Source organism: Salvelinus fontinalis, unplaced genomic scaffold (genome assembly GCF_029448725.1).
Source record: "Salvelinus fontinalis isolate EN_2023a unplaced genomic scaffold, ASM2944872v1 scaffold_0009, whole genome shotgun sequence".
NCBI lineage: Eukaryota > Metazoa > Chordata > Actinopteri > Salmoniformes > Salmonidae > Salvelinus > Salvelinus fontinalis.
The window spans coordinates 797,747-869,835 of NW_026600218.1; positions in this window are offsets into that span (position 1 = coordinate 797,747).

Genomic DNA, 72,089 nt, shown 5'->3' on the forward strand with positions numbered 1-72,089 from the left:
TTTAGGTGCAATCTTACTGGCAGCAATATCCTTGCCTGTGAAGCCCTTTTTGTACAAAGCAATGATGACGGCACGTGTTTCCTTGCAGGTAACCATGTTTGACAGAGGAAGAACAATGATTCCAAGCACCACCCTCCTTTTGAAGCTTCCAGTCTGTTATTCAAACTCAATCAGCATGACAGATGATCTCCAGCCTTGTCCTCGTCAACACTCACATCAGCTGGTCCATTTGTGGCAGGGCTGAAATGCAGCAGAAATAATTATTTGGGATTCAGTTCATTTACATGGCAAAGAGGGGCTTTGCAATTAATTGCAATTCATCTGATCACACTTCATAACATTCTGAAGTATATGCAAATTGCCATCATACAAAATGAATGCAGCAGACTTTGTGAACATTAATATTTGTGTCATTCTCAAAACTTTTGGCCACGACTGTACACCAGAGCTGTTGCCAGATAATTTAATGTTAATTTCTCTACCATAAACCGCCTCCAACGTCGTTTTAGAGAAATTGCCTGTACGTCCAACCGGCCTTACAACCACAGACCACGTGTAACCACACCAGCCCTTGGCCACTATATCCAGCTTCTTCAACTGCGGGATCGTCTGAGACCAGCCACCCGGACAGCTGATGAAGCTGTGTGTTTGCACAACCGAGGAATTTCTACAGAAACTGACCGAAACCTTTTGAAATGTACAGCAACAGAATTCAGAACATGGACCATTCTTACAGTGTTCTCCCTGTACACAAAGTCAGAACCGTAGGATAAATGAAGGGGGCACATAAGCAAACAATGAAAGTTCTTACAATATTCAATGATTACATTTCTCTACAGGTTATAGGCTACATGTGCACCACCAAGTCAGAACAGTAGGCTAAGATGTGAGGGGGAAAGCGACTAAATTATTAGGGTGAGGGACATGGGCTACTAACAGCTTATTAAACAACATACAGTTAGTATTACTTTCTTAGCTACAGTATACATATCTCCCTAGAATATTACATCATTTATGCAGCAGCATACAATACATTTTTGGGCTCACCTTGTTGTGCTGTGCTCATTTGAACTGGAAGGTGGTGCAGCGATCATTGTGGGCAAATTTTGTCATCAAACTTTGTCATTCAATTCTGTCATTCTCTGGGATTATGGTGCTTTCAAGACAACTGGGAACGTGGGAAAAAAACAAGGTTGAATCATGCCATCGGTGACCTTTAGGTCGGAGCTCTAGAATGAGGCCAGAGTTACCAACTTGGAATTCAGAGTTAAATGACCGTTCAAAACTTATTTTCCCAGTCGGAGTTCCCAGTTGTCTTGAACTCATGGAAGTCTGAGATTTCCCAATTACGAGTTCCCAGTTCTTTTGAATGCGCCAGAAGTCCTGCTGGATTTACAGCATGGCCAATGTATTCAACCTTTTCTGGCTGATGGTGTTGAATGTTTATCCTTTTAAGATTGGAAAATAGACCCTTAAACTCAGACTTGGACCACACACCCACTCCACTGAATTGCAGGCTAGTGGATGCTTTGTTAGCCACTGATTCCTTCCAAACCACTCATTGTTGAATTTACGATTCCCATCTTGTTGTGTAATGTTTATGTCCAATGGCCGATGAGCACCAATACGTTTTATCTATAATTTCATTTCATTACTTCTCTTCATATGCCAAGGATTAAAAAGGATTTGCCAGTAGATTTTCGACTTGATTCATGATGATGACTGCTAGCTAAGATTTTGAAAGTATGATGTTGACATGATCAGTCCAATCACAGCTACGGTAGATATAACGTGATTTGACGTCATTTTATCTGTGGCCAATAACCTAAAGCCTTCTTGGATGGGCACTTCTAATGTAACTCTATGGCAGCACCTAAAGGGGCTTGAATTATTGAGCTCTCCCTGTAGATTTTGCAGTGATGTAGTGTCCCCATGAATGACAGAACACTGAGCCAATGACAGCAGAACTAGAGAACTAGAGAACTAGAGACCAACCCTTATGCTCTGTATTTTCTGCTGGCTGCCCCACCACCACAAAGCACTGAACTGGCTGAAACACCTGCATTTTGGAGCTGCCTCACTCATAAAAGCACAGAACTGGCTGAAACACCTGCATGTTGGAGCTGCCTCACTCATAAAAGCCAAAAAGAAACCATGTTTGTATGCGGCTTAATTAACTCAATTACTATTATTTGTTTTACAATGTTTTCAAACTGATATGTGACACGTATTTAATGCCAAAATAACATGAAAAACAGGCAACAAAAAAATATCATTATTATAATTATTTTAGCGAAACAGGTGGGGCTCAATGACGCGTCACCCTGAATGACGGGTCACGCTGAATGACGGGTCACCCTGAATGACGGGTCGCCACTGCAGCTAGCTGTTTTAACTTTGCTTCAGCCAGCAACAAGCCATCTGTAAACTATGGCTCGTGGTGGGACGAAGCAAGCTATAACGGTACCTGTGTGCAACTGTGTAGCTAGCTAGCTAATATAGCGAACAATAGCTAGCAATGAAAACAACTTTTTGCTACCGTTGAGAAAATAACGCATGTACATGGTAGCTATCTTAAATGTAGTGTATCACGGCAGACTGAAACACTTTCAAAATAATCCTTCCCAGTGGGCTTCAAGCAGCCCAGACTGCTTTATCCACAGAAGACAGAGCTGTGTCTATACCAGTAGCTGTATTCAGGATAACACTGGTATTTGAAAGCTGTAGCTAACTTTGCATGTAGTCCATGATGAAAATATTAGTAAATCCTATGTATATTTCAAATATCCGCGGTAATAGAGAAGGATGTGCTATTTGACAGAGAAGCCTTGAGTGACAGAATGGTGTCGTGCACATTCTTGTGAATGACCCAACCCCCTCATTATCTCAACTAATCATGGCTAGGCAACATTCAGTATTTTCTCCATGTCTAAATATCTTCATGATTTCAAATTGTATTTATATTTCCAGATTACGTTCGAGTTTGTTATTAAGACATGCATGAGAACACCAGCTGTTCCGGACGACTGTGTGGTCACGCTCTCCTTAGCCGATGTCAGCAACACCTTTAAACAGGTCAACATTTCACAAGGCCGCAGGGCCAGACGGATTACCAGGACATGTACTCTGAACATGCACAAACTAACAGGCAAGTGTCTTCACTGACATTTTCAACCTCTCCCTGACCCAGTCTGTAATACACCTACAGTTCTTGAATGAGACAAGGGAAATTCAATTCAATCTCTGTAGTACAAAGTCTATTCATTTACCCCTCAAATAGGACTCCAGACTATTTTTGAACACAGTGGGCACAAAGGTAGTTAGTTAGAGCCTGTTTTGTAATAGCTGTGAGTCATTTGACTAAAGCCTGTCTAAATCCATTAAATCCTTTGCTGCTTGACAATTATAGATGACGAACGCCGGGGATATTTTCGTCATATTTGGCCATGTCTGAGTCTTACAACCTCAATGTAAATAGTATTTTTAGCCAGGGCCAAAGAGCACCCTGCTCCCTACATTATGCACTACTTTTAGTAGTAGTAGAGGGATAGAGGAGGTTAGAAGTTGTGGAGGGATGGAGGGGGTTAGAAGTAATGGAGGGAAGGAGGGATAGAGTCTCCTTACAGTCTCCGTACAGAAAATAGGAGGTTAACACCGTGTACAGTCTCCGTACAGAAAATAGGAGGTTAACACCGTGTACAGTCTCCGTACAGAATATAGGAGGTTAACACCGTATACAGTCTCCGTACAGAATATAGGAGGTTAACACCGTATACAGTCTCCGTACAGAATATAGGAGGTTAACACCGTGTACAGTCTCCGTACAGAATATAGGAGGTTAACACCGTATACAGTCTCCGTACAGAATATAGGAGGTTAACACCGTATACAGTCTCCGTACAGAATATAGGAGGTTAACACCGTATACAGTCTCCGTACAGATTATAGGAGGTTAACACCGTATACAGTCTCCGTACAGATTATAGGAGGTTAACACCGTATACAGTCTCCGTACAGAATATAGGAGGTTAACACCGTATACAGTCTCCGTACAGAATATAGGAGGTTAACACCGTGTACAGTCTCCGTACAGAATATAGGAGGTTAACACCGTGTACAGTCTCCGTACAGAATATAGGAGGTTAACACCGTGTACAGTCTCCGTACAGAATATAGGAGGTTAACACCGTATACAGTCTAAATACAGATTATAGGAGGTTAACACCGTATACAGTCTCCGTACAGATTATAGGAGGTTAACACCGTATACAGTCTCCGTACAGATTATAGGAGGTTAACACCGTGTACAGTCTCCGTACAGAATATAGGAGGTTAACACCGTATACAGTCTCCGTACAGAATATAGGAGGTTAACACCGTGTACAGTCTCCGTACAGAATATAGGAGGTTAACACCGTATACAGTCTCCGTACAGAATATAGGAGGTTAACACCGTATACAGTCTCCGTACAGAATATAGGAGGTTAACACCGTGTACAGTCTAAGTACAGAATATAGGAGGTTAACACCGTGTACAGTCTCCGTACAGATTATAGAAGGTTAACACCGTATACAGTCTCCGTACAGAATATAGGAGGTTAACACCGTGTACAGTCTCCGTACAGAATATAGGAGGTTAACACCGTGTACAGTCTCCGTACAGATTATAGGAGGTTAACACCGTGTACAGTCTCCGTACAGATTATAGGAGGTTATGACAACAGAAGGCCCAATGTTATGTATGAATAGCAGAAAGGAGATTTGGAGATTTGTGCCTGTCTTCACGATTATCAGTAGATGTGTCTCAGTGGTTTCAGATGTGCTTTTAGTCATGAAGCTATTTGTTAAATGTAGTAATTTAGAAAGGCTTATTCTTTCCTGAATACGTTGTTGCAGGCAGCGTTCTTAGCTTGACTGACCGAGTGAGCCTCAGCCCGCCAACGACTACCGTATTTACAGATTAAAGGGAGTGAGGCCATCTCGTTTTCATTGGAAAAAAAAAACAATCTGTCTTTTGTATTGTGGACCAGGCCAGTCATGCTTGTGGCCTTCTGGTTTTTGTGACCATGTGACGCAGCATGAATGTGTTCATTGGTTGAGGCCCAAATGGCACCCTACTGCCTAAATAGTTCACTACTAGGGGCCTGGTTAGGAACGATGCACTATTTTGGGACGTAGACTAATGCTTGTGCTGGTCTCTGACTGACTGGCTACAGGGGAACATTTCCTAATGACAAAAGACTACTGGCCCGTTCCAAAGGGTATAATCATAGGACGTTGGATAGATGCCCGGGGGTAATGATGCCAAGCCCTACCATAGGATAGATGCCCGGGGATAATGATGCCCGGGGATAATGATGCCAAACCCTACCATTGTATAGATGCCCGGGGATAATGATGCCAAGCCCTACGATAGGATAGATGCCCGGGGGTAATGATGCCAAGCCCTACCATAGGATAGATGCCCGGGGATAATGATGGCAAGCCCTACCATTGGATAGATGCCCGGGGGTAATGATGCCAAGCCCTACCATAGGATAGATGCCCGGGGGTAATGATGCCAAGCCCTACCATAGGATAGATGCCCGGGGGTAATGATGCCAAGCCGTACCATAGGATAGATGCCCGGGGGTAATGATGCCCGGGGGTAATGATGCCAAGCCCTACCATAGGATAGATGCCCGGGGGTAATGATGCCCGGGGATAATGATGCCAAGCCCTACCATAGGATAGATGCCCGGGGGTAATGATGCCAAACCCTACCATAGGATAGATGCCCGGGGGTAATGATGCCCGGGGATAATGATGCCAAGCCCTACCATAGGATAGATGCCCGGGGATAATGATGCCCGGGGGTAATGATGCCAAGCCCCATCAAAACAAGATGGTCAACTATCAACTACTGTAAAGGCTAAAATGTAAAACCAAACATTAAATAATGTCTGTCTCCTTCTCAAAAGTGAATAAATGACAGACAATATAAAACAAAACATTAGAGGTTGTATCTGCAATTTACAATTCGTCTTAGTATATTAGTGAGAGGTAAGTTAAAACCATTTAGTACAAGAAGATAGACTAACGCAAGTATTTCAGAAATCACCTCAGCTCATCTCTGTCACCTTACCCACTGGGCACACACTGGTTAAATCATCGTTGTTTCCACGTCATTTCAATGAAATGACACAGAACAAACCTAGAATAGAGGTTGAATTGACGTCTGTTGCCCAGTCGGTAGATAACACCTCAGCTCACCGTTCTCCTTTAAAATCCTCAGTGTAAAAGTCAAACCAGAGTTGGAGGTGGCATGTCATGGCATTAATTCATCCTTATATCAGCTTCTTGTCTATGGATCTGTCATTCGCTTCAAATCAAACTTGATTTATTATCCTCAATAGACAAATCCCAGCTACAGTGTTTACTGGTCACCCAGAGGTCTTGTTTTACAGAGTAATTCTCCTGTCTGGCTTTTACCGTGTCTTCTAGAACCGGATTAACACAGTCATTCTCCTGTCTGGCTTTCACCATGTCTTCTAGAACCTGATTTACACAGTCATTCTCCTGTCTGGCTGTCACCATGTCTTCTAGAACCTGATTTACAGTCATTCTCCTGTCTGGCTGTCACCATGTCTTCTAGAACCGGATTTACACAGTCATTCTCCTGTCTGGCTGTCACCATGTCTTCTAGAACCTGTTTTACAGAGTCATTCTCCTGTCTGGCTTCCACCATGTCTTCTAGAACCTGATTTACAAAGTCATTCTCCTGTCTGGCTTTTACCGTGTCTTCTAGAACCGGATTAACACAGTCATTCTCCTGTCTGGCTGTCACCATGTCTTCTAGAACCTGATTTACACAGTCATTCTCCTGTCTGGCTGTCACCATGTCTTCTAGAACCTGATTTACAGTCATTCTCCTGTCTGGCTGTCACCATGTCTTCTAGAACCTGATTTACACAGTCATTCTCCTGTCTGGCTGTCACCATGTCTTCTAGAACCTGATTTACAGTCATTCTCCTGTCTGGCTTTCACTATGTCTTCTAGAACCTGATTTACACAGTTATTCTCCTGTCTGGCTGTCACCATGTCTTCTAGAACCTGATTTACACAGTCATTCTCCTGTCTGGCTGTCACCATGTCTTCTAGAACCTGATTTACACAGTTATTCTCCTGCCTGGCTGTCACCATGTCTTCTAGAACCTGATTTACAGTCATTCTCCTGTCTGGCTGTCACCATGTCTTCTAGAACCTGATTTACAGTCATTCTCCTGTCTGGCTGTCACCATGTCTTCTAGAACCGGATTTACACAGTCATTCTCCTGTCTGGCTTTCACCATGTCTTCTAGAACCTAATTTACACAGTCATTCCCCTGGCTGGCTTTCACTATGTCTTCTAGAACCTGATTTACACAGTCATTCTCCTGTCTGGCTTTCACCATGTCTTCTAGAACCTGATTTACACAGTCATTCTCCTGTCTGGCTGTCACCATGTCTTCCAGAACCTGATTTACACAGTCATTCTCCTGTCTGGCTGTCACCATGTCTTCTAGAACCTGATTTACACAGTCATTCTCCTGTCTGGCTGTCACCATGTCTTCTAGAACCTGATTTACAGTCATTCTCCTGTCTGGCTGTCACCATGTCTTCTAGAACCGGATTTACACAGTCATTCCCCTGTCTGGCTTCCACCATGTCTTCTAGAACCTGATTTACAGTCATTCTCCTGTCTGGCTTTCACCATGTCTTCTAGAACCTGATTTACAGTCATTCTCTTGTCTGGCTTTCACCATGTCTTCTAGAATCTGTCTTCTAGAATCCCCTAGGATTCAGACCTGTCGTGAGTGAGTCCGTTTTGAATTAGTCAACAACACACATATTCATTCACCACATTACATTCTATACACTTTCATCCTGATACAGGTATGCAGATTATTTAAATCCAATGAGATTTCTGTAAGCATGAATGGCACAAAGACACATTTCAAAGAGGAGGAAACTCAGTATTAACAGAAATATTCCAAACAGATAGTGCTACTGTATACATTTAAATGAAGCCGTCAGAAAAGCCAGAATTTATGAAACACTTAGTCGACAGTTTTAGGCCACGACTACAACTTATTAACAGCAAATCACAATCACAAGGAGTAAAATACCTTGTTTTAAATTAATACAAATACTCATGAAGCGATACAAACCAACTCAATAAATATTTCAGTTTTGAAACCATTCCCACTTCTTTAGATCATGTTTAAAAAGCCGGATGGAGGAAAAGACATGGCAGATCGACACGTAAAATAAGAATGAGAATCTCCTGTTATTTACTGTGATTCCAGAGGGGCAGACAAACCAGATGCATGTAAAACACTTGTATTTGTTAAAGGTTGAAAACAAATATTTGTTGCAAAGTTGCCAACATCTATTACTATTAGATTACTAACATCTATTAGTTTCTGCTGGAAAAAAAGGATCTTTGTCTTTCAGATGGCAGACAGGAAACAAAGTGTAACGGCTGTCATAGTCGTTCTCCTCCTCAGACGAGGAGGAGAATGGATCGGACCAACACGCAGAGTGGTTAGTGTTCATTATTTAATGAAAGTAAAACAGAACACTTCAAGACACAAAACAACAAACGTAACCAAACCGAAAACAGTCCCGTGTGGCACGAACACTGACACGAGATACAATCACCCACAAACAAACAGTGGAACAGCCTACCTTAATATGGTTCTCAATCAGAGGAAACGTCAAACACCTGCCTCTAATTGAGAACCATATCAGGCAACACATTTAACCCAACATAGAAACACATAACATAGAATGCCCACCCCAACTCACGCCCTGACCAACAAAACAATGGAAAACAGGTCAGGAACGTGACACAAAGAGAGCTGCGCTATTTCCCATGCCCAGATTATTATTGTTATTGTTGGACATAGTCATTCACTTCAAGCCTCGTGTACCATTGTCCACGGAATTCAAAAGGTCTAGACTCTAGAGTGTCGAGTTCCTTCTCTAACTCATTCAGGTCCTTTCCTGTGAACAGGTTCTAGTCTACATGGACCTCTTTCTGTTTCCCTGTCCTCCTCCGTTCACTTCCTCCTCTCCCTCCTCCGTTCACTTCCGTTCTCCTCCACTCCTCCCGAAGCCTCACTTCTCAAGCTTATTGTCAGCAGGGAGAGGCAGAGTAGAGAAGGCCATGAGCCAACAATATCAGCGGATGAAGAGATCATTGAAACCAGCAGACACAGTACAAATGGTCTAATCTAATACATTTCCTGTTGTAATCATTTTATCTGACTAGGCGTAGTCATGTGGGGGGAAGGGCCCCCCCCTTCCCCCCACATGACTACGCCTAGTCAGATAAAATGACCATTTTCACTGTTCGTATATCATCTAGCTCCTCTAACATGCTCATCAGGAGACAGTAAGTGACATGATTGGAAGCCAACAGTTCCTCATTCAGTTCCTTATTTCAAAAGCAGTACAGTTTCTCTGAGAAAAAAACTTTCTTGAACTGATATCCTGTAGAAAAGGCAATCAAGACCATTTTGTGCTCACCATCAGTGTCCTTAGCTGACCGAGGTCTGGTCTGCTGACGCCACTGTGATCCCATCATTATCAAACCTCTTTTAGGAACAAACATGGCCACATCAATGTTCTGGAAGCCTCCAGCATCTACTAGCTAAGACCGGGAAGCACATACAGATATATCTTAATTGTAACAGACGTATTACATCCAACATATCATTCAACAGGCCTATAGTCAAAACACTACCATAATACTGTACCATTCAACAGGCCTATAGTCAAAAACACATCCAAAATATCAGTCAATAGGCCTATAGTCAAAACACTACCATAATACTGTACCATTCAACAGGCCTATAGTCAAAACACTACCTTAATACTGTACCATTCAACAGGCCTATAGTCAGTAACACTACCATAATACTGTACCATTCAAAAGGCCTATAGTCAAAACACTACCATAATACTGTACCATTCAACAGGCCTATAGTCAAAACACTACCATAATACTGTACCATTCAACAGGCCTATAGTCAGTAACACTACCATAATACTGTACCATTCAACAGACCTATAGTCAAAACACTACCTTAATACTGTACCATTCAACAGGCCTATAGTCAGTAACACTACCATAATACTGTACCATTCAACAGGCCTATAGTCAAAACACTACCATAATACTGTACCATTCAACAGGCCTATAGTCAAAACACTACCATAATACTGTACCATTCAACAGGCCTATAGTCAGTAACACTACCATAATACTGTACCATTCAACAGGCCTATAGTCAAAACACTACCTTAATACTGTACCATTCAACAGGCCTATAGTCAGTAACACTACCATAATACTGTACCATTCAACAGGCCTATAGTCAAAACACTACCATAATACTGTACCATTCAACAGGCCTATAGTCAAAACACTACCTTAATACTGTACCATTCAAAAGGCCTATAGTCAAAACACTACCATAATACTGTACCATTCAACAGGCCTATAGTCAAAAACACTACCATAATACTGTACCATTCAACAGGCCTATAGTCAAAACACTACCATAATACTGTACCATTCAACAGGCCTATAGTCAAAACACTACCATAATACTGTACCATTCAACAGGCCTATAGTCAAAACACTACCATAATACTGTACCATTCAACAGGCCTATAGTCAACACACTACCGTAATACTGTACCATTCAACAGGCCTATAGTCAACACTACCATAATACTGTACCATTCAACAGGCCTATAGTCAAAACACTACCATAATACTGTACCATTCAACAGGTCTATAGTCAAAACACTACCATAATACTGTACCATTCAACAGGCCTATAGTCAAAACACTACCATAATACTGTACCATTCAACAGGCCTATAGTCAAAACACTACCATAATACTGTACCATTCAACAGGCCTATAGTCAAAACACTACCATAATACTGTACCATTCAACAGGCCTATAGTCAAAACACTACCATAATACTGTACCATTCAACAGGCCTATAGTCAAGACAAAAAACAGTTGCCAAAACAGACATAACAACAAATAAGATACACTCTTCTTTACACTCATAACCTTGGTTTTCATTCCAAATGACATGACATTGATACATGACATTGATACATGACATTGATACATGACATTGATACATGGCATGACATTGATACTGTTATGCTGATGAAGGAGGACCCAAAAGCGACGTAATAGAAACAGAGTCTTTATTCCAGTTTTAAACAAACAATGATGTTCCTGGATATTATCAAAGGTAATCCAAAACAGGAAACTGAAAACCTCTTGTCAGTAGAGAGGAACGACTGGAGACGCGACCACAGACTGCAGGTCGCTTCAGGAAGGCACAGACCGTAGCTGACATAGACACCTGCTCACACGCAGCATCTGACAAATGCAAAAACACAACAGGGCGGAACAAGGACACAGAGCAGCTAACCTCAAACAAGAATCCGACAAAGACAGAAGCGGAAAACAGAGGGAGAAATAGGGACTCAAATCAGAGGGCAAAATAGGGGACAGGTGTGAAAGAGTAAATAAGGTCGTTAGGAGAATGAGAAACAGCTGGGAGCAAGAACGGAACGATAGAGAGAGAGAGCGGGAGAGGGAAAAAAGGGAGGAGGAGAGAGAGGAATAGAAAGAGGGAAAGAACCTAATAAGACCAGCAGAGGGAAGCACAGGGACAAGACATGATGATCAAAGACAAAACATGACAGTACCCCCCCACTCACCAAGCGCCTCCTGGCGCACTCGAGGAGGAACCCTGGCGGCGACGAAGGAAATCATCAATCAACGAACGGTCCAGCACGTCCCGAGATGGAACCCAACTCCTCTCCTCAGGACCGTAACCCTCCCAATCCACTAAGTACTGGTGACCACGCCCCTGAGAACGCATGTCCATGATCCTCCGTTCCTTGTAAATAGGTGCGCCCTCGACAAGGACGGGAGGGGGGGAGGGAAGACGAACGGGGGCGCGAAGAAAAGGCTTGACACAAGAGACATGGAAGACAGGGTGGACGCGACGAAGATGTCGCGGAAGAAGCAGTCGCACAGCGACAGGATTAACGACCTGAGAGACACGGAACGGACCAATGAACCGCGGAGTCAACTTGCGAGAAGCTGTCGTAAGGGAAAGGTTACGAGTGGAAAGCCACACTCTCTGACCGCGACAATACCTAGGACTCTTAATCCTACGTTTATTGGCGGCTCTCACAGTCCTCCCCGCAGACGAAGGCAGACCGGTAATAAAGTCTAAGGCGATCTGAGACCATGGTCGAGAAGGAATGGGAAGCGGTCTAAGACGACCGGCAGAAGGAGAGTTACCTGACTTAGTCTGCGCGCAGTCCGAACAAGCAGCCACGAAACGCCGCGTGTCCCGCTCCTGAGTAGGCCACCAAAACCGCTGGCGAATAGATGCAAGCGTACCCCGAACGCCGGGGTGACCAGCTAACTTGGCAGAATGAGCCCACTGAAGAACAGCCAGACGAATAGAGACAGGAACGAACAGAAGGTTACTAGGACAAGCGCGCGGCGACGCAGTGTGAGTGAGTGCTTGCTTTACCTGTCTCTCAATTCCCCAGACAGTCAACCCGACAACACGCCCTTCAGGGAGAATCCCCTCGGGTTCGGTAGAAACCACAGGAGAACTAAAGAGACGGGATAAAGCATCAGGCTTGGTGTTCTTATTTCCCGGACGATAGGAAATCTCGAACTCGAAACGAGCGAAAAACAACGCCCAACGAGCTTGACGTGCATTAAGTCGTTTGGCAGAACGGATGTACTCAAGGTTCTTATGGTCAGTCCAAACGACAAAAGGAACGGTCGCCCCCTCCAACCACTGTCGCCATTCGCCTAAGGCTAAGCGGATGGCGAGCAGTTCGCGGTTACCCACATCATAGTTGCATTCCGATGGCAACAAGCGATGAAAAAAGTAAGCGCAAGGATGGACCTTATCGTCAGACTGGAAGCGCTGGGACAGAATGGCTCCCACGCCCACCTCTGAAGCGTCAACCTCGACAATGAATTGTTTAGTAACGTCAGGAGTAACAAGGATAGGGGCGGATATAAAACGCTTCTTGAGGAGATCAAAAGCTCCCTGGGCGGAACCGGACCACTTAAAGCAAGACTTGACAGAAGTCAGAGCTGTGAGAGGGGCAGCCACTTGACCGAAATTACGAATGAAACGCCGATAGAAATTAGCGAAACCGAGAAAGCGCAGTAACTCGACACGTGACTTAGGAACGGGCCAATCGCTGACATCCTGGACCTTAGCGGGATCCATCTGAATGCCTTCAGCAGACAGATAATCCTCGAGAGCCTTACGTTCGGGAGCCGACAGAGAAAATAATGTACCCCGAGGGGGAGTGGTCCCCGGAAGGAGATCAATACAACAATCATACGACCGGTGAGGAGGAAGAGAGTTGGCTCTGGACCGACTGAAGACCGTGCGTAGATCATGATATTCCTCCGGCACTCCTGTCACATCACCAGGCTCCTCCTGAGTAGAGGGGACAGAAGAAACAGGAAGGATAGCAGACATTAGACACTTCACATGACAAGAAACGTTCCAGGATAGGATAGAATTACTAGACCAATTAATAGAAGGATTATGACATACTAGCCAGGGATGACCCAAAACAACAGGTGTAACAGGTGAACAAAAAATCAAAAAAGAAATGGTCTCACTGTGGTTACCAGATACTGTGAGGGTTAAAGGTAGTGTCTCACATCTGATACTGGGGAGAGGACTACCATCTAAGGCGAACATGGGTGTGATCCTCCCTAACTCTCTGAGAGGAATGTCATGTTTCCGAGCCCATGCTTCGTCCATAAAACAACCCTCAGCCCCAGAGTCTATCAAGGCACTGCAGGAAGCAGCCGACCCGGTCCAGCGTAGATGGACCGACAAGGTAGTACAGGATCTTGATGGAGAGACCTGAGTAGTAGCGCTCACCAGTAGCCCTCCGCTTACTGATGAGCTCTGGCCTTTAACTGGACATGACATGACAAAATGTCCAGCAGAACCGCAATAAAAGCAAAGGCGGTTGGTGATTCTCCGTTCCCTCTCCTTAGTCGAGATGTGAATACCTCCCAGCTGCATGGGCTCAGTCTCTGAGCCGATGGAAGGAGATGGTTGAGATGCGGAGAAGGGAAGCCCCGTTAACGCGAGCTCTCTTCCACGAGCTCGGTGACGAAGATCTACCCGTCGTTCTATGCGGATGGCGAGTGCAATCAAAGAGTCCACGCTGGAAGGAACCTCCCGGGAGAGAATCTCATCCTTAACCTCAGCGTGGAGTCCCTCCAGAAAACGAGCGAGCAACGCCGGCTCGTTCCAGTCACTGGATGCAGCAAGAGTACGAAACTCTATAGAGTAATCCGTTATGGATCGATCACCTTGACATAGGGAAGCCAGACCCCTGGAAGCCTCCTTCCCAAAAACTGAACGATCAAAGACCCGTATCATCTCCTCCTTAAAGTTCTGATAAACGTTAGAACACTCAGCCCTTGCCTCCCAGATAGCTGTGCCCCACTCCCGAGCCCGACCAGTAAGGAGTGATATGACGTAAGCGATCCGAGCTCTCTCTCCAGAGTATGTGTTGGGCTGGAGAGAGAACACAATATCACACTGGGTGAGAAAGGAGCGACACTCAGTGGGCTGCCCAGAGTAACATGGTGGATTATTAACCCTGGGTTCCGGAGACTCGGAAGACCAGGAAGTAGCTTGTGGTACGAGACGAAGACTCTGAAACTGTCCTGAGAGATCGGAGACCTGAGCGGCCAGGGTCTCAACGGCATGACGAGCAGCAGACAATTCCTGCTCGTGTCTGCCGAGCATTGCTCCCTGGAACTTGACGGTAGTGTTGAGAGAATCCGTAGTCGCTGGGTCCATTCTTGGTCGGATTCTTCTGTTATGCTGATGAAGGAGGACCCAAAAGCGACGTAATAGAAACAGAGTCTTTATTCCAGTTTTAAACAAACAATGATGTTCCTGGATATTATCAAAGGTAATCCAAAACAGGAAACTGAAAACCTCTTGTCAGTAGAGAGGAACGACTGGAGACGCGACCACAGACTGCAGGTCGCTTCAGGAAGGCACAAACCGTAGCTGACATAGACACCTGCTCACACGCAGCATCTGACAAATGCAAAAACACAACAGGGCGGAACAAGGACACAGAGCAGCTAACCTCAAACAAGAATCCGACAAAGACAGAAGCGGAAAACAGAGGGAGAAATAGGGACTCAAATCAGAGGGCAAAATAGGGGACAGGTGTGAAAGAGTAAATAAGGTCGTTAGGAGAATGAGAAACAGCTGGGAGCAAGAACGGAACGATAGAGAGAGAGAGCGGGAGAGGGAAAAAAGGGAGGAGAGAGAGGAATAGAAAGAGGGAAAGAACCTAATAAGACCAGCAGAGGGAAGCACAGGGACAAGACATGATGATCAAAGACAAAACATGACAGATACATGGCATGACATTGATACATGACATTGATACATGGCATGACATTGATACATGACATTGATACATGGCATGACATTGATACATGGCATGGCATTGATACATGACATTGATACATGACATGACATTAATACATGACATGACATTGATACATGACATTGATACATGGCATGACATTGATACATGACATTGATACATGGCATGACATGGATACATGGCATGGCATTGATACATGACATTGATACATGACATGACATTAATACATGACATGACATTGATACATGACATTGATACATGACATGACATTGATACATGGCATGACTTTGACATTGTTGAATGGTACAGTATAACCTCCAAACAAGCTTCAACGCCATACAGCTCTCCTTCCGTGGCCTCCAACTACTCTTAAACGCTAGTAAAACTAAATGCATGCTTTTCTACCGATCACTGCCTGCACCCGCCCACCCAACTAGCATCACTACTCTGGATGGTTCTGACTTAGAAAATGTGGACAATTACAAATACCTAGGTGTCTGGCTAGACTGTAAACTCTCCTTCCAGACTCATATTAAACATCTCCAATCCATTGTTAAATCTAGAATCGGAGATGTAATTTACAAAATAGGCTCCAACACTCTACTCAGCAAACTGGATGCAGTCTATCACAGTGCCATCCGCTTTGTCACCAAAGCAACATATACTACCCACCACTGCGACCTGTATGCTCTAGTTGGCTGGCCCTCGCTACATATTCATCGCCAGACCCACTGGCTCCAGGTCATCTATAAGTCTATCCTAGGTAAAGCTCCGCCTTATCTCAGCTCACTGGTCACAATATCAATACCCACCCGTAACACGTGCTCCAGCAGGTATATATCACTGGTCATCCCCAAAGCCAACACCTCATTTGGCCACCTTTCCTTCCAGTTCTCTGCTGCCAATGACTGGAACGAATTGCAAAAATCACTGAAGTTGGAGACTTATATCTCCCTCACTAACTTTAAACATCAGCTTTCTGAGCAGCTAACCGATCGCTGCAGCTGTACATAGTCCATCTGTAAATAGCCCACCCGACTACCTTCCTCATCCCTATATTGTTTTTATTTACTTTGCTGCTCTTTTGCAAACCAGTATTTCTGCTTACACTTCATCATCTGCTCATATATCACTCCAGTGTTAATCTGCTAAATTGTAATTACTGCGCTACTATGGCCTATTTATTGCCTTACCTCCTCACGCCATTTGCACACACTGTATATAGACTTTTTTTCTATTGTGTTATTGACTGTACGCTTGTTCATTTCATGTGTAACTCTGTGTTGTTGTTTGTGTCGCACTGCTTTGCTTTATCTTGGCCAGGTTGCAGTTGTACATGAGAACTTGTTCTCAACTGGCCTACCTGGTTAAATAAAGGTGTTCTCAACTAGCCTACCTGGTTAAATAAAGGTGTTCTCAACTAGCCTACCTGGTTAAATAAAGGTGAAATAAAAAATATAGAAATTACAATACGTAACAAACATTGTAGCAATGGTATGCAACAAGCATGTAACAAGCAATACAATATTACATGTTACAATGTTACAATATTTAGCCTACCAGTAATTTGTTTGTTGATACGTACAATCTTTTTTTTTTTGTTGAGTTTTGTCTTTCTTCTTTGTTGCCATGTTTCTTGTTTACTCCCTCAAGCTTCTTTCTCATCCCAGTTATCCACGGTATCTACACAACAGCCCATTCATGTAAATGTATCACCACAAACGTGATGATATAGTCCACAACAACAGACCTATGATTAGAAGGGTGAGAGAATACAGTGTTACCTTTTTCCAGGTCTTTATCTCTCCAATTTCAACGTACAGACTGCGCTTTTCACATTTCCTCTCAAGAGTCAGGTCGTGGGAAAACTTGCATTTATCCCCCTCGGTACACTGGCCTTGCTTGAAGAAAACATAGAGCACTGATTTGGAATCCACACCTGACAACAAGAACTAGGAGACAAGGGGAAGAAGAATTAGGAGACATGGGGAAGAAGAATTAGGAGACAAGGGGACATTTTTTTTTTTGAAATACTCACTAAATGTAGCGTTGATTTGAATATAATGAGAGGCAGTTATTACACTATGTTATATCTCGTGTAGGCCTAGTATGTAGAGATGTGGAAAATAAGCAATTGGAAAATGAAAGAACTGGACACATTTTTACAACACCGCCTCCATCCTATTCGCTCTATCATAAGTAGTCCCGGTACCTTTGGCAACTTTCTGTGCAGCCAAGACAGGCTTGAAAAGCTTGTTCAACTCTTCTAGCTCCTTCTTCTTGTCAATCGTTTTATTCTTATCACCTTCAGCAGCTGCAACCTGGAAACATTACACACACAGACACACACCGTTGCTACAAATGCATTGTTATACTATAAGAGGTGAGTTGGGGGTTGCACAGATTGGACCACAGACACAACAAAAGCCTATTGGCTTCTGTTATAATCTCCACCCGGCACAGCCAGAAGAGGATTGGCCACCCGTCATAGCCTGGTTCCTCTCTAGGTTTCTTCCTAGGTTCTGGCCTTTCTAGGGAGTTTTTCCAAGCCACCGTGCTTCCACACCTGCATTGCTTTGCTGTTTGGGGTTTTAGGCTGGGTTTCTGTACAGCCACTTTGTGACATCAGCTGATGTAAGAAGGGCTTTATAAATAAATATGATTGATTGTCTAGGATCTGTGTAGAAATATTGGGGTCCTCCTTTGTTAGTTCTTCATACCCTCCTGTACAAACATGTATAGTACACATACACATACACCTGTCTTGCGATCTGCGGTCCATACTTGACTTGATGAACTTGTTCCTGATCTGCACTCCTTCTGACAGCGTCTGCTGGATCATGTCTAGATGGGATACAGGTTTTATCCTCACTCCTTAACCTCAATAATCTTTTCCATCTTCTTCGGTGTCAATAAATGAATCCAAGCTCTGCTAATGTGATATTGTTATTGTTAGCAAACCTGGGTAGCACCAGCAAAGTGATGGTTTTGTCTAGAAGGGATAGAGCTTCTCGTAGCAGGTTTAGGAGAACATAGGCATCGGTTTAGAATAATGAAGGCTAGTAGGTTAGTAGAATTAGGTTAAGGTTAAGAAAATGGTTAAGGTTAGCTAAAATCCCCCAAAAATCTACTTTTGATGTCAATTTGATAAAACCTGTATCCCATCTAGACATGACCCAGCAGAAGCTGTCAGTTGGTTTACACTAGTTATCACAGCCACAAAGTCAAAATAGGCTATGTCGTAAAAATGTATGATTTTTTTTGTTTGTTGCTTTTTGTTCTTAATTTAATGTTTTGGGTTAGGCATAAGGTTAGCAGTGTGGTTAAGGTTAGGGTTGGTATTAGGTTTAAAATCAGATTTTAAGAAGATAAAAATGGTGGAAATAGGGGTGCTTCGTATCTCTGCACATTGATCTGGTACCGGTGTTCCCTGTATGTAGCTCTATATAATGGCGCCAGAGGGGAGGGCTGACGTTTTACGGGCTCCGAACCAACTGTGCAATTTTGTTAGTTTTTTCGCATTGTTTGTAACTCATTTTTGTACATAATGATTCTGCTATTGTCTCTTATGACTGAAAAGAGCTTCTGGACATCAGAACAGAGGTTACTCCCCTCTAACTGGATGAAGATTTTTACTTTAGTGAGTCCGACGCGAAGGATGTAGGCCCAAATCCGCGTCATCAGAAGAAAAGAAGGAGGAAAACGGGGAGGAGGGCAGCGTCCCTTGTAAGAATTTGCAGACGAGTAGGTTAAACAACTTCTTTGGGATAGGTGGGTGTCCCACCTGGCCAACATCCGGTGAAATGGCAGAGCGCCAAATTGAAAATAAATTACTATAAATATTTAACTTTCATGAAATCACAAGTGCCATACATCAAAATAAAGCTTAACTTGTTGTTAATCCAGTCAAGGTGTCAGATTTCAAAAAGGCTTCAAGGCGAAAGCAAACCTTACGATTATTTGAGGACAGCGCCCAGCACACAAATGCATAACAAATCATTTTCAACCAGGGAGTTGCGACACAAAAGTCAGAAATAGCGATATATGTGCCTTACCTTTGAAGATCTTCTTCTGTTGGCATTCCAAAAGGTCCCAGTTACATTACAAATTGTCCTTTTGTTCGATAATGTTCTTCTTTATATCCATAAAAACTCAGTTTAGCTGGCGCGCTTCAGTCAATAATCCACTCGTTTTCCCTCCTTCAAAATACATACAAAATTAATCCCAAACGTTACCAATAAACTTATCCAATCAAGTCAATCAACGTTTATAATCAAACATTAGGTACCCTAATACTCAAATAAACAATACAATTTAAGACGGAGAATCGTTATTGTCTTAACCGGAGATAAACAAAAAGAACTCGCTGTCTCGGCCATGCACTTGGAACCACTACAGACAAAAAGGAACCACTAAGAAAAACTACAACTTCTCCCTCATTTTTCAAAAAAACAGCCTCTTTTTAAAGACTGTTGACATCTAGTGGAAGCCCTAGGAACTGCAATCGGGGTAGATTTTTCCCTATTATAAAAGTTCCAGCCATTGAAATCACTGGTATGCTCGGGGTTTCACCTGCCATTTCTTTTCTGTTATACACAGACATTATTTTAACAGTTTTAGAAACTTTAGGGTATTTTCTATCCAAATCTACAAATTACATGCATATCCTAGCTTCTGGGCCTGAGTAGCAGGCAGTTTACTTTGGGCATGCTTTTCATCCGGACGTCAAAATACCACCCCATATCCCAAAGAAGTTCCCTCTGTACTATTGGCCAACGGGACATTAAAAACTGTAATATCTTATGTTTCACTGAGACGTGGCTAAACAAAGACATGGATAACATAGAGCTGGCTGGCTTCTCCGTCCATCGACAGGACAGAGCAGCTATGTCTGGTAAGACGAGGGGTGGGGGTGTGTGCGTCTATTTGTCAATAACTGCTGGTGCGCAATGTCTAATATTAAATAAGTCTCAAGACAAATGTTCGCCTGAGGTAGAAAACCTATGATATGCAGTAGACAACATTATGTCCCAAGAGAGTTCTCATCAATATTATTCGTTGTCGTCTATTTACCACCACAAACCAATGCTGACACTAAGACCTCACTAAAAGAGCTGTATAAGGCCATAAGAAAACAAGAAAATGCTAATCCAGAAGCGGTGCTCCTAGTGGCCGGGGACATTAATGCAGACAAACTTAAATCTGTTTTACCTCATTTCTACCAGCATGTCACATGTGCAACCAGAAGAAAAACACTCTAGATCACCTTTACTCCACACACAGAGACACATACAAAGTTCTCCCTCGCCCTCCATTTGGCAAATCTGACCAATTTTCTATCCTCCTGATTCCTGCTTACAAGCATAAACTAAAGCAGGAACTACCAATGACTCTCTCAATACGGAAGTGATCAGATGACGTGGATGCTTCACTACAGGTCTGTTTTGCTAGCACAGACTGGAATATGTTCCAGGATTCATCCAATGGCATTCAGGAGTACACCACCTCAGTCACCGGCTTCATCAATAAGTGCATCGACGACGTCATTCCCACAGTCACCATACGTACATTTCCTAACCAGAAGCCATGGATTACAGGCAACATCCACACTGAGCTAAAGGCTAGAGCTGCCACTTTCAGGGAGTAGGACACTAATCCGGATGCTTATATGAAATCCCACCATCAAACAGACATATCATCAATACAGAACTGAGATTGAATCCTACTACACCGACTCTGAACCTTGTCGGATGTGTCAGGGCTTGAAAAATACTATGGACTACAAAGGGAAACCCAGCCGCGAGCTGCCCAGTGACACGAGCCTACCAGATGAGCCAAATGCGTTTTATGCTTGCTTCGAGGCAAGCATCCCTGAGGCATGCATGCGAGCACCAGTTGTTCCGGACGACGGTTTGATCACTCTCTCCATAGCCGATGTGAGCAAGACCTTTAAAAAGGTCAACATTCACAAAGCCTCTGGGTCAGATGGATTACCAGGACATGTACTCAAAGACTGTTCTTTCCGCTACTGCACGGCAAGCGGTATCGGAGTACCAAGTCTAGGAACCAAAAGACTCCTTAACAGCATCTACCCCCAATCTATTAGACTGGTGAATAATTAATAAAATGGTGTTCCCGGACTATTTACATTGACCCCCCTTTGTTTTTACACTGCTGCTACTCGCTGTTTATTATCTATATTATATAACAAAAAAAATCACCAAGATATTGTAAATGTTTTCTTAACTCTATTTCTTGAACTGCATTGTTGGTTAAGGGCTTGTAACTAAGCATTTCACAGTAAAATGGGATTTGATTTGATTTGATTCTCTTGTATTTTGTTTTACTTGTGTTTCTATTTTTTTTTTTAACTCTGCACCGTTGGAAATGCTCGAAAACAAGCATTTCACTGTGAAGTATACACCAGTTGTATTCGGCTTATGTGATCAAAATTGATTTGATTTGGTTTATGACTTTGTGGCCGTGGTAACTAGTGACGACCCTGTCAGATCGCATGCTCACACCGCAAAAGTGGTCAGAAGGAAACGCAGTGTACGCTGGGTAGCGTAGTCTTTGGATTGAAATAAAAGCCTACTGTAAATCATTTGTTTCCCCCCCCATCACAGGAGGCTTCTGAGGAAAGAACGACTCATAATAATAGCTGGAACGGAGCAGATGGAATGGAATCAAACACCTGGTTTGATGTATTTGATACCATTCCACTAATTCCGCTCCAGTCATTATCAATGAAGGTGCCACCAACCTCCTGTGGCTCCCACCCAACATTATTTAAAATGACTCAAATAGATTCATATTAGTACCATCATGGAATATTTGCACATGTTTGAACTACATGTAATCAATACAAGTATTCCATCACATATAACATTTCTTTAGGCCTACAACATCTAGGATAAATACATGGCAGCATTAATAACAGTGTGCTATCATTTGGAAGTCATTAGGTTTAATAACATCGAGCTTAATGTGTTCCCCTTGCCTGGCTGATGGCTAGTGGCTAATGCCTAATCTCAAATGGACAGTGACACCCTGCTGTGGAACCGTCATTAACATGGTGTAATTCACACACGGGTCCTATCAACTCCCTCCATCTTCTGGACAGGGCTGAGGTACCTGATGACTTTCCTATACACCAGGCTAACTCCGCTACGGAGGGTTGATTATAATCTATTACACTGCCTGCATGTAGAGCTCGTAAAACGATATGCGTTAATGACACACACAGATTGGCAAACCAGAGCCTGTCTGGCTCATAAGCGTATACACAGCAATGCATAAATGTATCATTTTTGACACATTTAAGCTTGTAACAAAGGGCTTTTCTCTCTTAAAATCCACTTCAAGTCCTTACATGAAAATGCATAGCCTTTCCCGTGTGGTCATATTGTTTAATATGAAGCAGCATGTCAGTCTGTCCATCCGTCTGTCCATCCATCTGTCCATCCGTCTGTCCATCCATCTATCTGTTAACCAGAACTGACTTGGAGCTGAAGGCTTTGACTAATCGCCTGGCTGAGTTATCTACAGTTCCTTTCGTGCGCTTGCTTCTTTAATCACTCATTACCTGAACATATCTGTCAGCTCCAGCTGTCTCTTAGATAATTGGAAAACAGCCACATGAAAACTTGGGATGGAGTGTCCATTGTCTGTACTGGAGAATCAATGCTGAAAGTTTTTTTGCTCACACAATGCAAAACAAACAACAAAAATATGTTGGACATGCCGAACACCTGAGACATTTCCCAACACCTGAGCGTTTTCCCAACACCTGAGCTATTTCCCAACACCTGAGACATTTCCCAACACCTGAGCGTTTTCCCAACACCTGAGCTATTTCCCAACACCTGAGCGTTTTACCAACACCTGAGCGTTTTCCCAACACCCAACACCTGAGCGTTTTCCCAACACCTGAGCGTTTTCCCAACACCTGAGCGTTTTCCCAACACCTGAGCGTTTTCCCAATACCTGAGCTATTTCCGAACACCTGAGCGTTTTCCCAACACCTGAGCTATTTCCCAACCCCTGAGGGTTTTCCCAACACCTGAGCTATTTCCCAACACCTGAGCTATTTCCCAACACCTGAGCGTTTTCCCAACACCTGAGCGTTTTCCCAACACCTGAGCTATTTCCCAACACCTGAGCTATTTCCCAACACCTGAGCTATTTCCCAACACCTGAGCTATTTCCCAACACCTGAGCGTTTTCCCAACACCCAACACCTGAGCGTTTTCCCAACACCTGAGCGTTTCCCAACACCTGAGCTATTTCCCAACACCTGAGCGTTTTCCCAATACCTGAGCTATTTCCCAACACCTGAGCGTTTTCCCAACACCTGAGCTATTTCCCAACCCCTGAGGGTTTTCCCAACACCTGAGCTATTTCCCAACACCTGAGCTATTTCCCAACACCTGAGCGTTTTCCCAACACCTGAGCGATTTCCCAACACCTGAGCTATTTCCCAACACGATATCCCAACACCTGAGCTATTTCCCAACACCTGAGCATTTTCCCAACCTTGAGCGTTTTCCCAACACCTGAGCTATTTCCCAACACCTGAGCTATTTCCCAACAACAGAGCTATTTCCCAACACGATTTCCCAACACCTGAGCTATTTCCCAACACCTGAGCGTTTTCCCAACACCTGAGGGTTTTCCCAACACCCAACACCTGAGCGTTTTCCCAACACCTGAGCGTTTTCCCAACACCTGAGCTATTTCCCAACAGCTGAGCGTTTTCCCAACACCTGAGCTATTTCCCAACACCTGAGCGTTTTCCCAACACCTGAGCTATTTCCCAACCCCTGAGCGTTTTCCCAACACCTGAGCTATTTCCCAACACCTGAGCGTTTTCCCAACACCTGAGCGTTTTCCCAACACCCTACACCTGAGCGTTTTCCCAACACCTGAGCGTTTTCCCAACACCTGAGCTATTTCCCAACAGCTGAGTTTTTTCCCAACACCTGAGCTATTTCCCAACACCTGAGCGTTTTCCCAACACCTGAGCTATTTCCCAACCCCTGAGCGTTTTCCCAACACCTGAGCTATTTCCCAACACCTGAGCTATTTCCCAACACCTGAGCGTTTTCCCAACACCTGAGCGTTTTCCCAACACCTGAGCTATTTCCCAACACCTGAGCGTTTTCCCAACACCTGAGCTATTTCCCAACACCTGAGCTATTTCCCAACACCTGAGCTATTTCCCAACACCTGAGCGTTTTCCCAACACCTGAGCTATTTCCCAACACCTGAGCTATTTCCCAACAACAGAGCTATTTCCCAACACGATATCCCAACACCTGAGCTATTTCCCAACACCTGAGCATTTTCCCAACACCTGAGCGATTTCCCAACACCTGAGCGATATCCCAACACCTAAGCTATTTCCCAACACCTGAGCGATTTCCCAACACCTGAGCGATTTCCCAACACCTGAACAATTTCCCAACACGATATCCCAACACGTGAGCATTTTCCCAACACCTGAGCGATTTCCCAACACAATTTCCCAACACCTGAGCAATTTCCCAACACCTGAGCAATTTCCCAACACCTGAGTGATTTCCAAACACCAGAGGGATTTCAACACCTGAGGGTAAATGGAAATTATACATATCCCGTAGCTGAACCTGATGTATGGCAGGACAACAGCAAATTGTTTTGCTGTCCAGTAACCAGTTATCAGTGTCTAGGTCCCCATTGCAATACGGCAGTCAAAATGTGTATGTGGTGAATGAAATGAGTATGTTTGCTCTACCTGTTCTGCTGTAGACCTACCTGTTCTGCTGTAGACCTACCTGTTCTGCTGTAGACCTACCTGTTCTGCCGTAGACCTACCTGTTCTGCTGTAGACCTACCTGTTCTGCTGTAGACCTACCTGTTCTGCTGTAGACCTACCTGTTCTGCCGTAGACCTACCTGCTCTGCCGTAGACCTACCATTTCTGCCGTAGACCTACCTGTTCTGCCGTAGACCTACCCGTTCTGCTGTAGACCTACCTGTTCTGCCGTAGACCTACCTGTTCTGCCGTAGACCTACCTGTTCTGCTGTAGACCTACCTTTTCTGCTGTAGACCTACCTGTTCTGCTGTAGACCTACCTGTTCTGCTGTAGACCTACCTGTTCTGCTGTAGACCTACCTGTTCTGCTGTAGATCTACCTGTTCTGCTGTAGACCTACCTGTTCTGCCGTAGACCTACCTGTTCTGCCGTAGACCTACCTGTTCTGCCGTTGACCTACCTGTTCTGCCGTAGTCCTACCTGTTCTGCCGTAGACCTACCTGTTCTGCCGTTGACCTACCTGTTCTGCTGTAGACCTACCTGTTCTGCCGTCGACCTACCTGTTCTGCTCTAGACCTACCTGTTCTGCTGTAGACCTACCTGTTCTGCTGTAGACCTACCTGTTCTGCTGTAGACCTACCTGTTCTGCCGTAGACCTACCTGTTCTGCTGTAGACCTACCTGTTCTGCTGTAGACCTACCTGTTCTGCCGTAGACCTACCTGTTCTGCTGTAGACCTACCTGTTCTGCTGTAGACCTACCTGTTCTGCCGTAGACCTACCTGTTCTGCTGTAGACCTACCTGTTCTGCTGTAGACCTACCTGTTCTGCCGTAGACCTACCTGTTCTGCTGTAGACCTACCTGTTCTGCTGTAGACCTACCTGTTCTGCTGTAGACCTACCTGTTCTGCTGTAGACCTACCTGTTCTGCCGTCGACCTACCTGTTCTGCCGTATACCTACCTGTTCTGCCGTAGACCTACCTGTTCTGCTGTCGACCTACCTGTTCTGCTGTAGACCTACCTGTTCTGCTGTAGACCTACCTGTTCTGCTGTCGACCTACCTTTTCTGCTGTAGACCTACCTGTTCTGCTGTAGACCTACCTGTTCTGCCGTCGACCTACCTGTTCTGCCGTAGACCTACCTGTTCTGCTGTAGACCTACCTGTTCTGCCGTAGACCTACCTGTTCTGCCGTAGACCTACCTGTTCTGCCGTAGACCTACCTGTTCTGCTGTAGACCTACCTGTTCTGCTGTAGACCTACCTGTTCTGCTGTAGACCTACCTGTTCTGCCGTAGACCTACTGTATCACGCTGAGCAGAACTTATGTCTGTCTCCAGGCAGTCCTTACAGTAACAAGCACTTAGCAGAGTTTACCAACCTGGATCCCCTCTTAGGCATGACAGATGTGATGCTGCTGTCACTGATGTCTCTTCTCTCCCTGGCTGCCTAATCCACTTACCACACTCTGGAACAGCAGCATTTAGCCAGACACATGTTCCTCAGCTCGGATGTGTCTCAAAGTGGCACACTATTCCCTATATAGTGCACTACTTTTTCACCAGAGTGAACAGTAGAACACTACTGTAAATAGACAAGAAGGTTGTCATTTGGAATGAACCCTGTAAAGGGAAAAGGTCAACACTATTGAGCAAGAGGAAGTGTAAGGTTCTGCACTGATAGAATGATATCGAATTTCGTCTCATCACTCGTTACAGTCTTCATGTGTTGGCAAATTGAATGAAGAGTGGCTGTTGGTTATACAGCAGCAATGTGTAACTTTTTAGGCGACCCAACTAAAATTCACATAGAAACGTGTGCTATAGATCTGCCGTTCTCATTGAACGCAAGTCTAAGAAGCGGTGGATTGGTTCTAATGTGCGCTATTTCTTTGCTTCCCGTTCTTAAGTTTCAATTACATGCCTTTTACTTTAGGTTTTGTACACCAGTTTCAAACAGCTGAAAGTAAAACATTTTTTGGGGGGGGTTAATGAAAATATATTTCACAGAGGTTTAGATGATGATTATTCACTTTACTTGCTTGTTTTAAATCACATAAACTGAAACAAGGCAAACTATTGGAATTTAAGCAAACAGGAAATGACAGAAAGCCAGTTGAGGAAATATTGTCAGTTCAGAAAGTCTTAGTGTTCGATGAATAACATGGAAATTCAACTGGAAACTGTGCCTGTCATTTTTAATACACCTGTCTTGGCCTCAGCCTTTTACTTGATTTAACGAGGCAAGTCAGTTAAGACCAAATTCTCATTTTCAATGACAGCCTAGGAACAGTGGGTTAACTGCCTTTTACCTTGTCAGCTCAGGGATTCGATCTTGCAACCTTCCGGTTACTAGACCGAGACTCTAACCACTAAGCTACCTGCCGCCACTACACTCTAACCACTAGGCTACCTGCCGCCCTACACTCTAACCACTAGGCTACCTGCCGCCCCTACACTCTAACCACTAGGCTACCTGCTGCCCCTACCCTCTAACCACTAGGCTACCTGCCGCCCCTACACTCTAACCACTAGGCTACCCTGCCGCCCCTACACTCTAACCATTGGGCTACCTGCCGCCCCTACACACTAACCACTAGGCTACCTGCCACCCTTTGACAGTTCTCCCATGTTATCTCAATTCTATAACCCCATAGAGGGCAGGAACTGCTCCACTTTCACACAGGCAATGGCCAGAGTCCAGATCTTACAGTACATTTTCACCACTAGTATACGGCACATCTTTTCATGCTTTAAATGTACATATTGAGAGGGGGGATAGATGCCTTTGTGAAACAACTTGTTACTTTTTCCTGCTTGTTTACTTTGTGTTTGTGGAGCGTTATCGGAGCAGCAGGCACACATGAGGATGAGTTCTGTTTAGTCGATTCCAAGGAAGCCTGCCTGTGGGCTGTTTGCTTACGTTTCAGTCATTCAGAGCCCAACTCCAGCTCAGAGTGGAAGTACTCCCTGCTTCAACACCTTGGCAACCGGTCTGGTTTTTCGGACTGAGCTCAGCAAGATGTCTAGCCTGATGCCTGAATGGCTCCTCCTCGTGTGGCTCTGTGTTTGTCTGTGGAGCAGGCCGGGTGTCTGTCTTATCTGCAGCAGCAGTCATGTTCAGTTTGCAGGGCTGCGCGTGAAGGGCAGGGGAGAGGGAGAGTGGGAGGGGGTGAGGGAGTGGGAGAGTGGGAGGGGGGGGTGGCAGAGGGAGAGGGAGGGTGGCAGAGGAAGAGGGAGGGTGGCAGGGGGAGAGGGAGGGTGGAAGTGGGAGAGGGAGAGGGAGGGTGGGAGGGGGAGCGGGAGAGAGGAAGAGGGAGTGAGAGAGACAGGGGGGAGCGGGAGGGTGGGAGAGGGAAAGGGAGGGTAGCAAAGGGAGAGGGATGGCGGCAGAGGGAGAGGAAAGGTGGCAGAGGGAGCGGGAGAGAGGAAGAGGGAGCGAGAGAGACGGGGGAGAAGAGAGCGAGAAAAGAGAGAAAGTTCTGCTGCAGCAAAGTCTCCCTTTCTGCTCAGTGAGCACATTGAATCTGACAGGTAGCTATCCCCACAGTGGGCTGGAAGCAGATGGCTTGAGGACGTAGCTCCCATCAGCAGAAAATCAGGAGCTCAGGCTGGTAGGCAGCAACTCGGCCTCTTGCTCTTTTACCACCACCGACCCTGCAAAACCCACCTCTCTTTCTTTTTCAATATCTTTCACTCTCTATCTTTTTTTTGCGACCAAGTTTTTATTTGTTCTGGCATTTTTTTTTACAGCTACAATATTCATATCAACTCATATATTCAGTTTATATAACATTTACCCGTGAGCTGCCACTCAACATAATAAGCGAACTAAGATGATCATAGCGTTCACATTACAAGGAGTTTTTCTGAATAATACAACTGTTAAATGAAAATAAACAAGAAGAGGTGTCCAACCAGTCCAACTTGTCCCCCACCCCCACCCTGCTTAGCAACACACGTGGGTTGTCAGTCCCTCCCCCCGTATCTCTATCTGCCCACCAGCCTCTCCACCCCCCACCACTTATCCACTAAATACCCCCCCCCCTCCCCCCTCTTTACCCCCAAAACATCCAAGGTTACTTGTCAACCGATGATGTTTTGACAACCACCCTTTTTTGGGGTTGTTGCTTCAGTGCTGCCTGCCAGTAGTAATCGTCTCTGATTGATTGACAGATTCAAGGACCTATCATCGTCAAGTAACATACCGTAGTAGGTGCAAAGCATTGAATATTTACATTCATGCACTTTGAAATGAATGTTGTTATTTTGTTATTTTTTCCCACCGAAGCATTGAACTGCAGGGCACTCTCACATCATATGAAGGAATGTGACTCCCTGATTTAGGGGACACAGTGAACGGTAAGGAAGAACAAATGGTTTACGTGGCCAGAGAGTCAAAGTACTACAGCTGCACCATTGAGAGCATCCTGACCGGTTGCATCACCGCCTGGTATAGCAACTGCTCGGCATCTGACCGTAAGGTGTTACAGAGGGTAATGCGTACAGCCCAGTACATCACTGGGGCCAAGCTTCCTGCCATCCAATACCTATATACTAGGCGGTGTCAGAGGAAGGCCCAAAAAATTGTCAAAGACTTCAGTCACACATAGACTGTTCTCTCTGCTACCGCAGGGCAAACGGACCAACAGGACCAAAAGTCTCTTTAACAGCTTCTTACCCCTAAGCCATAAGACTGCTTGTCACATCTACTCCAGCTCGTTGTCGCCAGTTTATTCATTATTACGCACACCTGCCACCATCATTATGCGCACCTGCACCTCATGAGACTCACCTGGACTCCATCACCTCCTTGATTATCTTCCCTATATCTGTCACTCCCTTTGGTTCTTTCCTCAGGAATTTTCTGTTGTCGTGTCTTTGACTATGCCAGATTAATTGCTATGACATGGTATTCTATAAAATAATTTCTCCGTAATTAATATTACCTGATTGAACTAATCATGTAAATATTCATTAACTAGAGAGGGACACCACAAAAGAATATTTATAGAGCTGTTATCTTTCGAATAAACTCTTAAAGATTTAGTAATATTTTACATCCATTGCAGTCACCTTAATCGTCAGTTTATTCAGTCTCATCTGAAAGTTGTAAATTCTTGATTATCTGCAAGAATCCTGGCTAACAAGTTGAATCAGCAATACAAAATTGGGTTTAATTATTTATTTACTAAATACCTAACTAATCACATAGAATCACACATATACAATTAAATCATAACTTGATTACAAAGTGCCGTCATACAGACAAACGTCCCTAGCGGGCGGAATAGATATGACAGTTTGTTACACAAAGAAAAGGGGCGGGATTTTAGTGAAAGAGCGGGAGACTGGAACAGAGGCGAAGCTGTGCTATCGTAAATACAGTATCTTATGCATTCTAAATTACCGCCCATTTGAATAAGGAAAATGCAATAAATATTTACTCTGAGCTGCGCTTCAGTAGGTTGGTGGTAGATGGACCGTGTCGCCAGCCCGAGTCCTCTGTCCTTTGAAGAATGTCTCTGGTGCCTTACTGGATACGTTGGAGTAACGTTGTGTGTAGTAGACGGGATACTCGGACTGTCCTTCCTAACCTGCGTTTGTAGCAGCTGTTGCTAACTCAACGGCTAGGAGATATCACTTCTGTAGTGAATACGAGTTCAAAGTTCATACCATTTGCAACCAAAGTCCATGCTGATGTTGGCTTAGTTCTGTGGTTATTGTCTGAACCATTGTGACATCGGATCGTCATCCTAGCGTCCCCGGAAGAGGAAGTTATATTTTTGTCAATGGCTTTTATAGTGGAGGGAGAGGGGTGTGTCTGAAAAGTTTATAACCCATGTCTCTTCCCAGGGGCGGGCCCCTGGTTTGAGCAGAAGCCAAGCTTATGAAAACACAAATCTCTCATTTGGAAGCTAAAATTAAATTGAATCTCTTCACAAATAATTTCATATTCAAACTTTGAATTAAACAACAATTCCATGTGAATCAGATACCTCTGAGGTTTAGACTTTCCACAGTAGAGTTTATGTCATTCTATCATTGATGAGAATGTGTCAGAGGGCAACCGAACTGACATAATATACCTTAAGTACCACCGCATATGTTCAGTTGGTCGGATTACGAGAATATAGTTCACCCCCCCCCCACCTTCTGATGTCGCCAGAATCTCTATGTTAACCAAGGGGTTTTCTTATGTCACATCAGTAGGGAAGAGAAAAAGGGGGAAAGAGGTATTTCTGACTGTCATAAACCTACCCCCACTGCCAACGCCATGACACTGTGTTTTATGTTTACACATTACTCGTGTTTCTTGTTTTGTTCCATGTTTATTTATTTATTAAATTCACTCCTTGTACCTGCTTCCTGATTATTAGCATACACGGCTGAACAACTAATCAAATGGCCCCTCAGACTATTTACATTGACTCCTCCCCCTTTTTAAAAATTTTACTTTGTTTTTTTTAGTAAATATTTTCTTAACTCTATTTCTTGAACTGCATTGTTGGTTATGGGCTCGTAAGTAAGCATTTCGCGGTAAGGTCCAAACCTGTTGTATTTCGGCTCATTTGACAAATAAAATTGGATTTGATTTGATGCCATCCAACAATTGTAAACGCCTGGAGTAATCGGTATCGGCACATGGATTGGAAGCGGTGCTATGGTCAGATCAGATGACATGCAAATAGAGGTCTTTGGCCACACACCCACACACACACACACTAGTGGTGGGTTTGGTATCCAAATAAGTATGAAATAAGCAGAAAATAACCCCATGCCTACTGTAAAATATAATGGTGGATCTTTAATGTTATGGGGCTATTTTGCTTCCACTGGTCTTGGGGCCCTTGTTTGTTAAGGTCAATAGCATCATGACCTTTACCCAGTACCAGGATATTTTACCCATAAACCTAGTTGTCTGCCAGGAGGCTGAAATTTGTCTGCAAGTGTATCTTCCAGCAAGACAATAACCTCAAGAATACATCAAAATTCACAAAGAAATTGTTAATTGACCACAAAAACAACATTTTGCACCGGACTTGAACCCCATTGAAAACCTGTTGGTTTAAATTGAAGAGTGCTGTTCATAAACTCAGACCAAGGATATGAAAGATGTGTAAAGATGATGTATGGAGGACTGGTCTAAGATCCCTCCCAATGTGTTCTACAATCTCATAAAACATTAGGAGAAAAAGGCATCAGTGCTGTTATCTTTGCAAGGTGAGGAATTGAAAGTATTGAAAACAGGGGTGCCATTAATTTGGACCTTTATCCTTTTGAGAGAAAAAAATATTACTATGAAATTTACATAATAATTTTTTTTTTTGCATAAAATATAGCTCAGTATTTGTATTGTTTATTTTATAGTCTTCTTTGCTCTTTTTTTTTTATCAAGGGTGCCAATAATTTTCGACATGACATTTTATTAATGCAGGCTGAAGCTTAGGTAATGTTCTACATTTACATCACTTCCTTTTCATTTTGTTACAGCTCATTCATTTTTTGTATCTACGATGTAAATAGTTTAAGCTACATTTAGTTTGTTTTCCTGGCGTCTGAGAGAGACACTTGCATTTGGGCACCTGGAAGCTGAGAGAGAAGATGTCAGTTGCTAACATATTTCTCTGGCTCGTCAGAAAAAAAGTCTGCGTCCCACAGGAGGCTGGTGAGAGGAGGATGGCTCATAATAATGATTGGAATGGAGTGAATGGAATAATATCAAACACATGAAAATCCATTTATTCCATTCCAGCAATTACTATGAGCCTGTCCTCCTTAATTACTGTGCCACCGGCCACCTGTGCTGCGTACCTATATGAAGATGGGTGACTTGGCCTGAGTCATAGTCAACAGACCTCTGATTGGTCTCAACGTACTGGCCAACTTATTTTTTGCATTCTGCATATTCAGTCCAGAGGGGGACTGAAACAGACTTTGACGTTATGAAATCAAATCAAATTGTATTTGTAACATGAGCCGAATACAACAGGTGTAGTAGGACCTTACAATGAAATGCTTACTTACAAGCCCTTAACCAACAATGCAGTTTTAAGAAAAATAAGTGTTAAGAAAGAATTTACAAAATTAACTGAAGAAAAAAAAAACTTTTCGAAAAATAAAAATAACAAATAATTTAACAGCAACAATAAAATAACAGTAACAATGCTATATACAGGGTACAGGGTACTGGTACAGAGTCAATGTGGAGGCTATATACAGGGTACAGGGTACTGGTACAGAGTCAATGTGGAGGCTATATACAGGGTACAGGGTACTGGTACAGAGTCAATGTGGAGGCTATATACAGGGTACAGGGTACTGGTACAGAGTCAATGTGGAGGCTATATACAGGGTACAGGGTACTGGTACAGAGTCAATGTGCGGGGGCACCGGTTAGTCGAGGTAATTGAGGGAATATGTACATGTAGGTAGGGGTAAAGTGACTATGCATAGATAATAAACAGAGAGTAGCAGCACCGTAAAAATGGAGGGGGGGGGGGGGCAATGCGAATAGTCTGTGTAGCCATTTGATTAGGTTACCAGGAGTCTTATGTCTTGGGGGTGGAAGCTGTTAAGAAGTCTTTTGGTCCTAGACTTAGCGCTCCGGTACCGCTTGCTGTGCGGTAGCAGAGAGAACAGTCTATGACTTGGGTGGAGTCTCTGGCAATTTTTAGGGCCTTCATCTGACACCGCCTGGTATAGAGGTCCTGGATGGCAGAAGGCTTGGCCCCAGTGATGCACTGCACTGCACTGGGCTGTAGTGCCTTGCGGTCGGAGGCCAAGCAGTTGCCATAACAGGTGGTGATGCAACCAGTCAGGATGCTCTCGATGGTGCAGCTGTAGAACTTTTTGAGGATCTGAGGACCCATGCCAAATCTTTTCAGTCTCCTGAGGGGGAAAAGGTGTTGTCGTGCCCTCCTCACGACTGTCTTGGTGTGTTTGGACCGTGATAGTTCGTTGGTGATATGGACACTCTCAATCTGCTCCACTACAGCCCCGTTGATGTTAATGGGGGCGAGCTCAGTCCTCCTTTTCCTGTAGTCCACGATCAGCTCTTTTGTCTTGATCACATTGAGGGAGAGGTTGTTATCCTGGCACCAGACTGCCAGGTCTCTGACCTCCTCCCTATAGGCTGTCTCATTGCTGTCGGTGATCAGGCCTACCACTGTAGTGTCATTGGAAAACTTAATGATGGTGTTGGAGTCATGCTTGGCCATGCAGTCATGGGTGAACAGCGAGTACAGGAGGGGACTGATGGGCCCCCGTGTTGTGGGTCAGTGTGGCAGATGTGTTGTTCCCTACCCTTACCACCTGGGGGCAACCCATCAGGAAGTCCAGGATCCAGTTGCAGGGGGAGGTGTTTAGTCCCAGGGTCCTTAGCTTAGTGATGAGCTTTGAGGGCACTATGGTGTTGAACGCTCAGCTGTACTCAATGAATAGCATTCTCACGTAGGTGTTCCTTTCATCCAGGTGGTAAAGGGCAGTGTGGAGTGCAATAGAGATCGTGTCATCTGTGGATCTATTGGGCGGTATGCTAATTGGAGGGGTCTAGTTTTTCTGGGATAATGGTGTTGATGTGAGCCATGACCAGCCTTTCAAAGCACTTCATGGCTACAGACGTGAGTGCTACGGGTCGGTAGTCATTTAGGCAGGTTACCTTGGTGTTCTTGGGCACAGCGACTATGGGGGTCTACTTGAAACGTGTTGGTATTACAGACTCAGTCAGGGAGACGTTGAAAATGTCAATGAAGACACTTGCCAGTTGGTCAGCGCATCCTCGGAGTACACGTCATGGTAATCCGTCTGACCCTGCGGCCTTGTGAATGTTGACCTCTTTAAATGTCTTACTTATATCGGCTACAGAGAGTGTGATCACACGGTCACCCAGAACAGCTGGTGCTCTCATGCATGCTTCAGTGTTGCTTGCCTCGAAGCACACATAGACGTCATTTAGCTCATCTGGTAGGCTCGAGTCACACTGCAGCTCGTGGCTCTGCTTCTCTTTGTACTGTAGCCAGTGCAGTAGGATTCAATTTTAGTCTTGTATTGACGCTTTGCCTGTTTGATGGTTATTCGGAAGGCATAGCAGGATTTCTTATAATCGTCATGGTATGAGTCCCGTTCATTAAAAGCGGTAGCTCTACTCTTTAGCTCAGTGCGGATGTTGCCTGTAATCCATGGCTTCTGGTTGGGGTATGTGCATACGGTCACTGTGATGACGACGTCATCGATGCATCGTGAAGCATGGAGGAGAAGGTGTGATGGTGTGGGGTGCTTTGCAGGTGACACTGTCTGTGATTTATTTAGAATTCAAGGCACACTCAACCAGCATGGCTACCACAGCATTCTGCAGCGATATGCCAAACCATCTGGTTTGAGCTTAGTGGGACTTTCATTTGTTTTTTAGCAGGACAATGACCCAACACACCTCCAGGCTGTGTAAGGGCTATTTGACCAAGGAGAGTGATGGAGTGTTGCATCAGATGACCTCAACCCAAAATCACCTGACCTCAACCCAATTGAGAGGTTTTGGGATGAGTTGGACCGCAGAGTGAAGGAAAAGCAGCCGTCAAGTGCTCAGCATATGTAGGAACTCCTTCAAGACTGTTGTAAAAGCATTCCTCATGAAGCTGGTTGAGAGAATGCCAAGAGTGTGCAAAGCTGTCATCAAGGCAAAGGGTGGCTACTTTGAAGAATCTCAAATATAAAATATAATTGTAAGGGGTGCGTAACTGGTGGCAGGCAAGTCAGACGCAGGAGAGCAGAACTTGATAATAGCCGGAGCAGTTTAATAGGAAAACCAACGGCATAAGAAGTAAGTATGTGCACAATAATCCGACGCGCACCAGTCAAACAAAATGTGCACAAGCACTTACAATAAACAATACCACACAAAGACATACAGAGGGTTAAATAAACAACACGTAATGAGGGAATGAAAACAAGGTGTGTGGGAAAACAAGACAAAACAAATGGAAAATTAAAAATGAATCGGCGATGGCTAGAACACCGGTGACCTCGACCGCCGGACACCGCCCGAACAAGGAGAGGTACCGACTTCGGTAGAAGTCGTGACAATAATTTGATTTGTTTAACACTTTTTTGGTTACTACATGATTCCATATGTGCTATTTCATAGTGTTGATGTCTTCACTATTATTATACAACGCAGGAAATATTAAAAATAAAGAAAAACCCTTAAATAGAGTAGGTGTGTCCAAACTTTTGACTTGTACTTTATATCAGACCTGGATTCAAATATATGCATATTGTTTTAGTTTTTAGTTACAAATAATGTCAGAATCAGTTATGTATTTGAAACTATTTCCAAACAACTTCCTATAAATAGCCTAAATAAAAAAAAATCTAAAAATTAAAAATATATATACTTTCAAATGCATTCCAATACTTTCCAAGTGTATTTCATCAAAGAAAAAATATCAAAATACTTATTTTGAAAATGTCTTTGAAAGGTATTGAAATACCGTAAATAATATTTGAAAACAGGTCTGATATATATATATTTATTGTCAACTTTTTCTTATTATTATTATATTGCTATTATAATTTGTTTATGTTTTTTGGTTCATGTGATATCCATCTGTATCTGAAATGCAAACAGGTTATGTACCTTTGACCATGTTTTCATCCCTCAGAAGTATGATTTTCCCATTAGTTGTTTAATTTTTACCCTTCTTCAGTGGACGATGATATCAGCATACTAGCTGTTCTCGCAGTAAAATTGACCTATATACATATGAATATATTATAAATTGATGGATATATATATATGAATAGATTATAAATTGACCTATACATTATACATGATTGTGCTTTGATTAATTTGTTACAAATTAAACTTAAAAAAAAAACATGTGTGAAATATGTGACTTTGCTTTTGTTTGCTCAGTAAATCAATAATACAGAGGAAGCTATGCAGCCTGAGGAGCAAACAGCAGAGTCAACAGAATCAACAGAATCACGCAAATGGCACCCTATTCCCTATTTAGTGCACTACTTTTGACCCTTTACCATAGGGCCCTGGTCAAAAGTAGTGCACTATGTAGAGAATAGGGTGCAATTTGGAACACACTTCATAGTCACTAGGGCGTAATTAGGCCCCACTCTAATCTGCTCCCCTCTCCCCCCCCCCCCCCCCTATCTGCAACTCTGATACTAATTACTGACTGAAAATAATGGCATAACCACGTCTCACTCCGCTGACTGCACGGCTCTGCCTCTACATCGACGTGTAGAATCAGATTTCCTGCAGCACTCGCAGAAAATCCCATAACGTAGCTACATGTGCCAGTTTCAAAAACAGGAAGCCAATATCTGTTACGGAATGGAATATCTAATGCCATGGTAACATGTCACAACATCACAGTTCGGTTTACATTCCAAATAGAACCATATTTCCCTTTTTAAGTGCATTACTTTTGACCAGGATCCTATAGGACTCTAGTTTATAAGTAGCGGACTATATAGGGAATAGGAACATCCTTTGGTATGCATGCCCTGTTTCCCAGCAGCGGAGAAGCCACTGCAATTATTTGCTTGTGTAACAACATGTTACTTTACTATACAGGCCCTGGTAACATGTTACTTTACTATACAGGCCCTGGTGAAAACATGTTACTTTACTATACAGGCCCTGGTGACATGTTACTTTACTATACAGGCCCTGGTAACATGTTACTTTACTATACAGGCCCTGGTAACATGTTACTTTACTATACAGGCCCTGGTAACATGTTACTTTACTATACAGGCCCTGGTGAAAACATGTTACTTTACTATACAGGCCCTGGTAACATGTTACTTTACTATACAGGCCCTGGTAACATGTTACTTTACTATACAGGCCCTGGTAACATGTTACTTTACTATACAGGCCCTGGTAACACCATGTTACTTTACTATACAGGCCCTGGTAACATGTTACTTTACTATACAGGCCCTGGTGAAAACATGTTACTTTACTATACAGGCCCTGGTGACATGTTACTTTACTATACAGGCCCTGGTAACATGTTACTTTACTATACAGGCCCTGGTGACATGTTACTTTACTATACAGGCCCTGGTAACATGTTACTTTACTATACAGGCCCTGGTAACATGTTACTTTACTATACAGGCCCTGGTAACATGTTACTTTACTATACAGGCCCTGGTAACATGTTACTTTACTATACAGGCCCTGGTAACATGTTACTTTACTATACAGGCCCTGGTGAAAACATGTTACTTTACTATACAGGCCCTGGTAACATGTTACTTTACTATACAGGCCCTGGTAACATGTTACTTTACTATACAGGCCCTGGTAACAACATGTTACTTTACTATACAGGCCCTGGTAACATGTTACTTTACTATACAGGCCCTGGTAACATGTTACTTTACTATACAGGCCCTGGTGAAAACATGTTACTTTACTATACAGGCCCTGGTAACATGTTACTTTACTATACAGGCCCTGGTAACATGTTACTTTACTATACAGGCCCTGGTAACATGTTACTTTACTATACAGGCCCTGGTAACATGTTACTTTACTATACAGGCCCTGGTGAAAACATGTTACTTTACTATACAGGCCCTGGTAACATGTTACTTTACTATACAGGCCCTGGTGAAAACATGTTACTTTACTATACAGGCCCTGGTAACAACACGTTACTTTACTATACAGGCCCTGGTGAAAACATGTTACTTTACTATACAGGCCCTGGTGAAAACATGTTACTTTACTATACAGGCCCTGGTGACAACATGTTACTTTACTATACAGGCCCTGGTGACATGTTACTGTACTATACAAGGCCCTGGTAACACCATGTTACTTTACTATACAGGCCCTGGTGACATGTTACTGTACTATACAGGCCCTGGTAACACCGTGTTACTTTACTATACAGGCCCTGGTAACAACACGTTACTTTACTATACAGGCCCTGGTAACATGTTACTTTACTATACAGGCCCTGGTAACAACATGTTACTTTACCATACAGGCCCTGGTGACATGTTACTTTACTATACAGGCCCTGGTGAAAACATGTTACTTTACTATACAGGCCCTGGTGAAAACATGTTACTTTACTATACAGGCCCTGGTGACATGTTACTTTACTGTACAGGCCCTGGTGACAACATGTTACTTTACTATACAGGCCCTGGTGAAAACATGTTACTTTACTGTACAGGCCCTGGTGAAAACATGTTACTTTACTATACAGGCCCTGGTAACAACACGTTACTTTACTATACAGGCCCTGGTGACAACATGTTACTTTACTATACAGGCCCTGGTGACAACATGTTACTTTACTATACAGGCCCTGGTGAAAACATGTTACTTTACTATACAGGCCCTGGTGACAACATGTTACTTTACTATACAGGCCCTGGTGAAAACATGTTACTTTACTATACAGGCCCTGGTAACATGTTACTTTACTATACAGGCCCTGGTGACAACATGTTACTTTACTATACAGGCCCTGGTGAAAACATGTTACTTTACTATACAGGCCCTGGTGAAAACATGTTACTTTACTATACAGGCCCTGGTGAAAACATGTTACTTTACTATACAGGCCCTGGTGACACGTTACTTTACTATACAGGCCCTGGTGAAAACATGTTACTTTACTGTACAGGCCCTGGTGAAAACATGTTACTTTACTGTACAGGCCCTGGTGAAAACATGTTACTTTACTGTACAGGCCCTGGTGAAAACATGTTACTTTACTATACAGGCCCTGGTGAAAACATGTTACTTTACTATACAGGCCCTGGTGAAAACATGTTACTTTACTATACAGGCCCTGGTAACATGTTACTTTACTATACAGGCCCTGGTGAAAACATGTTACTTTACTATACAGGCCCTGGTGAAAACATGTTACTTTACTATACAGGCCCTGGTGAAAACATGTTACTTTACTATACAGGCCCTGGTAACATGTTACTTTACTATACAGGCCCTGGTGAAAACATGTTACTTTACTATACAGGCCCTGGTACCATGTTACTTTACTATACAGGCCCTGGTAACACCATGTTACTTTACTATACAGGCCCTGGTAACACCATGTTACTTTACTATACAGGCCCTGGTGAAAACATGTTACTTTACTATACAGGCCCTGGTAACACCATGTTACTTTACTATACAGGCCCTGGTGAAAACATGTTACTTTACTGTACAGGCCCTGGTAACAACATGTTACTTTACTATACAGGCCCTGGTGAAAACATGTTACTTTACTATACAGGCCCTGGTGAAAACATGTTACTTTACTATACAGGCCCTGGTAACAACATGTTACTGTACTATACAGGCCCTGGTAACATGTTACTTTACTATACAGGCCCTGGTAACATGTTACTTTACTATACAGGCCCTGGTAACATGTTACTGTACTATACAGGCCCTGGTGACATGTTACTTTACTATACAGGCCCTGGTGACACCATGTTACTTTACTATACAGGCCCTGGTGAAAACATGTTACTTTACTATACAGGCCCTGGTGAAAACATGTTACTTTACTATACAGGCCCTGGTAACAACACGTTACTTTACTATACAGGCCCTGGTGAAAACATGTTACTTTACTATACAGGCCCTGGTAACACCATGTTACTTTACTATACAGGCCCTGGTGAAAACATGTTACTTTACTATACAGGCCCTGGTAACATGTTACTTTACTATACAGGCCCTGGTGAAAACATGTTACTTTACTATACAGGCCCTGGTAACATGTTACTTTACTATACAGGCCCTGGTGAAAACATGTTACTTTACTATACAGGCCCTGGTAACACCATGTTACTTTACTATACAGGCCCTGGTAACAACATGTTACTGTACTATACAGGCCCTGGTGAAAACATGTTACTTTACTATACAGGCCCTGGTAACATGTTACTTTACTATACAGGCCCTGGTGAAAACATGTTACTTTACTGTACAGGCCCTGGTAACATGTTACTGTACTATACAGGCCCTGGTAACATGTTACTTTACTATACAGGCCCTGGTGAAAACATGTTACTTTACTATACAGGCCCTGGTAACATGTTACTGTACTATACAGGCCCTGGTAACATGTTACTTTACTATACAGGCCCTGGTAACATGTTACTTTACTATACAGGCCCTGGTAACACCATGTTACTTTACTATACAGGCCCTGGTAACATGTTACTTTACTATACAGGCCCTGGTAACATGTTACTTTACTATACAGGCCCTGGTAACACCATGTTACTTTACTATACAGGCCCTGGTAACATGTTACTTTACTATACAGGCCCTGGTAACACCATGTTACTTTACTATACAGGCCCTGGTAACATGTTACTTTACTATACAGGCCCTGGTGAAAACATGTTACTTTACTATACAGGCCCTGGTAACAACATGTTACTTTACTATACAGGCCCTGGTAACATGTTACTTTACTGTACAGGCCCTGGTGAAAACATGTTACTTTACTGTACAGGCCCTGGTGAAAACATGTTACTTTACTATACAGGCCCTGGTGACACGTTACTTTACTATACAGGCCCTGGTGAAAACATGTTACTTTACTATACAGGCCCTGGTGACAACATGTTACTTTACTATACAGGCCCTGGTGAAAACATGTTACTTTACTATACAGGCCCTGGTGAAAACATGTTACTTTACTATACAGGCCCTGGTGACAACATGTTACTTTACTATACAGGCCCTGGTGACAACATGTTACTTTACTGTACAGGCCCTGGTGAAAACATGTTACTTTACTATACAGGCCCTGGTGAAAACATGTTACTTTACTGTACAGGCCCTGGTGAAAACATGTTACTTTACTATACAGGCCCTGGTGAAAACATGTTACTTTACTATACAGGCCCTGGTGACATGTTACTTTACTATACAGGCCCTGGTAACATGTTACTTTACTATACAGGCCCTGGTAACAACATGTTACTTTACTATACAGGCCCTGGTGAAAACATGTTACTTTACTATACAGGCCCTGGTGAAAACATGTTACTTTACTATACAGGCCCTGGTGAAAACATGTTACTTTACTATACAGGCCCTGGTGAAAACATGTTACTTTACTATACAGGCCCTGGTGAAAACATGTTACTTTACTATACAGGCCCTGGTAACATGTTACTTTACTGTACAGGCCCTGGTGACAACATGTTACTTTACTATACAGGCCCTGGTGAAAACATGTTACTTTACTATACAGGCCCTGGTAACATGTTACTTTACTGTACAGGCCCTGGTGAAAACATGTTACTTTACTATACAGGCCCTGGTGAAAACATGTTACTTTACTATACAGGCCCTGGTAACAACATGTTACTTTACTGTACAGGCCCTGGTAACATGTTACTTTACTATACAGGCCCTGGTAACATGTTACTTTACTATACAGGCCCTGGTGAAAACATGTTACTTTACTATACAGGCCCTGGTAACATGTTACTTTACTATACAGGCCCTGGTAACATGTTACTTTACTATACAGGCCCTGGTAACATGTTACTTTACTATACAGGCCCTGGTGAAAACATGTTACTTTACTATACAGGCCCTGGTAACAACATGTTACTTTACTGTACAGGCCCTGGTAACATGTTACTTTACTATACAGGCCCTGGTAACATGTTACTTTACTATACAGGCCCTGGTGAAAACATGTTACTTTACTATACAGGCCCTGGTAACATGTTACTTTACTATACAGGCCCTGGTGAAAACATGTTACTTTACTATACAGGCCCTGGTAACATGTTACTTTACTGTACAGGCCCTGGTGACAACATGTTACTTTACTATACAGGCCCTGGTGAAAACATGTTACTTTACTATACAGGCCCTGGTGAAAACATGTTACTTTACTGTAAAGATATAGTTCCCACACAAATCTAGGGTTGCTTTTTGTTCTGTGTCTGTGACCCAGTCGTTCATTCTAAACATTCCATTGTCTTACTGACTGGCAATGTTCTTCTCCTTCTCTTGCTAGCTAGCCAACTACGGCTAATTTACAGTCACGTCAAACAGCTCAGCCAGAATAACAGTAAAGTAGCTGCATTTGAATTTGTTTAAACTTTTCTAGTTAAGATTTATTGTGGTACATCTATAACAATGAGCTTATGATGCACGGCTCTGCATGGCAGAAGACATGTGCTCTCTTGTCAGGACACTGTTCAGACAGAAAGAAAGACAATCCAGGACGTGCATTTGAGCTGACTTAAATAAATCAAACCATACATTCCCTTTGTTATCCGCCACAGCTGACTTAAGTGATAATGTCAGAGAAGTCGGTGTCGATTGGATATATTGGAACGGCTATCTCTCTTGGGTCCAGATGATTCTTTGTGGCCTCGTTATATGCGAGAGGGGCGTATCTGAGAGAGATAATGCTTTGTTATAATATTGTTTTCCAGTAGCCTAATTACGAGTGCAACTTATGAAATAACACAAGCAGGCTATGAACAACATACCTTAGACCGTTGTCGTCTGTTTTAACGAGGAATGAGTTGGGCTTTACTTGTCTGTTCTCCTCTGTCCCTCTTCGACCCAGATGAGCCTGAGAGTTTTGGAGTTGGGCCATGTCCTTATCGGTGATGGGAGGGTGGCTGTTTGTGATGTCTTTCCCTTGCCTTCTTAGCTGTTTGATGTTACCCAGAAATACATGATTCGAGGTGGTAAATTCAGTGTCCTTTATAATGCACCAGCTGCGACCGATGGGTGGGTCATTTAGAAACCAGTTGAGCCCACTACAGAGTGCCAGGTATCTAATTAAACTGCTCTCCCTTCCCATTTCATACATTTCCATAAAACTGTCGGAGACAGTTTTTGAAGTCAACAACTTTATTATTCTCTGCTAGCCAGCCATCGAGCCCAGTTTGTATTCTTAACTGTGCTTTTTTGTTGTTGTGGCTTTTCTCTCGGACATTCAATGCAGTATCCTCCAAATCTACATGCCTGGGTATTATTGCCATTTCTTTTTCCCATTTATCCAGAGTCATGTCGCCGAAAATATAAAAATAAATGTTCCAATTATCCATTTTAGTTTTCGCAAACAAAGTATAAATTTAGCTAGTCAACTGAAAACAAGTTGTGTATGTTGCTATGACAACCAGCTAAAATTGCTGTCTGTCTCGTTCCTGATCCATTCACTTTATATAGGACGGTGGAGATCGCAATTTGATATTGAAACAATATTGAAAAGGCCGGAGAGACAGACAACAAGGTTTATACAAATATCCGGTGTTGAAAACCAAATGTTAGTCTAAAAGAAATGTGAGATAATGTCTAGATGCTTTTCATAGTGGAGATCAAGTTTATAAATTGCCTGGCTGGGCTGATGAGACAGTGGATAGCGCAGTGAGATGGAACATGGTAAATAGACATTTCAACGTCATAGATTTAGCCGGTGGTAACTTGTGAAATAGACACTGGCTGGAATGCAGTTTTAACCAATCAGCATTTAGGATTAGACCCACCCGTTGTATAAAGTTAGATAAATGCTATACCGTTAGATAAACCAGTGACACCATATTTAATGGACTGGTGTAATGCCTGTAAGGCTGCCATGAACATGATATAACATGTAATGGGTCCCGTGTGGCTCAGTTGGTAGAGCATGGCGCTTGCAACGCCATGGTTGTGGGTTCATTCCCCACGGGGGGACCAGGATGAATATGTATGAACTTTCTAATTTGTAAGTCGCTCTGGATAAGAGCGTCTGCTAAATGACGTAAATGTAATGGCAGTTAATAACAACTCACATTTTTACCACCATAAACGTGGTATGATGATGCACCGAAACGTACGGAAACCAAACTACTAGTTACAATTGGGGAGAAAAAATTGCTTTTGCACCTCCAGGACAGCAGTAGCTTATTGTTTAGAGAGGTGGACCAGCGGCCAGAAGGTTGCTGGTTCAAGCCCTCGGACTGGGAAACACGAAACTAGGAATGGAACTGAAGTGGCAGCTAGAAGACTGCTGGTCTCTGATCTCATGTACCATCTCCTGCTGTTGTGACCTTGGGCAAGGCACTTAACCCCCCCCCCCCCCCCCCACACACACAATTGATCTCCATCCCGGAGACACCGGTGAGCGTGTGTAAAGTGATCAGGAGATAGTCATGTTGGACTACAGACAGAGGGATTCAGCCAGCTGTGGTGCCTGTGTCTCTGTGTCTTTCTCCTATTTAAAGTTTGCAGCTCTCTGCACTGTAATCAGGTTCTTTAATCTGTTTAAATCGCCCCTGACAACGGCTGCCTGACAGGGCGGATGTCAGACGCCTTGGTTTAAAGCCCTTGATTTATCACACAGACCAGTAGTGGCACTTCTGCAATTTCCCTCGAGGCGATTCTTCAGATGAGTTGTCAGCTCCTCTCAGCCAGCCTCGTCCCGACACCCCAGACTAGCTGTCCTGCCCCACCGCTCTCACATACTAACCCATCACAGTCAATATGGAGCACTTAACCCCCAAGTCCAAGAAGGCACACTATTCACTATGTAGTGCACACTCTTTTTGACCTGACTGCATAGGGCTCTTGCCAAAAGTAGTGCACTACATGGGGAATAGTGTGCCATTTGGGACACAGCCCTGGGCTAACACATGCCTCGCTCTGTGACCACCCCAACAGCTTCACTGCTGAGATGAAGAAACCATTTTAACAACTTCTCCAGTGTAATTCGATGGCAATCGGCAAACCAACAAGAGGTTTGAACTCCAAAATGCATTGGAAAATTTAATTTGCTGCTTGTTTCTGATTTCCTTAGTGTGTTTTCTGTTCATAATCAATATGCAGACAGAGGTACTTAGACACTGAGTGAGTCCCAAAAAGAACCCTATTCCCATTACTGTGCTCTAGTTTAGTCCTGGGCCCATATCACCCTATTCCCTTTACTGTGCTCTAGTTTAGTCCTGGGCCCATATCACCCTATTCCCTTTACTGTGCTCTAGTTTAGTCCTGGGCCCATATCACCCTATTCCCTTTACTGTGCTCTAGTTTAGTCCTGGGCCCATAGCACCCTATTCCCTTTACTGTGCTCTAGTTTAGTCCTGGGCCCATATCACCCTATTCCCTTTACTGTGCTCTAGTTTAGTCCTGGGCCCATAGCACCCTATTCCCTTTACTGTGCTCTAGTTTAGTCCTGGGCACATGGCACCCTATTCCCTTTACTGTGCTCTAGTTTAGTCCTGGGCCCATATCACCCTATTCCCTTTTACTGTGCTCTAGTTTAGTCCTGGGCCCATATCACCCTATTCCCTTTACTGTGCTCTAGTTTAGTCCTGGGCCCATATCACCCTATTCCCTTTACTGTGCTCTAGTTTAGTCCTGGGCCCATATCACCCTATTCCCTTTACTGTGCTCTAGTTTAGTCCTGGGCCCATATCACCCTATTCCCTTTACTGTGCTCTAGTTTAGTCCTGGGCCCATATCACCCTATTCCCTTTACTGTGCTCTAGTTTAGTCCTGGGCCCATATCACCCTATTCCCTTTACTGTGCTCTAGTTTAGTCCTGGGCCCATATCACCCTATTCCATTTACTGTGCTCTAGTTTAGTCCTGGGCCCATATCACCCTATTCCCTTTACTGTGCTCTAGTTTAGTCCTGGGGCCATAGCACCCTATTCCCTTTACTGTGCTCTAGTTTAGTTCTGGGCACATGGCACCCTATTCCCTTTACTGTGCTCTAGTTTAGTCCTGGGCACATGGCACCCTATTCCCTTTACTGTGCTCTAGTTTAGTCCTGGGCCATAGCACCCTATTCCCTTTACTGTGCTCTAGTTTAGTCCTGGGCCATTAGCACCCTATTCCCTTTACTGTACTCTAGTTTAGTCCTGGGCCCATATCACCCTATTCCCTTTTACTGTGCTCTAGTTTAGTCCTGGGCCCATATCACCCTATTCCCTTTACTGTGCTCTAGTTTAGTCCTGGGCCCATATCACCCTATTCCCTTTACTGTGCTCTAGTTTAGTCCTGGGCCCATATCACCCTATTCCCTTTACTGTGCTCTAGTTTAGTCCTAGGCCCATAGCACCCTATTCCCATTACTGTGCTCTAGTTTAGTCCTGGGCCCATAGCACCCTATTCCCTTTACTGTGCTCTAGTTTAGTCCTGGGCTCATATCACCCTATTCCCATTACTGTGCTCTAGTTTAGTCCTGGGCCCATATCACCCTATTCCCTTTACTGTGCTCTAGTTTAGTCCTGGGCCCATAGCACCCTATTCCCTTTACTGTGCTCTAGTTTAGTCCTGGGCCCATATCACCCTATTCCCTTTACTGTGCTCTAGTTTAGTCCTGGGCCCATATCACCCTATTCCCATTTACTGTGCTCTAGTTTAGTCCTGGGCCATAGCACCCTATTCCCTTTACTGTGCTCTAGTTTAGTCCTGGGCCCATATCACCCTATTCCCTTTACTGTGCTCTAGTTTAGTCCTGGGCCCATATCACCCTATTCCCTTTACTGTGCTCTAGTTTAGTCCTGGGCCATAGCACCCTATTCCCTTTACTGTGCTCTAGTTTAGTCCTGGGCCATTAGCACCCTATTCCCTTTACTGTGCTCTAGTTTAGTCCTGGGCCCATATCACCCTATTCCCTTTTACTGTGCTCTAGTTTAGTCCTGGGCCCATATCACCCTATTCCCTTTTACTGTGCTCTAGTTTAGTCCTGGGCCCATATCACCCTATTCCCTTTACTGTGCTCTAGTTTAGTCCTGGGCCCATATCACCCTATTCCCTTTACTGTGCTCTAGTTTAGTCCTGGGCCCATATCACCCTATTCCCTTTACTGTGCTCTAGTTTAGTCCTGGGCACATGGCACCCTATTCCCATTACTGTGCTCTAGTTTAGTCCTGGGCTCATATCACCCTATTCCCATTACTGTGCTCTAGTTTAGTCCTGGGCCCATATCACCCTATTCCCTTTACTGTGCTCTAGTTTAGTCCTGGGCCCATATCACCCTATTCCCTTTACTGTGCTCTAGTTTAGTCCTGGGCCCATATCACCCTATTCCCATTTACTGTGCTCTAGTTTAGTCCTGGGCCATTAGCACACTATTCCCTTTACTCTGCACTAGTTTAGTCCTGGGCACATGGCACTGCAGTAGCGCGTTATGAAGTGAATACAGACCATTTGAGGCGCATCACGTGGATCCTAACCATACCAAGCAAGGATTGTGACAAGAACACAGTCCATCAGCGGTCATATAATGAGGGAAAGAAAACTGAGCAGTGGTGTACAGTATTTACATTTAAGTCATTTAGCAGACGCTCTTATCCAAAGCGACTTACAAATCAGAGATATATATATATTTAACCAGGCAAGTCTGTTAAGAACAAATTCTTATTTTCAATGACGGCCTAGGAACATGGGTTAACTGTCTTGTTCAGGGGCAGAATGACAGATTTGTACCTTGTCAGCTCGGGGATTTGAACTTGCAGCTTTTCGGTTACTAGTCCAACGCTCTAACCACTAGGCTACCTGCCGCCCCATCAGCGGGGGTATGCTGGAAGTATGCTGGAAGACCTTCAGCAGTGGTTTACAGTATGCTGGAAGACCTTCAGCAGTGGTTTACAGTATGCTGGAAGACCTTCAGCAGGGGTTTACAGTATGCTGGAAGACCTTCAGCAGTGGTTTACAGTATGCTGGAAGACCTTCAGCAGTGGTATACAGTATGCTGGAAGACATTCAGCAGTGGTTTACAGTATGCTGGAAGACCTTCAGCAGTGGTATACAGTATGCTGGAAGACATTCAGCAGGGGTTTACAGTATGCTGGAAGACCTTCAGCAGTGGTTTACAGTATGCTGGAAGACCTTCAGCAGTGGTTTACAGTATGCTGGAAGACCTTCAGCAGTGGTTTACAGTATGCAGGAAGACCTTCAGCAGTGGTATACAGTATGCTGGAAGACCTTCAGCAGTGGTTTACAGTATGCTGGAAGACCTTCAGCAGTGGTTTATAGTATGCTGGAAGACCTTCAGCAGTGGTTTACAGTATGCTGGAAGACCTTCAGCAGTGGTTTACAGTATGCTGGAAGACCTTCAGCAGTGGTTTACAGTATGCTGGAAGACCTTCAGCAGTTGTTTACAGTATGCAGGAAGACCTTCAGCAGTGGTATACAGTATGCTGGAAGACCTTCAGCAGTGGTTTACAGTATGCTGGAAGACCTTCAGCAGTGGTTTACAGTATGCTGGAAGACCTTCAGCAGTGGTTTACAGTATGCTGGAAGACCTTCAGCAGTGGTATACAGTATTACATTTACATTTAAGTCATTTAGCAGATTGCTGGAAGACCTTCAGCAGTGGTTTACAGTATGCTGGAAGATCTTCAGCAGGGGTGTACAGTATGCTGAAGATCTTCAGCAGTGGTTTACAGTATGCTGGAAGACCTTCAGCAGTGTTATACAGTATGCTGTAAGACCTTCAGTAGGGGTTTACAGTATGCTGGAAAATCTTCAGCAGGGGTGTACAGTATGCTGGAAGACCTTCAGCAGTTGTACGCAGGTGCCATAAGTGGAGTATTACAAATGGACTGCGTACTGCCAACGGTATTCAGAAGGGTTTAAAATAGAATTTTGCAGCTGAGAGAGAGACAGAAAGAGAGGGACAGAGAGAGAGAGCCAGAGAGAGAGCCAGAGAGAGATAGAGACAGAGGGAGAGACCGAGAGAGAGAGAGTGAGAGAGAAAGTGAGAGAGAGATGAGACAGAGAGAGAGAAGCGAGAGAGGGGGGGGGGGTGAAGGGAGAGAGAGAGGGAGAGAGAGAAAGTGAGATGAGAGAGAGACAGAGAGAGAGAGATAGAGAGAAAGAGAGAGAGAGAGACAGAGAGAAAGAGACAGAGAGAAGGTGAGGAGAGAGAGAGAGAGAGAGAGAGAGAGAGAGAGAGAGAGAGAGAGAGAGAGAGAGAGAGAGAGAGAGAGAGAGAGAGAGAGAGAGAGACAGAGAGAGAGAGAGAGAGAGAGAAGAGAGAGAGAGAGAGAGAGAGAGAGAGAGAGAGAGAGAGAGAGATAGAGAGATAGAGAGAGAGAGAGAGAGAGAGAGAGAGAGAGAGAGAGAGAGAGATGAGACAGAGAGAGAGAGAGAGAGAGAGAGAGAGAGAGATAGAGAGATAGAGAGAGAGAGAGAGAGAGAGAGAGAGACAGAGAGACCGAGAGAAGAAAGGCTGTCCTAATGGGAACACACTGTGTCATAGAAAGACAGAACCCACATGTCTCTAATTAGCGGAGGCTCTGCCATGTCCATTTATAATGAGTGTTTCTTTCTGCATCACATTCTGGGGATGAAACAGACTTTTGTGATGTTGAAAGAAGCTTGTATCAGTTGCCTGGGGGTGAGCCCAAACTGCAGCCTATTCCCTGTATAGTGCACTACTTTTCTCCAGAGCCCTATTGGTCCTGGGGACAAAGTAGGGCACTATTTAGGGAATAGAGTGCCATTTGGGATCTGTCATTTGTCAACTGAAAGGCACTGGATAATTAATGTGACTGGATCAATGTGTTTGGGTGCAGCTCCTCTCACACTGCATTTCCTTATGACGTTACAGTTTGATAGCCAGAAATAACAAGTGTTGGTGGAACTGTGTGTGTGTGTGTGTGTGTGTGTGTGTGTGTGTGTGTGTGTGTGTGTGTGTGTGTGTGTGTGTGTGTGTGTGTGTGTGTGTGTGTGTGTGTGTGTGTGTGTGTGCGTGTGCGTGTGCGTGCGTGTGTGTGTGCGTGTGCGTGTGCGTGTGTGTGTGTGTGTGTGTGTGTCAAAAGCCTGGAGGTTATTTTGACACCAGTCGGGCAGCAATTTGTCAATTTCAATATTGCTAATTCATCCAGAAAAGTCTATGATTATTAAATGAAATAAGATTTAGTTTTGACTGGGTGAATTTAAAGCATATTAATACGAGCTCACTGAAACCATTATTAGTTTAGGATACTATAAAAAAACCCCCCGGCAGTTCTTGGTATTGAAAAGTGTTTTTTTTAAAGTATTTTAAAGAAATCTGCCATTGTATTCATAATCCACTGTCAAAATGACATGAAAAGATATCCTGAGTTGATAGATTATACCGGAGGAATAGTCCTAATATTAAATTAGAGTTTCCATTAGGGTAACGTTTCCAATATATAACCCATTACTTGAGTCTACTGGAAATGATGAGCTAATATTTCACGTTTATGTTAGATGTAGGGAATGGAATGGATTGGGGGAAAGGAAGTTAACGCAGGTGTGACTGTCTAATAAATCCGACGATCACTTAGCCTTTTGTTTGCTTAATTAATAGTTTGGTAATTAATCCACTAATCAATTGATATAACTGTATGTTAATTGACGGGGGAAAGGAAGACATGTGGAAGTGAAACTGAAGCAAATTACAGAAAGATCGGCTACTCCTGGAAGAACACGGAGAGGACTTCCCGAAAGTGAGTTCGATGGAGGGGGGGTTATTGATGACCTGTGACCTCTTGAGGCAATGGGCCTGTAAAGTACGTAACTAGTAATTCAATGAGTAAGTAACCATTTGCTGTCAAAGTTGCATCCCAAGTGTACCCATGGCTATCTGTAAATGATGTCTGAGTGTTAGAGTGTTCCCCTGGCTATCTGCAATGATGTCTGAGTGTTGGAGTGTACCCCTGGCTATCTGCAATGATGTCTGAGTGATGGAGTGGACCCCTGGCTATCTGTAAATAATATCTGAGTGTTGGAGTGTTCCCCTGGCTATATGTAATAATGTCTGAGTGTTGGAGTGTTCCCCTGGCTATCTGTAAATAATGTCTGAGTGTTGGAGTGTTCCCCTGGCTATCTGTAATGATGTCTGAGTGTTGGAGTGTTCCCCTGGCTATCTGTAATGATGTCTGAGTGTTGGAGTGGACCCCTGGCTATCTGTAATAATGTCTGAGTGTTGGAGTGTTCCCCTGGCTATCTGTAAATAATGTCTGAGTGTTGGAGTGTTCCCCTGGCTATCTGTAAATAATGTCTGAGTGTTGGAGTGTGCCCCTCGCTATCTCTAAATGATGTCTGAGTGTTGGAGTGTTCCCCTGGCTATCTGTAAATGATGTCTGAGTGTTGGAGTGTGTCCCTGGCTATCTGTAAATAATGTCTGAGTGATGGAGTGTTCCCCTGGCTATCTGTAAATTATGTCTGGGTGTTGGAGTGGACCCCTGGCTATCTGTATGTGATGTCTGAGTGTTGGAGTGGACACCTGGCTATCTGTAAATTATGTCTGGGTGTTGGAGTGGACCCCTGGCTTTCTGTAAGTGATGTCTGAGTGTTGGAGTGTACCCCTGGCTATCTGTAAATTATGTCTGAGTGTTGGAGTGTGTCCCTGGCTATCTGTAAATAATTTACGAGTGTTGGAGTGGACCCTGGCTATCTGTTAATGATGTCTGAGTGTTGGAGTGTGTCCCTGGCTATCTGTAAATAATGTCTGAGTGATGGAGTGTGACTCTGACTATCTGTAAATAATGTCTGAGTCATGGAGTGTGACTCTGACTATCTGTAAATAATGTCTGAGTGATGGAGTGTGACTGACTATCTGTAAATAATGTCTGAGTGTTGGAGTGTGTCTCTGACTATCTGTAAGTGACGTCTGGGTGATGGAGTGTGACTCTGACTATGTAAATAATGTCTGAGTGATGGAGTGTGACTCTGACTATCTGTAAATAATGTCTGAGTGATGGAGTGTGTCCCTGACTATCTGTAAGTGATGTCTGAGTGATGGAGTGATGGAGTGTCTGTACATTAAAAAATAAGAAAAATGGTGGTGTCTGATTTGCTTAATATAACACATTTATATTTTATCAGCTACATTTACATTTGACACTTACGTATATTTACAGTCAAATACTCATAGACTTTTACTCAAGTAGTATGTTACTGGGTGACTTTCACTTTTACTTGAGTCATTTTCTATGAAGGTATCTTTACTTTTACTCAAGTCTGACAACTGGGTTCTTTTTCCACCACTGGATTTCAGTCAGTAGATGGATTGGCATGATGATCTATAGTCCTGTACTTCGGGAACTGAACCGTAGTCATCGTTGGAGCTTTTCCATATAGTTTAGTTCTCTACACTGAGTGTATAAATCATTAGACTGACACAGACATGACATAGACTGACCAGGTGAATCCAGTTTGATGTCACTTGTTAAAAGCCACTTCAATCAGTGTAGATGAAGAAGGAGAGGAGACAGGGTTAAAGAAGGATTTTTTTAAGGGTGATTGGGTAAGACAGAATATTTAAGTGCCTTTGAACAGGGTATGGTAGAAGGTGCCAGGCGCACCGGTTTTGAATGTGTCAAGAACTACAACTCAACAGTTTCCGTGTGTATCAAGATTGATCCACCACCAAAACTGTGGGAAGCATTGGAATCAACATGGGCCAGCATCCCTGTGGAACACTTTTCGACACCTTGAAGATTCCATGTCCCGACGAATTGAGACTGTTCTGAGGGAAAAAGGGGATACAACTCAATATTAGGAAGATGTTCCTCATTGTTTGTACACTCAGTGTATTTTCTAATAGCCCAAGTCCTTAATGGACTAGTGTAGTGAACATATGAACAGCCCAAAGAGTGCTGTATTAATGAAGACCTCTGTTCAAATACTATTCAGAATAATTTTAAATACTTCAGCTTGCCTGATTGAGCTTGGGCTCCCAAGTGGCCCAGTGGTCTTAGACAGGCAAGAGGCAACACTACAGTACCTGGTTCAAATCCAAGCTGTATCACAACTGGCTCTGATTGGGTGTCCCATAGGGTGGTGCATAATTGGCCCAGTGTCTTCTGGGTTTGGCCAGGGTAGGCTGTCATTGTAAATAAGAACTTGTTCTTAACTGACTTGCCTAGGTAAATAAAAGTTTATAATAATAATGGAAGTAATTGAAAAACTCTGGCCCTCCATAGAGACTGAAACAGACTGATGGTACTACAAAAATGTCTAATAGGAACCCAGGTATGATAGATGGTTTATTACTGACTGTTCATTTATTCCAATAATGAACCTTCAGTTCAGAAGGGAGGTTGGGTGGTGGCTGTGTGCAGAGGCGTCATACCAACTAATAAGGGGCTCAGGGGCACGTGCCCTCCACGATAATCAAGAATTTCAATAAGCATTTCTCTATGGCTGGCCATGCTTTCCACCTGGCTACCCCAATCCCGGCCAACAGCTCCGCACCCCCTGCAGCTACTTGCCCAAGCCTCCCCAGCTTTTCCTTCACCCAAATCCAGATAGCAGATGCTCTGAAAGAGCTGCAAAACCTGGACCCGTATAAATCATCTGGGCTAGACAATCTGGACCCTCTCTTTCTAAAATTCTCCTCTGCCCTATTACCAGTCCGTTCAACCTATCTTTCGTATCGTCCGAGATCCCTTAAGATTGGAAAGCTGCCGGGGTCATCCCCCTCTTCAAAGGGGGTGACACTCTAGACCCAAACTGTTACAGACCTATATCCATTCTATATCCATCCTACCCTGCCTTTCTAAAGTCTTCGAAAGCCAAGTTAATAAACAGATCACTGACCATTTCAAATCCCACCGTACCTTCTCCGCTGAGCAATCCGGTTTCCGAGCTGGTCACGGGTGCACCTCAGCCACGCTCAAGGCACTAAACGATATCATAGCCGCATTGATAAAAAGACAGTACTGTGCAGCCGTCTTCATCGACCTGGCCAAGGCTTTCGACTCTGTCAATCACCGTATTCTTATCGTCAGACTCAACAGCCTTGGTTTCTCAAATGACTGCCTCGCCTGGTTCACCAACTACTTCTCAGATAGAGTTCAGCATGTCAAATCGGAGGGCCTGTTGTCCGTGCCTCTGGCAGTCTCTATGGGGGTACCACAGGGTTCAATTCTCGGGCTGACTCTTTTCTCTGTATATATCAATGATGTCGCTCTTGCTGTGGGTGATTCCCTGATCCACCTCTATGCAGACGACACCATTCTGTATACATCTGGTTCTTCTTTGGACACTGTGTTAACAAACCTCCAAACTAGCTTCAGTGCCATACAACACTCCTTCCGTGGCCTCCAACTGCTCTTATTAAATGCTAGTAAAACTAAATGGATGCTTTTCAACCGATCGCTGCCTGCACCCGCCCGCCCGACTGGCATCACTACTCTGGACGGTTCTGACTTAGAATATGTGGACAACTACAAATACTAGGTGTCTGGCTAGACTGCAAGCTCTCCTTCCAGACTCATATTAAACATCTCCAATCCAAAATTAAATCTAGAATCGGCTTCCTATTTCACAACAAAGCCTCCTTCTCTCACGCCGCCTAACATACCCTCGTAAAACTGACTATCCTACCGATCAACGACTTCGGAGATGTCATTTACAAAATAGCCTCCAACACTCTACTCCTCAAGCTGGATGCAGTCTATCACAGTGCCATCTGTTTTGTTACCAAATCACCTTATACCACTGCAACCTGTATGCTCTAGACTGCTGGCCCTCGCTGCATATTCGTCACCAGACCCACTGGCTCCAGGTCATCTATAAGTCTATGCTAGGTGAAGCCCCACCTTATCTCAGTACACTGCTCACGATAACAACACCCACTTGTAGCATGCGCTCCAGCAGGTATATCTCACTGATCATCCCCAAAGCCAACACCTAATTTTTCCACCTTTCCTTCCAGTTCTCTGCTGCCAGTGACTGGAACGAATTGAAAAAATCCCTGAAGTTGGAGACTTATTTCTCCCTCACTAACTTTAGACATCAGCTATCTAAGCAGCTAACCGATCGCTGCAGCTGTACACAGTCCATCTGTAAATAGCCCATCCAATCTACCTACCTCATCCCCATATTGTTTTTATTAGCTTTTTTGCTCTTTTGCAAAACAGTATTTCTACTTGCACATCATCATGTGTCACGCCCTGACCTTAGAGAGCCGTTTAATTTCTCTATTTGGTTAGGTCAGGGTGTGATGTGGGGTGGGCATTCTATGTTTTCTATTTCTTTGTTTTTGGCCGAGTGTGGCTCCCAATCAGAGGCAGCTGTCTATCGTTGTCTCGGATTGGGAATCATACTTAGGCAGCCTTTTTCCCACCTAATGTTGTGGGTGAATATTTATTTTCTGTGTGTGTTGGTGCGCGCCACGGTTACGTCACGTTTGTTTTTGTTTTCTTTTTGTGATTTCACTACGATTAAAAGAAATGTGGAATTACATGCAGGCTGCGCCTTGGCTCATCTATGACAGGAAGTTTGAACACTCCAGTGTTCATTTGCTAAATTGTAATTACTTCGCTACTATGGCCTATTTATTGCCTTACATCCTCACGCCATTTGCACACACTGTATATAGACTATATTTCAATTGTGTTATTGACTGTATGTTTGTTTATTCCATGTGCAACTCTGTGTTGTTGTTTGTGTCGCATTGCTTTGCTTTATTTTGGCCAGGTCGCAGTTGTAAATGACAACTTGTTCTCAACTGTCCTACCTGGTTAAATAAAGGTGAAATAAAATGTTTTTTTTTAATTAAAAAGAGATTGTTGTCCTGGCACCTCACGGCCAGGTCTTTGACCTCCATACTATAGGCTGTTTCATCATCGTCTGTGATCAGGCCTACCACCGTTGTGTCATCGGCAAACTTGATGATGATGTTGGTGTTGTGCCTGGCCATGCAGTCATGAGTGAACAAGGAGTACAGGAGGGGACTAAGCGCACATGTTTGCAAGCCTTCCACATCCGACGAGCGTACGATTCAATCTTAGTCCTGTATTGACGCTTTACATTAATCTTAGTCCTGTATTGATGCTTTACATTAATCTTAGTCCTGTATTGATGCTTTACAATAATCTTAGTCCTGTATTGATGCGTTACATTAATCTTAGTCCTGTATTGACGCTTTACATTAATCTTAGTCCTGTATTGACGCTTTACATGTTTGGTGGTTCATCAGAGGGTATAGCGGGATTTGTTATAAGCTTCAGGTTAGTGTCCAGCTCATTGAAAGCGGCAGCTATAACCTTTAGCTCAGTGCGGATGTTGCGTGTAATCCATGGCTTCTGGTTGTTGGTATGTACATACGGTCACTGTGGGGACAACATCATCGATGCACTCCTCAATGCCATCGGAAGAATCCTGGAACATATACATATTCCAGTCAATGCTAGCAAAACACTCCTGTAGTTCAGCATCTGCTATATCTGACCACTTTCTAATTGACTGAGTCACTGGTGCTTCCTGCTTTAGGTTTTGCTCGTAAGCAGGAATCAGGAGGATAGAATTATGGTCAGATTTACCAAATGGAGGGCGAGGGAGAGCTTTATACGTGTCTCTGTGTGTAGAGTAAAGGTGGTCTAGAGTTTTTTTCCCTCTAGTTGCACATTTAACATGCTGTAGAAATTAGGTAAAAAGGATTTGACTTTCCCTGCATTAAAGTCCCCGGCCACTAGGATCGTCGCCTCTGGATGAGTTTTTTTGTGTTTGTTTATGGCCGAATACAGCTCGTTGAGTGCGGTTTTAGTACCAGTATCGGTCTGCAGTGGTATATAGACAGCTACGAAAAATATAGATGTAAACTCTCTTGGTAAATAGTGTGGTCTACAGCTTATCATGAGATACTCTACCTCAGCCAAGCAAAACCTTGAGACTTCCTTAGATTTCATGCACCAGCTGTTGTTTACAAAAATACATCGGCCACCAACCCTTGTCTTACCAGAGGCAGCTGTTCTATCCTGCCGAAAAAGCTTAAAACCCACCAGCTGTAGGTTAATCATGTTGTCGTTCAGCCACAACTCGGTGAAACATAAGATATTACAGTTTTTAATGTCCCGTTGGTAGGATATACCTACTCGTACTTAATCTATTTTATTATCGATTGATTTTACGTTGGCTAATAGGACCGATGGTAAAGGTAGATTACCCTATCAGCGACGGATTCTTACAAGGCACCCGGACTGTCGTCCACGATATCTCCATGTTTTCCTCCTGCGAATGACAGGGATGAAGGCCACGTTGGGCGTCCGAAGTAAATCCTTCCCGTCCGACTCGTTGAAGAAGAACAATTCCTCCAGTACGGGGTGAGTAATCGCTGCCCTGATATCAAGAAGCTCTTTTCGGTCATAAGACACGGTGGCAGAAACATTATGTACAAAATAAGTTACAAATAACGCAAAGAAAACATAAGCAATAGCACAATTGGTTACGGGACTGAAAAACGGCAGCCATCTGCTTCGGCGCCATAATAAAAGAGAAGAGAATAACGTGTAGACATTTTTTAAGAATTTACCCAGAAAAACTCACAGTTGTAATCGCTGCCAAAGCTGCTTCTACAAAGTTATGACTAAGGGGTGTGAATACTTATGTAAATGAGATATTTCTGTATTTCATTCTCAATAAATGTGCACAAAAATTCTACTAACATGTTTTCACTTTGTCATTATGGGGTATTGTAATGTCATTATGGGGTATTGTAATGTCATTATGGGGTATTGTGATGTCATTATGGGGTATTGTGATGTCATTATGGGGTATTGTGATGTCATTATGGGGTATTGTGTTGAGATGGGTGAGAAAATAAATATTTCAATCCATTTTTTAATTCAGGCTGTAACGCATCAAAAAAAAGTGGACTACTGTAAGTCAAGGGGTATGAATTATTTCTGAAGATGTGGTACATAGTAGTGAGGACTGGATTACCACTGTATCAATACAGCCCATTTAGACTAAATACAGGCTCCTCTTTGACTATAGAGGGTAACACAGGTACTGTACTATAATGGGTTTTCACTGTATTGTGATGTCATAAAGGTTACAAGGAGTTGTCATTGTAAGAATCGGCCAGGAACTAGGAAGCGACATTCCATGTAATATCTACATTAATATGCATGGAGCCACATTTGATTGACACATCATTTTCTTTACAGGTCGATTGGATTGTTTCAGAAGGCCTGAGTTGACAAAAAAAATGCATACAGCCTTTGGTTTTCAATTAACAGACATTGTGTTGTACAGGCAGAACGGGCAGGCATGGGGGATGAAGAAGAGATGAAAAAATCAGGGATGGAAAGAAAGAAAACTCACAGTGAAAGGTGTGTATTGAAACGTAATTGGACACAGAATAATGTTTAGATTCTCTTCTCATTAAGCCGGAACATTCCACAAATTAGACTCTTATTGAACCACAGTAGAACTACTTCTTGGCGCATTCCTTTCTCTCTCCAGAGAGACTCATAGAATTTCAAATATCAGCTTTTCAAGGCAATTTATTTTCCTGAATTATGGGATGCTTTACTGTATGTGTGCTTTGTGACATTCATAAAAGGACAAACAAACATGTAACATGGGTGTCACACACAAACACACACACACACACACACACACACACACACACACACACACACACACACACACACACACACACACACACACACACACACACACACACACACACACACACACACACACACACACACACAGCCAGGGGCATCATTCACCCCAGAGATATCTGAAGGGTCACAAAGTACCTGAGGATGGCTGGGAAGGGGTCAGTAAGGGGTGCTATGCCCCCCGTCCGGAAGTTGGAGAATTTTTATATTTTGAAAAACACTTGAAAGCTTTTTCTTGCAATCTAGAGCCATAATCACTTTGCTTAATTATATGTCAAAACTATGTTTAGAAAGGAAAGCAATAACTAAATGTACTGAATTATACTCACATTCCTTTCAATCTTTTACCCAGTTTTTAGCAGAGATACAGATAATCACAGACAGCTCAAGAGGTTAGATTAGTTTAGATATATATGCTTAGATATGCAGAAAAATTGTCCACCAACCTTGCCAGCAGGCATGCCAGCTAAGATAGTTAGACAAGCTAGCTCTTCTAACATGAGTGATAACCTGAAATGGCTTCTTGGTAGCTAATTAGACAAGATAGCTCCTCTAACCTGAGTGATAACCTGAAATGGCTTCTTGGTAGCTAATTATGGGTGGGAACGAGGGTGCTAATGTGCTAAAGCGATTAGCATGAGGTTATAAATAACAAGAACATTTCCCAGGACATAGACATATCTGATATGGGCAGAAAGCTTACATTCTTGTTAGTCTAACTGCATTGTTGGATTTATAGTAGCTATTACAGTGAAAGAATACCATGCTGTTGTTTGAGGAGAGTGCACATTTATAAACTTGAAAAGTCTTTAATAAACCAATTAGGCATATTTGCACAGTCTTGACACAACATTTTGAACAGAAATGTAATGGTTCATTGGATCAGTCTAAAACTTTACACATACACTGCTGTCATCAAGTGCCTGGGCTGGACTAACACATTATGGTCTTTCTCTTGGATTTCAAAGATGATGGTACATCATCTTTGTATATGTATTATCTTTTACCAGATCTAATGTGTTATATTCTCCTACATTGAGTTCACATTTACACAAACTTCAAAGTCTTTCCTTTCGAATGGTATCAAGAATATGCATATCCTTGCTTCAAGTCCTGAGCTACAGGCAGTTAGATTTGGGTATGTCATTTTAGGGGAAAATTTAAAAAAGGGGTGGATCCTAAAGATGTATTAACTTCCTGCGAGGGTACAGCTCCAATTCCAGTGTTTGATGCATCTGTACTATAAGAGGACTTCGAGAAATCTGGCGAATACAGCACAGGGGCAGTGCATTAGGCCGTTTTCAGTTTCTTAAATACCTCTTCGCCTGTGGAGTTCCACCGTACCATGGCAGGTTGGGCCTTCCAGGTCAGGTCACACAGGGTTCCACTGTACCATCGCAGGTTGGGCCTTCCAGGTCAGGTCACACAGGGTTCCACTGTACCATGACAGGTTGGGTCTTCCAGGTCAGGTCACACAGGGTTCCACTGTACCATGGCAGGTTGGGCCTTCCAGGTCAGGTCACACAGGGTTCCACTGTACCATGGCAGGTTGGGCCTTCCAGGTCAGGTCACACAGGGTTCCACTGTACCATGGCAGGTTGGGCCTTCCAGGTCAGGTCACACAGGGTTCCACTGTACCATGGCAGGTTGGGCCTTCCAGGTCAGGTCACACAGGGTTCCACTGTACCATGGCAGGTTGGGCCTTCCAGGTCAGGTCAAACAGGGTTCCACTGTACCATGCCAGGTTGGGCCTTCCAGGTCAGGTCACACAGGGTTCCACTGTACCATGACAGGTTGGGCCTTCCAGGTCAGGTCACACAGGGTTCCACTGTACCATGACAGGTTGGGCCTTCCAGGTCAGGTCACACAGGGTTCCACTGTACCATGGCAGGTTGGACCTTCCAGGTCAGGTCACAAAGGGTTCCACTGTACCATGACAGGTTGGGCCTTCCAGGTCAGGGTACAAAGGGTTCCACTGTACCATGACAGGTTGGGCCTTCCAGGTCAGGTCACACAGGGTTCCACTGTACCATGGCAGGTTGGGCCTTCCAGGTCAGGTCACAAAGGGTTCCACTGTACCATGGCAGGTTGGGCCTTCCAGGTTGGTCACACAGGGTTCCACTGTACCATGGCAGGTTGGGCCTTCCAGGTCAGGTCACACAGGGTTCCACTGTACCATGGCAGGTTGGGCCTTCCAGGTCAGGTCAAACAGGGTTCCACTGTACCATGGCAGGTTGGGCCTTCCAGGTCAGGTCACAAAGGGTTCCACTGTACCATGGCAGGTTGGGCCTTCCAGGTCAGGTCACACAGGGTTCCACTGTACCATGGCAGGTTGGGCCTTCCAGGTTGGTCACACAGGGTTCCACTGTACCATGACAGGTTGGGCCTTCCAGGTCAGGTCAAACAGGGTTCCACCGTACCATGGCAGGTTGGGCCTTCCAGGTCAGGTCACACAGGGTTCCACTGTACCATGACAGGTTGGGCCTTCCAGGTCAGGTCACAAAGGGTTCCACTGTACCATGACAGGTTGGGCCTTCCAGGTCAGGTCACACAGGGGTCCTGAAATGATTGCATTAGCCTGGATGAAACATCTGTAATAACCGGTTATTCTCAGGAAAAGCCTGTACCTGTTTCTCGTTTACTGGTCGAGACCAATTCTGGATCGCAGTGACCTTTTTCTCTTCTGGTTTGATCAACCCTCATCCTATGGAATAGCCCAGATACTTTGCTTCACTTACCCTCAGCATGCATTTCTTTGGGTTGGCTGTGCGTCCTGCTTGCCGAAAGGGTGTCGTTGACCGCTGTTAATAATCGGATTAGGTGCTTCTCCCACGTTTGGCCTGTGGATTATCACATTGTCCAGGTAGGCTACATTATAGGATTGATGTGGGCACAGAATGTGGTCCATCAGCCTTTGAAACGTGGCGGGGGCTCCATGAAGTCCAAGGGCCGTCGCACATATTGTAACAGGCTGTCTGGAGTGGTGAATACCGTCTCCTCACGAGTCGGACTACAGTCACAAATTTGATGACTTGAGACTCGACTTGATAGAAAATAAAATTACTTGAGACTTGAATTGGACTTTGACTTCAGACTTCAGACTTGAAATTATCTGGCCAGGTTTTGAAATGTTTTGTCACAAATTTTGTGGCACAGTCTCTTGGGATTACTCTCCACACAGCTAGAGACAGTATCACACTTGCAAAAAAACTGATTGGCTAGTGAAACGCACACTCGGTTCTCTGATAGGACCAGCAAACTGTCAATCACCACAGGTCGGGTGGTTAGCTAGGTCAGTGAGACGTTTTTGGGAGATTGCAAGTGTAAAACTGAATGGGAAAAGTGTATATTGTTTCATAAATACTTGAACAGGCTAGATATAGCCTATCATTTGTAAGGTAATTTATATTTATACCTTTCGTTATTCAATCTGGTCACTAACAGCATTGCACCAAATTCTTGTTTCAAAAACATCTCATCTGTGCTCCAGAAACATAAAGTTGCATGTCTTGACTGTTGACCAATCACCAGTCATCACCACTGGCATGCAAAGGCATGTGCACATATCCAGTTTAGTGAAACATCTTGTTCCAGAAAGATCTTGTTTCAATTTTTCTTCTGTTTTTCCTGGCAAAAACAGAGTAGCCTACCCACATGAACATTATCCATATAAAGTAGCTTTTAGCAATCTGCTACCGGACACATCTTTGCCACAACAAAAGGCTGCCTGGTGATTTCATTGATCATATTTCAGATAAGCCTAGTTTGGATATCTCTGTGGTGGTACTGGCTACATGTCTAAAGATAGCTGTGACTACCTTCAATACTTATGGGATGAAGATGTAACATTCAGGCTAATTAATTACTATATTTGTGAGGAAGAAAAAGCCTAAAGACTGATCACGCTTTCCATCCGAGACCTTGCATACAGGTAGGCCGATAGACTGTAAAAACAACAACATACATGGACGAAGCCATCGATGACATCACCCCCATTGTTTTCCTTTGAGAATGCTCCTACTTTCCTCCTCCCCTCTCTCTCCTCCTCCCCCCTCTCTCTCCACTTCTCTCCCTCCTCTCTCTCCTACTCTCCCTCCTCCCCTCTCTCTCTCTCTCCCTTCTCCTCTCCTCCTCTTTCTCCTACTCTCTCTCCTCCTCCCCTCTCCTCTCCTCCTCTCTCTCCACTTCTCTCCTCCTCTCTCTCCTACTCTCCCTCCTCCCATCTCCTACTCTCCTCCTCCCCTCTCTCTCCTCCTCCCCTCTCTCTCTCCACTTCTCTCCCTCCTATCTCTCCTACTCTCCTACTCCCCTCTCTCTCCTCCTCCCCTCTCTCTCTCCACTTCTCTCCTCCTCTCTCTGCTACTCTCCCTCCTCCCATCCCCTCCTCTCCTCCTCCCCTCTCTCTCTCTCCTCCTCCCCTCGCTCTCCTCCTCCCCTCTCCTCTCCTCCTCTCTCTCCTACTCTCCCTCCTCCTCCCCTCTCTCTCCTCCTCCCCCCTCTCTCCTCCTCCCCTCTCCTCTCCTCCTCTCTCTCCTCTCTCCCCCTCCTACTATTTTCCTCCAGAGTTGACCATCAGTGCCAAAGCAGCAACCTCGTCCTCTAAGGTGGGTCTCAAAGCCAACCCCAACAAGTAAGGCCTTTGGTTTCCTTTGGTTGTTGCTTTCTTTTGGAAGCAGAACTCTTTGGCACATGGAGTATCTCAAGTAGAATGCTGACCGGGCTACTACAGGCTGCCATTAGCAACTAAATTATCCTCACAACTTTGTGTGTGTATGATTGTAAAGTAATAGGTTCGAAGACAATACATCTGGTGAAATCAAAGCAATTTTTTTGTGCCATAAATGTGTTCAAAACACTTTGTATATACAAGAGTAGAAGACCACGAAGATCACCGTTTCCCCATTCACTATAATAGGTTTGGATCCTGTCTTCTGGAAACAATTCCTGCAGTGCCGCAGTCGGCTTTCATCTCGAAATCCTCTGTCACGTTCTGACCATAGTTCTTTTGTGTTTTCTTTGCTTTAGTGTTGGTCAGGACGTGAGCTGAGTGGGCATTCTATGTTGTGTGTCTAGTTTTCCCGTTTCTATGTTTAGGCCTGATATGGTTCTCAATCAGAGGCAGGCGTTAGTCGTTGTCTCTGATTGGGAACCATATTTAGGTAGCCTGTTTTGTGTTGGGTTTTGTGGGTGGTTGTTTTCTGTCTTTGTGTCTATGCACCAGATAGGATTGTTTCGTTTTTTTCCACATTTGTTGTTTTGTATTTGTAGTGTTCACGTTTATGGTCTTTATTAAACATGATGAACACTAACCACGCTGCGCTTTGGTCCTCTCCTTCGTCCACAGAAGAAATGCGTTATATCCTCAAAGCAAAAGGGCCAGTTCTCCCCTGGCTAGGCCTTCTGATTTGTTTTGCTTGAAATTGATAATTTACTTGTGAAGCTTGCATTTGGAATTTTATTTCTAAAAATGATTACCTCATTAAAATGTGTTGTAGACAAATTAATGAAAAGGGTTGGCAGTAGCCTCAATAAATAGACACAGATTTGTAGTTGAAGTTTTTTTTTTTTTACTTGACTTGAAACGTAACTTAACTTGTGACTCGACTCACACTTAGAACGCACGATTTGGACTCGACCCATTGGACTTGTGACTCGACTTGAGACTTTGTCCTTGACTTGAGACTTGGTTGTGACTCGAATAATAATGACTTGGTCCCACCTCTGAAAGACACTCCCCCTATCCCCAATAAACTGCTTGGACCTCAAACAAACAAAAGCCTCCCTTCAAACAAACCAACTGAAAAGATCTGTGGCTTTACATAATGAACATCTTGAATATTCACATGAATACACTCACTGATAGTAAAGCTCAACACATATGACTCAGAGCAATCACCACACACCCAAAAATGCATTCAACACAGCATGGTCACAAAAAAGGTTGCTGACAGAGATAAACCAAAAGCAATGACACCGTACAGCCCATACACCCGTACAGCCCATACACCCGTACAGCCCATACACCCGTACAGCCCATACACCTGTACAGCCCGTACAGCCCATACACCCGTACAGCCCATACACCCGTACAGCCCATACACCCGTACAGCCCATACACCCCGTACAGCCCATACACCCGTACAGCTCATACACCCGTACAGCCCATACACCCGTACAGCCCATACACCCGTACAGCCCAAACACCCCGTACAGCCCATACACCCCGTACAGCCCATACACCCCGTACAGCCCATACACCCGTACAGCCCATACACCCCGTACAGCCCATACACCCCGTACAGCCCATACACCCCGTACAGCCCATACACCCCGTACAGCCCAAACACCCCGTACAGCCCAAACACCCCGTACAGCCCAAAAACACTAGGTACTATTCCAGTGCTATTGTTCCAATCATGACGTCAGTGATCTTCAGGTCGGAAAGTCAGAGCTCCAGAAAGATGCTGAGTCGGATGACGGTCCAAAACTATTTCCCCAGCGTCACGCCCTGACCATAGTTTGCGTTGTATGTTTCTATGTTTTGTTTGGTCAGGGTGTGATAGGAGTTTGCATTCTATGTTGTATGTCTAGTTTGTCTGTTTCTATGTGTTTGGCCTGATATGGTTCTCAATCAGAGGCAGGTGTTTTTCGTTGTCTCTCGTTGGGAGCCATATTTAGGTAGCCTGTTTTGTCATTGTGGGTTGTGGGTGATTGTTCCTGTTTCCTGTGTGTTTGTGTTCACTATACGGGACTGTTACGTTGTTCGTTCGTTTGTCGGTTTATTGTTTTGTTCGTTGTTTAAGTATTCTGATTAAAATGAATACTCACCACGCTGCATCTTGGTCCTCCTCTCTTTCGCCCGACGAAGAACATTACACCCAGTCGGAAAATAGAAAACAGAGTTTCAGAGTTCTTAACGCAGTAAAAAACGAATGTATATAATTTATTACACAAGATAAAATTCACAAATTGTACAGCACAACGACATAAGTCTTAAGTGTAAAACTGACAACGACTCAATAATCCATGCCTTCTGGGAATGCTGTAAAGTCCAAAAGTTATGGGCCAAGTTAGATATTTGGCTGTCAAAAGTATTACAATGTGAATTTACATTTAATCCGTATGTCTGCTATTTCAAGACATATGAGGGTGCAGTGAGATACCCGATGGGTTGGATGATACTTTTCTCATCAAACATCTTGAAAAACCACATACTTAAAAACTGGAAATCAACCAATCCTCCATCGCTGACACAATGGAAAAGTCAATTGCTTTATTATCTAAATGTTAGGGTTAGGGTTAGGGTTAGTGTGTGGGCGACAGAGAGAAACAAACTGGTACAGTTTGTGGCCATGTGGCAGAGAGTTATGCGGGCGCTGGAGATGGGGGTGTGAGCATGTGGGTCTGGGTGTAGGTGTGATGTTGTGGATGTTTGTATGCATGTGTATGTTGTTCTTTGTATGTGTATGTAGGTCATTGTAGAAATAGTTTTAGTTACTCAGCTCCGTGGTCCTGGAATTCTCTCCTGAACATTTTAAAATTTGATGATCTAGTTTCGTTGGTGGAGTTTAAACACTTGATCGATGTATATATCATAGAAGAGTGTAATTGTCTTTCGGAGAGCTGTTTTTAGTCAGGACTTTCGTGTTTTTAACGTAAAATGTTTTTGTTGTATTGTATGTGTGTTTATAGTTTTGTTTAATGTTGTGTTAGTGTATGTAAGTTGTTTTGTCTGAAACGTTGTTCCCCCTGCTGCTATTGGACCAGGTCTCTCTTGGAAAAGGGATGTTATCTCAATGAGAAAAACCTGTATAAATAAAGGTTAAAAAAATAAAAAATAAAAAATAATGTTTTTGCATTGTTAAATAAATGTATTATAATAATCGTACGTGAAAAAAGATATGTAAGAACCCCCTGAGCACATTGGACATGAAACACCAAATAACAACAGCACAAAATAGATGAAAAAGTTTGTGGAATCTTCGTTCTCGGGTTCCTTATCATTACAGGATAAACACTTGGGATTTTTTTGTTCCACCAATCAAAGCAGTGGATTTTGGTCAAAACCATTAATATTGGGGCGATGGGAGGGGTGGGGGGGTTATAATGCAATCATATCACAGGCAATTTATAGCATGGTAATATACATTTATTTTTATACAGACGGGAAACAATTTTTTGCTAGTCTGTAAAATATATATATATATATATATATACATTACCAATGGATTATGATAATTTGCTGGTGAAAAAGTGAAGGCGCAAGAACATACGTTTGCACCCCCCTATTTTAATTAGCTACATGGCTCAGGCAGACAAGTGTAGGCTAAGGCGAAAAGCTGTCGCTAGAGACGGAAGAGGAAGCAAGACACCTCACTCGCTGGTTTTTTTCTGCTTCAATGAAAGTCAATTTAACTAAGTAGACCAGACCCAGCTGCTATTGCATTGTTTCTATGTGAGACTCACCCTGTGTACACCAGAAATGGCCTGAGTCAAACATCTTTGCTGTATGCAAATATGATCTATATTGGTCAGCTCAGTCACGACTCACACTTTGCAGGTATTTCTGACTAATTAACAATGCCTTGCTGGTGTGTGATACCATCCAAATAAAACTCAGCCCTGAAGCGAAAATGTAGGCGAAAAATGATTTAATCTTAAAAAACAGGTCATTGGCACAAATTTGCACTAAGCGGGCAGTTCAGTTTTGTCACTTCAAGCCCAAATATATCACGCTTTTTTTTTGTTTTTTTTGTTGTAATTTTACCCCCTTTTCTTGTGGTATCCAATCGCTAGTAATTACTATCTTGTCTCATCGCTACAACTCCCGTACGGGCTCGGGAGAGACGAAGGTCGAAAGCCACGCGTCCTCCGAAACACAACCCAACCAAGCCCACTGCTTCTTAACACAGCACGCCTCCAACCCGGAAGCCAGCTGCACCAATGTGTCGGAGGAAACACCGTGCACCCGGCCCCCTTGGTTAGCGTGCACTGCACCCGGCCTGCCACAGGAGTCGCTGGAGCGTGATGAGACAAGGATATCCCTACCGGCCAAACCCTCCCTAACCCAGACGACGCTAGCCCAATTGTGCGTCGCCCCACGGACCTCCGGGTCGCGGCCGGCTGTGACAGAGCCTGGGCGCAAACCCAGAGTCTCTGGTGGAGCAGCTAGCGCTGCGATGCAGTGCCCTAGGCCACTGCGCCACCCGGGAGGCCCCTAAATATATCATACTTTAGCTAAAACGATGACTTATTGACTTACATCATTGTGTAACATCATTGGTAAGCACTGGCCAGCGTCTTTCAGCTCGAAAAAGTGGATTTCTACTGGTGTGGGCGTTTCGTAAAGTATTCTGTATTTCTAAAATATCTGTTGTTTATGTAAATGCACTGATTAACTGTCCCTTGTCTTCAACCTCCGGGGCCTCGAGTGGAGCAGCGGTCTAAGGCTCCAGGCTGTATCACAACCGGCTGTGATTGGGAGTTCCATAGGGCAGCGCACAATGGGCCCAGCGTCGTCCGGGTTTGGCCGGGCGTAGGCCATCATTGTAAATAAGAATTTGTTTTTTAAATGACTTGCCTAGTTTAAATAACGGTTATAGTTTTTTGTTCATCTTGTGAACTTGGTCAGCTGAATCTCTGTAAGCACTATTTTTAGGAAGCAGTCTAGTGGAAGTAACTTATCTAAGAAGTCATTTTGAGATACTCTTGTTAAATGGGTTATTTAATCTGTGTCAAACAAGCAAATCTAATCCTCCTAAGCTTTAATAAATGTTGCTTGTTCTTTGTATCTGTCTCAGTACTGTTTCGCTTTAATGGGCCTAGAACCTGTCTGATGTTTCGATGTTAGAATAAATTGTGTATTTTTGATAAGTTTTTGTCTGATCTGTTCCATTGCTCATAACCCAATTCAATAGGTTGCCTGTCACGAAACCTGTGTCTCATTGGTTGAGCTGTTTCCCCTCATTAAACAGTAACTGGTGTAGTCTGGTTGTTATGCCATTAGCTAACCCTTGTCGGCAGGTGTTCAATACAATATACCAGTCATGTTCGCAAAAAGACTGCAGTAAATATTATAGTATACTACGGTCATGTCTGCATAAACACTACAGTGAATACTATACTATACTACGGTCATGTCTGCATAAACACTATAGTGAATACTATACTATACTACGGTCATGTCTGCATAAACACTACGGTGTATACTATACTATACTACGGTCATGTCTGCATAAACACTACGGTGAATACTATACTATACTACGGTCATGTCTGCATAAACACTACGGTGAATACTATACTATAATACGGTCATGTCTGCATAAACACTACGGTGAATACTATACTATACTACGGTCATGTCTGCATAAACACTACGGTGAATACTATACTATACTACGGTCATGTCTGCATAAACACTACAGTGAATACTATAGTATACTACGGTCATGTCTGCGTAAACACTACAGTGAATACTATACTATACTACGGTCATGTCTGCATAAACACTACAGTGAATACTATACTATACTACGGTCATGTCTGCGTAAACACTACAGTGAATACTATACTATACTACGGTCATGTCTGCATAAACACTACGGTGAATACTATACTATACTACGGCCATGTCTGCATAAACACTACAGTGAATACTATAGTATACTACAGCCATGTCTGCGTAAACACTACAGTGAATACTATAGTATATATATATTTTATTACTACAGTATCTAGACAATAGTAGGCAAGAGTATTTTTTCACGTAGGTAGATAGAAAAAAAGTAGACCATATAGACCCTGGTCAAAAGAAGTGCACTATGTAGTGAATACTGTCTGAATAGGGTGCCATTTGGGATGCACATCAGGTGCCAGACATTAGGGCGCTGTCTGTCTGTCAGAGATTGGGGTGCTGTCTGTCTGTCAGAGATTGGGGCGCTGTCTGTCTGTCAGAGATTGGGGTGCTGTCTGTCTGTCAGAGATTGGGGTGCTGTCTGTCTGTCAGATATCGGGGTGCTGTCTGTCCGTCAGAGATTGGGGTGCTGTCTGTCCGTCAGATATTGGGGTGCTGTCTGTCTGTCAGATATTGTGGTGCTGTCTGTCTGTCAGATATTGGGGTGCTGTCTGTCTGTCAGAGATTGGGGTGCTGTCTGTCCGTCAGATATTGGGGTGCTGTCTGTCTGTCAGATATTGTGGTGCTGTCTGTCTGTCAGATATTGGGGTGCTGTCTGTCTGTCAGAGATTGGGGTGCTGTCTGTCTGTCAGATATTGGGGTGCTGTCTGTCTGTCAGATATTGGGGTGCTGTCTGTCTGTCAGATATTGGGGTGGTGTCTGTCTGTCAGAGATTGGGGCGCTGTCTGTCTGTCAGATATTGGGGTGCTGTCTGTCTGTCAGAGATTGGGGTGCTGTCTGTCTGTCAGAGATTGGGGTGCTGTCTGTCCGTCAGAGATTGGGGTGCTGTCTGTCTGTCAGATATTGGGGTGGTGTCTGTCTGTCAGAAATATGGGTGCTGTCTGTCTGTCAGATATTGGGGTGCTGTCTGTCTGTCAGAGATTGGGGTGCTGTCTGTCTGTCAGATATTGGGGTGCTGTCTGTCCCTCAGATATTGGGGTGCTGTCTGTCTATCACAGATTGGGGTGCTGTCTGTCTCTCAGATATTGGGGTGCTGTCTGTCTGTCAGATATGGGGGTGCTGTCTGTCTGTCAGAGATTGGGGTGCTGTCTCTCCGTCAGAGATTGGGGTGTTGTCTGTCCCTCAGAGATTGGGGTGCTGTCTCTCCGTCAGAGATTGGGGTGCTGTCTGTCCCTCAGAGATTGGAGTGCTGTCTGTCCCTCAGAGATTGGGGTGCTGTCTGTCCGTCAGAGATTGGGGTGCTGTCTGTCCGTCAGAGATTGGGGTGCTGTCTGTCCGTCAGAGATTGGGGTGTTGTCTGTCCGTCAGAGATTGGGGTGCTGTCTGTCCGTCAGAGATTGGAGGTGCTGTCTGTCCCTCAGAGATTGGAGTGCTGTCTAGTCCTCAGAGATTGGGGTGCTGTCTGTCCGTCAGAGATTGGGGTGTTGTCTGTCCGTCAGAGATTGGGGTGCTGTCTGTCCGTCAGAGATTGGAGGTGCTGTCTGTCCCTCAGAGATTGGAGTGCTGTCTAGTCCTCAGATATTGGGGTGCTGTTTGTCCCCCAGATATTGGGGTGCTGTTTGTCCCCCAGAGATTGGGGTGCTGTCTGGTCCTCAGATATTGGGGTGCTGTCTGTCTGTCACAGATTGTGGTGCTGTCTGTCCGTCAGAGATTGTTCCTATCTTGCCTGTGTTACATCGAAGGAATGTCTAAGAAAGCCTTAATTTCAATCCCTAATGGCCCCTATGCCTTATAAAGGGCATT